Source organism: Anser brachyrhynchus, assembly GCF_964034855.1.
Source record: "Anser brachyrhynchus genome assembly, chromosome: 3".
Taxonomy (NCBI): domain Eukaryota; kingdom Metazoa; phylum Chordata; class Aves; order Anseriformes; family Anatidae; genus Anser; species Anser brachyrhynchus.
Genome location: NC_137696.1, coordinates 13861614 through 13933702, shown reverse-complemented (window position 1 = coordinate 13933702; position 72089 = coordinate 13861614).

The following is a 72089-nucleotide window of genomic DNA, read 5'->3' as shown; positions in this document are numbered from 1 at the left end:
TCCCCAGTGGTGCCAGTGCACTCACTGGATTCACTGCACTGCATCCCCAGTGGTGCCAGTGCACTCTCTGGGCTCACTGCAGTGCATCCCCAGTGGTGCCAGTGCACTCTCTGGACTCACCGCACCGCATCCCCAGTGGTGCCAGTGCACTCTCTGGACTCACAGCACTGCATCCCCAGTGGTGCCAGTGCACTCTCTGGAGTAACTGCAGTGCATCACCAGTGGTGCCAGTGCACTCTCTGGACTGACTGCACTGCATCCCCAGTGGTGCCAGTGCACTCTCTGGACTCACCGCACCGCATCCCCAGTGGTGCCAGTGCACTCTCTGGACTCACTGCACTGCATCCCCAGTGGTGCCAGAGCACTCTCTGGACTCACTGCAGTGCATCCCCAGTGGTGCCAGTGCACTCTCTGGACTCACTGCACTGCATCCCCAGTGGTGCCAGTGCACTCTCTGGACTCACTGCACTGCATCCCCAGTGGTGCCAGTGCACTCTCTGGACTCCCGGCACCGCATCCCCAGTGGTGCCAGTGCACTCTCTTGACTCACTGCACTCCATCCCCAGTGGTGCCAGTGCACTCACTGGATTCACTGCACTGCATCCCCAGTGGTGCCAGTGCACTCTCTGGACTCACTGCAGTGCATCCCCAGTGGTACCAGTGCACTCTCTGGACTAACTGAAGTGCATTCTCAGTGGTGCCAGTGCACTCTGTGGACTCACTGCAGTGCATCCCCAGTGGTGCCAGTGCGCTCTCTGGACTCACTGCAGTGCATCCCCAGTGGTGCCAGTGCACTCTCTGGACTCACTGCACTGCATCCCCAGTGGTGCCAGTGCACTCTCTGGACTCACTGCAGTGCATCCCCAGTGGTGCCAGTGCACTCTCTGGACTCACTGCACTGCATCCCCAGTGGTGCCAGTGCACTCTCTGGACTCACTGCAGTGCATCCCCAGTGGTGCCAGTGCACTCTCTCGACTCACTGCACTGCATCCCCAGTGGTACCAGTGCACTCTGTGGACTCACTGCAGTGCATCCCCAGTGGTGCCAGTGCACTCTCTGGACTCACTGCACTGCATCACCAGTGGTGCCAATGCACTCTCTGGACTCACTGCACTGCATCCCCAGTGGTGCCAGTGCACTCTCTGGACTCACTGCACTGCATCCCAAGTGGTGCCAGTGCACTCTCTGGAGTCACTGCACTGCATCCCCAGTGGTGCCAGTGCACTCTCTCGAGTCACTGCACTACATCCCCAGTGGTGCCAGTGCACTCACTGGACTCACTGTACTGCATCATCACTGGTGCCAGTGCACTCTCTGTACTCAGTGCACTGCATCTCCAGTGGTGCCAGTGCACTCTCTGGGCTCACTGCAGTGCATCCCCAGTGGTGCCAGTGCACTCTCTGGACTCACTGCAGTGCATCCCCACTGGTGCCAGTGCACTCACTGGATTCACTGCACTACATTCCCAGGGGTGCTTGTGCACTCTCTGGACTCACTGCAGTGCATCCCCAGTGGTGCCAGTGCACTCTTTGGACTCACTGAAGTGCATTCTCAGTGGTGTCAGTGCACTCTCTGGACTCACTGCACTGCATCCCCAGTGGTGCCAGTGCACTCTCTGGACTCACTGCACTGCATCCCCAGTGGTGCCAGTGCACTCTCTGGACTCACTGCACTGCATCCCCAGTGGTGCCAGTGCACTCTCTGGACTCACTGCACTGCATCCCCAGTGGTGCCAGTGCACTCTCTGGACTCCCGGCACCGCATCCCCAGTGGTGCCAGGGCACTCTCCGGACTCACTGCAGTGCATCCCCAGTGGTGCCAGTGCACTCTCTGCACTCACTGCACTGCATCCCCAGTGGTGCCAGTGCACTCACTGGATTCACTGCACTGCATCCCCAGTGGTGCTAGTGCACTCTCTGGACTCACTGCAGTGCATCCCCTGTGGTGCCAGTGCACTCTCTGCACTCACTGCACTGCATCCCCAGTGCTGCCAGTGCGCTCTCTGGACTCACTGCACTGCATCCCCAGTGGTGCCAGTGCACTCTCTGGACTCACTGCACTGCATCCCCAGTGGTGCCAGTGCACTCTCTGGACTCACTGCAGTGCATCCCCAGTGGTGCCAGTGCACTCTCTGGACTCACTGCACTGCATCCCCAGTGGTACCAGTGCACTCTGTGGACTCACTGCACTGCATCCCCAGTGGTGCCAGTGCACTCTCTGGACTCACTGCACTGCATCCCCAGTGGTGCCAATGCACTCTCTGGACTCACTGCACTGCATCCCCAGTGGTGCCAGTGCACTCTCTGGACTCACTGCACTGCATCCCAAGTGGTGCCAGTGCACTCTCTGGACTCACTGCACTGCATCCCCAGTGGTGCCAGTGCACTCTCTCGAGTCACTGCACTACATCCCCAGTGGTGCCAGTGCACTCACTGGACTCACTGTACTGCATCATCAGTGGTGCCAGTGCACTCTCTGGACTCACTTCAGTGCATCCCCAGTGGTGCCAGAGCACTCTCTGGACTCACTGCACTGCATCCCCAGTGGTGCCAGTGCACTCTCTGGACTCACTGCAGTGCATCCCCAGTGGTGCCACTGCACTCTCTGGACTCACTGCACTGCATGTCCAATGGTGCCAGTGCACTCTCTGCACTCACTGCACTGCATCCCCAGTGGTGCCACTGCACTCACTGGACTCACTGCAGTGCATTCCCTCTGGTGCCAGTGCACTCTCTGGACTCACTGCACTGCATCCCCAGTGGTGCCAGTGCACTCTCTGGACTCACTGCACTGCATCCCCAGTGGTGCCAGTGCACTCTCTGGACTCACTGCAGTGCATCACCAGTGGTGCCAGGGCACTCTCTGGACTCACTGAAGTGCATCCCCAGTGGTGCCAGTGCACTCTCTGGACTCACTGCAGTGCATCCCCAGTGGTGCCAGTGCACTCTCTGGACTCACTGCACTGCATCCCCAGTGGTGCCAGTGCACTCTCTGGACTCACTGTACTGCATCCTCAGTGGAGCGCGTGCACTCTCTGGACTCACTGAAGTGCATCCCCAATGGTGCCAGTGCACTCTCTGGACTCACTGCACTGCATCCCCAGTGGTGCTAGTGCACTCTGTGGACTCACTGCAGTGCATCCCCAGTGGTGCCAGTGCACTCTCTGGACTCACTGAAGGGCATTCTCAGTGGTGCCAGTGAACTCTCTGGACTCACTGCAGTGCATCCCCTGTGGTGCCAGTACACTCACTGGACTGACTGCACTGCATCCCCAGTGGTGCCAGTGCACTCTCTGGACTCACCACACTGCATCCCCAGTGGTGCCAGTGCACTCTCTGGAGTAACTGCAGTGCATCCCAAGTGGTGCCAGTGCACTCTCTGGACTCACTGAAGGGCATTCTCAGTGGTGCCAGTGCACTCTCTGGACTCACTGCACTGCATCCCCAGTGGTGCCACTGCACTCTCTGGACTCACTGCACTGCATCCCCAGTGGTGCCTGTGCACTCTCTGGACTCCCGGCACCGCATCCCCAGTGGTGCCAATGCACTCTCTGGGCTCACTGCAGTGCATCCCCAGTGGTGCCAGTGCACTCTCTTGACTCACTGCACTGCATCCGCAGTGGTGCCAGTGCACTCACTGGATTCACTGCACTGCATCCCCAGTGGTGCCAGTGCACTCTCTGGACTCACTGCAGTGCATCCCCAGTGGTACCAGTGCACTCTGTGGACTCACTGCAGTACATCCCCAGTGGTGCCAGTGCGCTCTCTGGACTCACTGCAGTGCATCCCCAGTGGTGCCAGTGCACTCTCTGGACTCACTGCACTGCATCCCCAGTGCTGCCAGTGCACTCTCTGGACTCACTGCACTGCATCCCCAGTGGTGCCAGTGCACTCTCTGGACTCACTGCACTGCATCCCCAGTGGTGCCAGTGCACTCTCTGGACTCACTGCTGTGCATCCCCAGTGGTGCCAGTGCACTCTCTGGACTCACTGCACTGCATCCCCAGTGGTACCAGTGCACTCTGTGGACTCACTGCAGTGCATCCCCAGTGGTGCCAGTGCACTCTCTGGACTCACTGCACTGCATCCCCAGTGGTGCCAATGCACTCTCTGGACTCACTGCACTGCATCCCCAGTGGTGCCAGTGCACTCTCTGGAGTCACTGCACTGCATCCCCACTGGTGCTAGTGCACTCTGTGGACTCACTGCAGTGCATCCCCAGTGGTGCCAGTGCACTCTCTGGGCTCACTGCAGTGCATCCCCAGTGGTGCCAGTGCACTCTCTTGACTCACTGCACTGCATCCCCAGTGGTGCCAGTGCACTCACTAGATTCACTGCACTGCATCCCCAGTGGTGCTAGTGCACTCTCTGGACTCACTGCAGTGCATCCCCAGTGGTGCCAGTGCACTCTCTGGACTCACTGAGGTGCATTCTCAGTGGTGCCAGTGCACTCTGTGGACTCACTGCAGTGCATCCCCAGTGGTGCCAGTGCGCTCTCTGGACTCACTGCAGTGCATCCCCAGTGGTGCCAGTGCACTCTCTGGACTCACTGCACTGCATCCCCAGTGCTGCCAGTGCACTCTCTGGACTCACTGCACTGCATCCCCAGTGGTGCCAGTGCACTCTCTGGACTCACTGCACTGCATCCCCAGTGGTGCCAGTGCACTCTCTGGACTCACTGCACTGCATCCCCAGTGGTGCCAGTGCACTCTCTGGACTCACTGCACTGCATCCCCAGTGGTACCAGTGCACTCTGTGGACTCACTGCACTGCAGCCCCAGTGGTGCCAGTGCACTCTCTGGACTCACTGCACTGCATCCCCAGTGGTGCCAATGCACTCTCTGGACTCACTGAAGTGCATCCCCAGTGGTGCCAGTGCACTCACTAGATTCACTGCACTGCATCCCCAGTGGTGCCAGTGCACTCTCTGGACTCACTGCACTGCATCCCCAGTGGTGCCAGTGCACTCTCTGGACTCACTGCACTGCATCCCCAGTGGTGCCAGTGCACTCTGTGGACTCACTGCAGTGCATCCCCAGTGGTGCCAGTGCACTCTCTGGACTCACTGCACTGCATCCCCAGTGGTGCCAATGCACTCTCTGGACTCACTGCACTGCATCCCCAGTGGTGCCAGTGCACTCTCTGGACTCACTGAAGTGCATCCCCACTGGTGCCAGTGCACTCTCTGGAGTCACTGCACTGCATCCCCAGTGGTGCTAGTGCACTCTCTGGACTCACTGCAGTGCATCCCCAGTGGTGCCAGTGCACTCTCTGGACTCACTGAAGGGCATTCTCAGTGGTGCCAGTGCACTCTCTGGACTCACTGCAGTGCATCCCCAGTGGTGCCGGTACACTCACTGGACTTACTGCACTGCATCCCCAGTGGTGCCAGTGCACTCTCTGGAGTAACTGCAGTGCATCACCAGTGGTGCCAGTGCACTCTCTGGACTCACTGCACTGCATCCCCAGTGGTGCCAGTGCACTCTCTGGACTCACTGCACTGCATCCCCAGTGGTGCCAGAGCACTCTCTGGACTCACTTAAGTGCATCCCCAGTGGTGCCAGTGCACTCTCTGGACTCACTGCACTGCATCCCCAGTGGTGCCAGTGCACTCTCTGGACTCACTGCACTGCATCCCCAGTGGTGCCAGTGCACTCTCTGGACTCCCGGCACCGCATCCCCAGTGGTGCCAGTGCACTCTCTGGGCTCACTGCAGTGCATCCCCAGTGGTGCCAGTGCACTCTCTTGACTCACTGCACTGCATCCCCAGTGGTGCCAGTGCACTCACTGGATTCACTGCACTGCATCCCCAGTGGTGCCAGTGCACTCTCTGGGCTCACTGCAGTGCATCCCCAGTGGTGCCAGTGCACTCTCTGGACTCACCGCACCGCATCCCCAGTGGTGCCAGTGCACTCTCTGGACTCACAGCACTGCATCCCCAGTGGTGCCAGTGCACTCTCTGGAGTAACTGCAGTGCATCACCAGTGGTGCCAGTGCACTCTCTGGACTGACTGCACTGCATCCCCAGTGGTGCCAGTGCACTCTCTGGACTCACCGCACCGCATCCCCAGTGGTGCCAGTGCACTCTCTGGACTCACTGCACTGCATCCCCAGTGGTGCCAGAGCACTCTCTGGACTCACTGCAGTGCATCCCCAGTGGTGCCAGTGCACTCTCTGGACTCACTGCACTGCATCCCCAGTGGTGCCAGTGCACTCTCTGGACTCACTGCACTGCATCCCCAGTGGTGCCAGTGCACTCTCTGGACTCCCGGCACCGCATCCCCAGTGGTGCCAGTGCACTCTCTTGACTCACTGCACTCCATCCCCAGTGGTGCCAGTGCACTCACTGGATTCACTGCACTGCATCCCCAGTGGTGCCAGTGCACTCTCTGGACTCACTGCAGTGCATCCCCAGTGGTACCAGTGCACTCTCTGGACTAACTGAAGTGCATTCTCAGTGGTGCCAGTGCACTCTGTGGACTCACTGCACTGCATCCCCAGTGGTGCCAGTGCGCTCTCTGGACTCACTGCAGTGCATCCCCAGTGGTGCCAGTGCACTCTCTGGACTCACTGCACTGCATCCCCAGTGGTGCCAGTGCACTCTCTGGACTCACTGCAGTGCATCCCCAGTGGTGCCAGTGCACTCTCTGGACTCACTGCACTGCATCCCCAGTGGTGCCAGTGCACTCTCTGGACTCACTGCAGTGCATCCCCAGTGGTGCCAGTGCACTCTCTGGACTCACTGCACTGCATCCCCAGTGGTACCAGTGCACTCTGTGGACTCACTGCAGTGCATCCCCAGTGGTGCCAGTGCACTCTCTGGACTCACTGCACTGCATCACCAGTGGTGCCAATGCACTCTCTGGACTCACTGCACTGCATCCCCAGTGGTGCCAGTGCACTCTCTGGACTCACTGCACTGCATCCCAAGTGGTGCCAGTGCACTCTCTGGAGTCACTGCACTGCATCCCCAGTGGTGCCAGTGCACTCTCTCGAGTCACTGCACTACATCCCCAGTGGTGCCAGTGCACTCACTGGACTCACTGTACTGCATCATCACTGGTGCCAGTGCACTCTCTGTACTCAGTGCACTGCATCTCCAGTGGTGCCAGTGCACTCTCTGGGCTCACTGCAGTGCATCCCCAGTGGTGCCAGTGCACTCTCTGGACTCACTGCAGTGCATCCCCACTGGTGCCAGTGCACTCACTGGATTCACTGCACTACATTCCCAGGGGTGCTTGTGCACTCTCTGGACTCACTGCAGTGCATCCCCAGTGGTGCCAGTGCACTCTTTGGACTCACTGAAGTGCATTCTCAGTGGTGTCAGTGCACTCTCTGGACTCACTGCACTGCATCCCCAGTGGTGCCAGTGCACTCTCTGGACTCACTGCACTGCATCCCCAGTGGTGCCAGTGCACTCTCTGGACTCACTGCACTGCATCCCCAGTGGTGCCAGTGCACTCTCTGGACTCACTGCACTGCATCCCCAGTGGTGCCAGTGCACTCTCTGGACTCCCGGCACCGCATCCCCAGTGGTGCCAGGGCACTCTCCGGACTCACTGCAGTGCATCCCCAGTGGTGCCAGTGCACTCTCTTGACTCACTGCACTGCATCCCCAGTGGTGCCAGTGCACTCACTGGATTCACTGCACTGCATCCCCAGTGGTGCTAGTGCACTCTCTGGACTCACTGCAGTGCATCCCCTGTGGTGCCAGTGCACTCTCTGCACTCACTGCACTGCATCCCCAGTGCTGCCAGTGCGCTCTCTGGACTCACTGCACTGCATCCCCAGTGGTGCCAGTGTACTCTCTGGACTCACTGCACTGCATCCCCAGTGGTGCCAGTGCACTCTCTGGACTCACTGCAGTGCATCCCCAGTGGTGCCAGTGCACTCTCTGGACTCACTGCACTGCATCCCCAGTGGTACCAGTGCACTCTGTGGACTCACTGCACTGCATCCCCAGTGGTGCCAGTGCACTCTCTGGACTCACTGCACTGCATCCCCAGTGGTGCCAATGCACTCTCTGGACTCACTGCACTGCATCCCCAGTGGTGCCAGTGCACTCTCTGGACTCACTGCACTGCATCCCAAGTGGTGCCAGTGCACTCTCTGGACTCACTGCACTGCATCCCCAGTGGTGCCAGTGCACTCTCTCGAGTCACTGCACTACATCCCCAGTGGTGCCAGTGCACTCACTGGACTCACTGTACTGCATCATCAGTGGTGCCAGTGCACTCTCTGGACTCACTGCAGTGCATCCCCAGTGGTGCCAGTGCACTCTCTGGACTCACTGCACTGCATCCCCAGTGGTGCCAGTGCACTCACTGGACTCACTATACTGCATCACCAGTGGTGCCAGTGCACTCTCTGGACTCACTGCACTGCATCCCCAGTGTTGCCAGTGCATTCACTGGACTCACTGTACTGCATCTCCAGTGGTGCCAGTGCACTCACTGGACTCACTGCAGTGCATTCCCTCTGGTGCCAGTGCACTCTCTGGACTCACTGCAGTGCATCCCCAGTGGTGCCAGTGCACTCTCTGGACTCACTGCACTGCATCCCCAGTGGTGCCAGTGCACTCTCTGGACTCACTGCAGTGCATCACCTGTGGTGCCAGTGCACTCTCTGGACTCACTGAAGTGCATCCCCAGTGGTGCCAGTGCAATCTCTGGACTCACTGCACTGCATTCCCAGTCGTGCCAGTGCACACTCTGGACTCACTGCACTGCATCCCCAGTGGTGCCAGTGCACTCTCTGGACTCACTGCACTGCAACCCCAGTGTTGCCTGTGCACTCTCTGGACTCACTGCACTGCATCCCCAGTGGTGCCAGTGCACTCTCTGGACTCACTTCAGTGCATCCCCAGTGGTGCCAGAGCACTCTCTGGACTCACTGCACTGCATCCCCAGTGGTGCCAGTGCACTCTCTGGACTCACTGCACTGCATCCCCAGTGGTGCCAGTGCACTCTCTGGACTCACTGTACTGCATCCTCAGTGGAGCGCGTGCACTCTCTGGACTCACTGAAGTGCATCCCCAGTGGTGCCAGTGCACTCTCTGGACTCACTGCACTGCATCCCCAGTGGTGCTAGTGCACTCTGTGGACTCACTGCAGTGCATCCCCAGTGGTGCCAGTGCACTCTCTGGACTCACTGAAGGGCATTCCCAGTGGTGCCAGTGAACTCTCTGGACTCACTGCAGTGCATCCCCAGTGGTGCCAGTACACTCACTGGACTGACTGCACTGCATCCCCAGTGGTGCCAGTGCACTCTCTGGACTCACCACACTGCATCCCCAGTGGTGCCAGTGCACTCTCTGGACTCACCACACTGCATCCCCAGTGGTGCCAGTGCACTCTCTGGAGTAACTGCAGTGCATCCCAAGTGGTGCCAGTGCACTCTCTGGACTCACTGAAGGGCATTCTCAGTGGTGCCAGTGCACTCTCTGGACTCACTGCACTGCATCCCCAGTGGTGCCACTGCACTCTCTGGACTCACTGCAGTGCATCCCCAGTGGTGCCAGTGCACTCTCTGGACTCACTGCACTGCATCCCCAGTGGTGCCTGTGCACTCTCTGGACTCCCAGCACCGCATCCCCAGTGGTGCCAATGCACTCTCTGGGCTCACTGCAGTGCATCCCCAGTGGTGCCAGTGCACTCTCTTGACTCACTGCACTGCATCCCCAGTGGTGCCAGTGCACTCTCTGGATTCACTGCACTGCATCCCCAGTGGTGCCAGTGCACTCTCTGGACTCACTGAACTGCATCCCCAGTGGTACCAGTGCACTCTCTGGACTCACTGAAGTGCATTCTCAGTGGTGCCAGTGCACTCTGTGGACTCACTGCAGTGCATCCCCAGTGGTGCCAGTGCGCTCTCTGGACTCACTGCAGTGCATCCCCAGTGGTGCCAGTGCACTCTCTGGACTCACTGCACTGCATCCCCAGTGGTGCCAGTGCACTCTCTGGACTCACTGCACTGCATCCCCAGTGGTGCCAGTGCACTCTCTGGACTCACTGCACTGCATCCCCAGTGGTGCCAGTGCACTCTCTGGACTCACTGCACTGCATCCCCAGTGGTGCCAGTGCACTCTCTGGACTCACTGCACTGCATCCCCAGTGGTACCAGTGCACTCTGTGGACTCACTGCAGTGCATCCCCAGTGGTGCCAGTGCACTCTCTGGACATACTGCACTGCATCCCCAGTGGTGCCAATGCACTCTCTGGACTCACTGCACTGCATCCCCAGTGGTGCCAGTGCACTCTCTGGAGTCACTGCACTGCATCCCCACTGGTGCTAGTGCACTCTGTGGACTCACTGCAGTGCATCCCCAGTGATGCCAGTGCACTCTCTGGACTCCCGGCACCGCATCCCCAGTGGTGCCAGTGCACTCTCTGGGCTCACTGCAGTGCATCCCCAGTGGTGCCAGTGCACTCTCTTGACTCACTGCACTGCATCCCCAGTGGTGCCAGTGCACTCACTAGATTCACTGCACTGCATCCCCAGTGGTGCTAGTGCACTCTCTGGACTCACTGCAGTGCATCCCCAGTGGTGCCAGTGCACTCTCTGGACTCACTGAGGTGCATTCTCAGTGGTGCCAGTGCACTCTGTGGACTCACTGCAGTGCATCCCCAGTGGTGCCAGTGCGCTCTCTGGACTCACTGCAGTGCATCCCCAGTGGTGCCAGTGCACTCTCTGGACTCACTGCACTGCATCCCCAGTGCTGCCAGTGCACTCTCTGGACTCACTGCACTGCATCCCCAGTGGTGCCAGTGCACTCTCTGGACTCACTGCACTGCATCCCCAGTGGTGCCAGTGCACTCTCTGGACTCACTGCAGTGCATCCCCAGTGGTGCCAGTGCACTCTCTGGACTCACTGCACTGCATCCCCAGTGGTACCAGTGCACTCACTGGACTCACTGCAGTGCATTCCCTCTGGTGCCAGTGCACTCTCTGGACTCACTGCACTGCATCCCCAGTGGTGCCAATGGACTCTCTGGACTCACTGAAGTGCATCCCCAGTGGTGCCAGTGCACTCTCTGGACTCACTGAAGTGCATCCCCAGTGGTGCCAGTGCACTCTCTGGACTCACTGCACTGCATCCCCAGTGGTGCCAGTGCACTCTCTGGACTCACTGCACTGCATCCCCAGTGGTGCCAGTGCACTCTCTGGACTCACTGCACTGCATCCCCAGTGGTGCCAGTGCACTCTCTGGACTCACTGCACTGCATCCCCAGTGGTGCCAGTGCACTCTCTGGACTCACTGCACTGCATCCCCAGTGGTACCAGTGCACTCTGTGGACTCACTGCAGTGCATCCCCAGTGGTGCCAGTGCACTCTCTGGACTCACTGCACTGCATCCCCAGTGGTTCCAATGCACTCTCTGGACTCACTGCACTGCATCCCCAGTGGTGCCAGTGCACTCTCTGGACTCACTGAAGTGCATCCCCACTGGTGCCAGTGCACTCTCTGGAGTCACTGCACTGCATCCCCAGTGGTGCTAGTGCACTCTCTGGACTCACTGCACTGCATCCCCAGTGGTGCCAGTGCACTCTCTGGACTCACTGAAGGGCATTCTCAGTGGTGCCAGTGCACTCTCTGGACTCACTGCAGTGCATCCCCAGTGGTGCCGGTACACTCACTGGACTTACTGCACTGCATCCCCAGTGGTGCCAGTGCACTCTCTGGACTCACCGCACCGCATCCCCAGTGGTGCCAGTGCACTCTCTGGAGTAACTGCAGTGCATCACCAGTGGTGCCAGTGCACTCTCTGGACTCACTGCACTGCATCCCCAGTGGTGCCAGTGCACTCTCTGGACTCACTGCACTGCATCCCCAGTGGTGCCAGAGCACTCTCTGGACTCACTTAAGTGCATCCCCAGTGGTGCCAGTGCACTCTCTGGACTCACTGCACTGCATCCCCAGTGGTGCCAGTGCACTCTCTGGACTCACTGCACTGCATCCCCAGTGGTGCCAGTGCACTCTCTGGACTCCCGGCACCGCATCCCCAGTGGTGCCAGTGCACTCTCTGGGCTCACTGCAGTGCATCCCCAGTGGTGCCAGTGCACTCTCTTGACTCACTGCACTGCATCCCCAGTGGTGCCAGTGCACTCACTGGATTCACTGCACTGCATCCCCAGTGGTGCCAGTGCACTCTCTGGGCTCACTGCAGTGCATCCCCAGTGGTGCCAGTGCACTCTCTGGACTCACCGCACCGCATCCCCAGTGGTGCCAGTGCACTCTCTGGACTCACAGCACTGCATCCCCAGTGGTGCCAGTGCACTCTCTGGAGTAACTGCAGTGCATCCCCAGTGGTGCCAGTGCACTCTCTGGACTGACTGCACTGCATCCCCAGTGGTGCCAGTGCACTCTCTGGACTCACCGCACCGCATCCCCAGTGGTGCCAGTGCACTCTCTGGACTCACTGCACTGCATCCCCAGTGGTGCCAGAGCACTCTCTGGACTCACTGCAGTGCATCCCCAGTGGTGCCAGTGCACTCTCTGGACTCACTGCACTGCATCCCCAGTGGTGCCAGTGCACTCTCTGGACTCACTGCACTGCATCCCCAGTGGTGCCAGTGCACTCTCTGGACTCCCGGCACCGCATCCCCAGTGGTGCCAGTGCACTCTCTTGACTCACTGCACTCCATCCCCAGTGGTGCCAGTGCACTCACTGGATTCACTGCACTGCATCCCCAGTGGTGCCAGTGCACTCTCTGGACTCCCGGCACCGCATCCCCAGTGGTGCCAGGGCACTCTCCGGACTCACTGCAGTGCATCCCCAGTGGTGCCAGTGCACTCTCTTGACTCACTGCACTGCATCCCCAGTGGTGCCAGTGCACTCACTGGATTCACTGCACTGCATCCCCAGTGGTGCTAGTGCACTCTCTGGACTCACTGCAGTGCATCCCCTGTGGTGCCAGTGCACTCTCTGCACTCACTGCACTGCATCCCCAGTGCTGCCAGTGCGCTCTCTGGACTCACTGCACTGCATCCCCAGTGGTGCCAGTGCACTCTCTGGACTCACTGCACTGCATCCCCAGTGGTGCCAGTGCACTCTCTGGACTCACTGCAGTGCATCCCCAGTGGTGCCAGTGCACTCTCTGGACTCACTGCACTGCATCCCCAGTGGTACCAGTGCACTCTGTGGACTCACTGCACTGCATCCCCAGTGGTGCCAGTGCACTCTCTGGACTCACTGCACTGCATCCCCAGTGGTGCCAATGCACTCTCTGGACTCACTGCACTGCATCCCCAGTGGTGCCAGTGCACTCTCTGGACTCACTGCACTGCATCCCAAGTGGTGCCAGTGCACTCTCTGGACTCACTGCACTGCATCCCCAGTGGTGCCAGTGCACTCTCTCGAGTCACTGCACTACATCCCCAGTGGTGCCAGTGCACTCACTGGACTCACTGTACTGCATCATCAGTGGTGCCAGTGCACTCTCTGGACTCACTGCAGTGCATCCCCAGTGGTGCCAGTGCACTCTCTGGACTCACTGCACTGCATCCCCAGTGGTGCCAGTGCACTCACTGGACTCACTATACTGCATCACCAGTGGTGCCAGTGCACTCTCTGGACTCACTGCACTGCATCCCCAGTGTTGCCAGTGCATTCACTGGACTCACTGTACTGCATCTCCAGTGGTGCCAGTGCACTCACTGGACTCACTGCAGTGCATTCCCTCTGGTGCCAGTGCACTCTCTGGACTCACTGCAGTGCATCCCCAGTGGTGCCAGTGCACTCTCTGGACTCACTGCACTGCATCCCCAGTGGTGCCAGTGCACTCTCTGGACTCACTGCAGTGCATCACCTGTGGTGCCAGTGCACTCTCTGGACTCACTGAAGTGCATCCCCAGTGGTGCCAGTGCAATCTCTGGACTCACTGCACTGCATTCCCAGTCGTGCCAGTGCACACTCTGGACTCACTTCAGTGCATCCCCAGTGGTGCCAGAGCACTCTCTGGACTCACTGCACTGCATCCCCAGTGGTGCCAGTGCACTCTCTGGACTCACTGCACTGCATCCCCAGTGGTGCCACTGCACTCTCTGGACTCACTGCACTGCATGTCCAATGGTGCCAGTGCACTCTCTGCACTCACTGCACTGCATCCCCAGTGGTGCCACTGCACTCACTGGACTCACTGCAGTGCATTCCCTCTGGTGCCAGTGCACTCTCTGGACTCACTGCACTGCATCCCCAGTGGTGCCAGTGCACTCTCTGGACTCACTGTACTGCATCCTCAGTGGAGCGCGTGCACTCTCTGGACTCACTGAAGTGCATCCCCAGTGGTGCCAGTGCACTCTCTGGACTCACTGCACTGCATCCCCAGTGGTGCTAGTGCACTCTGTGGACTCACTGCAGTGCATCCCCAGTGGTGCCAGTGCACTCTCTGGACTCACTGAAGGGCATTCTCAGTGGTGCCAGTGAACTCTCTGGACTCACTGCAGTGCATCCCCAGTGGTGCCAGTACACTCACTGGACTGACTGCACTGCATCCCCAGTGGTGCCAGTGCACTCTCTGGACTCACCACACTGCATCCCCAGTGGTGCCAGTGCACTCTCTGGACTCACCACACTGCATCCCCAGTGGTGCCAGTGCACTCTCTGGAGTAACTGCAGTGCATCCCAAGTGGTGCCAGTGCACTCTCTGGACTCACTGAAGGGCATTCTCAGTGGTGCCAGTGCACTCTCTGGACTCACTGCACTGCATCCCCAGTGGTGCCACTGCACTCTCTGGACTCACTGCAGTGCATCCCCAGTGGTGCCAGTGCACTCTCTGGACTCACTGCACTGCATCCCCAGTGGTGCCTGTGCACTCTCTGGACTCCCGGCACCGCATCCCCAGTGGTGCCAATGCACTCTCTGGGCTCACTGCAGTGCATCCCCAGTGGTGCCAGTGCACTCTCTTGACTCACTGCACTGCATCCCCAGTGGTGCCAGTGCACTCACTGGATTCACTGCACTGCATCCCCAGTGGTGCCAGTGCACTCTCTGGACTCACTGCAGTGCATCCCCAGTGGTACCAGTGCACTCTCTGGACTCACTGAAGTGCATTCTCAGTGGTGCCAGTGCACTCTGTGGACTCACTGCAGTGCATCCCCAGTGGTGCCAGTGCGCTCTCTGGACTCACTGCAGTGCATCCCCAGTGGTGCCAGTGCACTCTCTGGACTCACTGCACTGCATCCCCAGTGGTGCCAGTGCACTCTCTGGACTCACTGCACTGCATCCCCAGTGGTGCCAGTGCACTCTCTGGACTCACTGCACTGCATCCCCAGTGGTGCCAGTGCACTCTCTGGACTCACTGCAGTGCATCCCCAGTGGTGCCAGTGCACTCTCTGGACTCACTGCACTGCATCCCCAGTGGTACCAGTGCACTCTGTGGACTCACTGCAGTGCATCCCCAGTGGTGCCAGTGCACTCTCTGGACTCACTGCACTGCATCCCCAGTGGTGCCAATGCACTCTCTGGACTCACTGCACTGCATCCCCAGTGGTGCCAGTGCACTCTCTGGAGTCACTGCACTGCATCCCCACTGGTGCTAGTGCACTCTGTGGACTCACTGCAGTGCATCCCCAGTGATGCCAGTGCACTCTCTGGACTCCCGGCACCGCATCCCCAGTGGTGCCAGTGCACTCTCTGGGCTCACTGCAGTGCATCCCCAGTGGTGCCAGTGCACTCTCTTGACTCACTGCACTGCATCCCCAGTGGTGCCAGTGCACTCACTAGATTCACTGCACTGCATCCCCAGTGGTGCTAGTGCACTCTCTGGACTCACTGCAGTGCATCCCCAGTGGTGCCAGTGCACTCTCTGGACTCACTGAGGTGCATTCTCAGTGGTGCCAGTGCACTCTGTGGACTCACTGCAGTGCATCCCCAGTGGTGCCAGTGCGCTCTCTGGACTCACTGCAGTGCATCCCCAGTGGTGCCAGTGCACTCTCTGGACTCACTGCACTGCATCCCCAGTGCTGCCAGTGCACTCTCTGGACTCACTGCAGTGCATCCCCAGTGGTGCCAGTGCACTCTCTGGACTCACTGCACTGCATCCCCAGTGGTGCCAGTGCACTCTCTGGACTCACTGCAGTGCATCCCCAGTGGTGCCAGTGCACTCTCTGGACTCACTGCACTGCATCCCCAGTGGTACCAGTGCACTCTGTGGACTCACTGCACTGCAGCCCCAGTGGTGCCAGTGCACTCTCTGGACTCACTGCACTGCATCCCCAGTGGTGCCAATGCACTCTCTGGACTCACTGAAGTGCATCCCCAGTGGTGCCAGTGCACTCTCTGGACTCACTGAAGTGCATTCTCAGTGGTGCCAGTGCACTCTCTGGACTCACTGCACTGCATCCCCAGTGGTGCCAGTGCACTCTCTGGACTCACTGCACTGCATCCCCAGTGCTGCCAGTGCACTCCCTGGACTCACTGCACTGCATCCCCAGTGGTGCCAGTGCACTCTCTGGACTCACTGCACTGCATCCCCAGTGGTGCCAGTGCACTCTCTGGACTCACTGCACTGCATCCCCAGTGGTACCAGTGCACTCTGTGGACTCACTGCAGTGCATCCCCAGTGGTGCCAGTGCACTCTCTGGACTCACTGCACTGCATCCCCAGTGGTGCCAATGCACTCTCTGGACTCACTTCACTGCATCCCCAGTGGTGCCAGTGCACTCTCTGGACTCACTGAAGTGCATCCCCACTGGTGCCAGTGCACTCTCTGGAGTCACTGCACTGCATCCCCAGTGGTGCTAGTGCACTCTCTGGACTCACTGCACTGCATCCCCAGTGGTGCCAGTGCACTCTCTGGACTCACTGAAGGGCATTCTCAGTGGTGCCAGTGCACTCTCTGGACTCACTGCAGTGCATCCCCAGTGGTGCCGGTACACTCACTGGACTTACTGCACTGCATCCCCAGTGGTGCCAGTGCACTCTCTGGACTCACCGCACCGCATCCCCAGTGGTGCCAGTGCACTCTCTGGAGTAACTGCAGTGCATCACCAGTGGTGCCAGTGCACTCTCTGGACTCACTGCACTGCATCCCCAGTGGTGCCAGTGCACTCTCTGGACTCACTGCACTGCATCCCCAGTGGTGCCAGAGCACTCTCTGGACTCACTTAAGTGCATCCCCAGTGGTGCCAGTGCACTCTCTGGACTCACTGCACTGCATCCCCAGTGGTGCCAGTGCACTCTCTGGACTCACTGCACTGCATCCCCAGTGGTGCCAGTGCACTCTCTGGACTCCCGGCACCGCATCCCCAGTGGTGCCAGTGCACTCTCTGGGCTCACTGCAGTGCATCCCCAGTGGTGCCAGTGCACTCTCTTGACTCACTGCACTGCATCCCCAGTGGTGCCAGTGCACTCACTGGATTCACTGCACTGCATCCCCAGTGGTGCCAGTGCACTCTCTGGGCTCACTGCAGTGCATCCCCAGTGGTGCCAGTGCACTCTCTGGACTCACCGCACCGCATCCCCAGTGGTGCCAGTGCACTCTCTGGACTCACAGCACTGCATCCCCAGTGGTGCCAGTGCACTCTCTGGAGTAACTGCAGTGCATCACCAGTGGTGCCAGTGCACTCTCTGGACTGACTGCACTGCATCCCCAGTGGTGCCAGTGCACTCTCTGGACTCACCGCACCGCATCCCCAGTGGTGCCAGTGCACTCTCTGGACTCACTGCACTGCATCCCCAGTGGTGCCAGAGCACTCTCTGGACTCACTGCACTGCATCCCCAGTGGTGCCAGTGCACTCTCTGGACTCACTGCACTGCATCCCCAGTGGTGCCAGTGCACTCTCTGGACTCACTGCAGTGCATCCCCAGTGGTGCCAGTGCACTCTCTGGACTCACTGCACTGCATCCCCAGTGGTACCAGTGCACTCTGTGGACTCACTGCACTGCAGCCCCAGTGGTGCCAGTGCACTCTCTGGACTCACTGCACTGCATCCCCAGTGGTGCCAATGCACTCTCTGGACTCACTGAAGTGCATCCCCAGTGGTGCCAGTGCACTCTCTGGACTCACTGAAGTGCATCCCCAGTGGTGCCAGTGCACTCTCTGGACTCACTGCACTGCATCCCCAGTGGTGCCAGTGCACTCTCTGGACTCACTGCACTGCATCCCCAGTGCTGCCAGTGCACTCTCTGGACTCACTGCACTGCATCCCCAGTGGTGCCAGTGCGCTCTCTGGACTCACTGCAGTGCATCCCCAGTGGTGCCAGTGCACTCTCTGGACTCACTGCACTGCATCCCCAGTGGTGCCAGTGCGCTCTCTGGACTCACTGCAGTGCATCCCCAGTGGTGCCAGTGCACTCTCTGGACTCACTGCACTGCATCCCCAGTGGTGCCAGAGCACTCTCTGGACTCACTGCACTGCATCCCCAGTGGTGCCAGTGCACTCTCTGGACTCACTGCACTGCATCCCCAGTGGTGCCAATGCACTCTCTGGACTCACTGAAGTGCATCCCCAGTGGTGCCAGTGCACTCTCTGGACTCACTGAAGTGCATCCCCAGTGGTGCCAGTGCACTCTCTGGACTCACTGCACTGCATCCCCAGTGGTGCCAGTGCACTCTCTGGACTCACTGCACTGCATCCCCAGTGCTGCCAGTGCACTCTCTGGACTCACTGCACTGCATCCCCAGTGGTGCCAGTGCGCTCTCTGGACTCACTGCAGTGCATCCCCAGTGGTGCCAGTGCACTCTCTGGACTCACTGCACTGCATCCCCAGTGGTGCCAGAGCACTCTCTGGACTCACTGCACTGCATCCCCAGTGGTGCCAGTGCACTCTCTGGACTCACTGCACTGCATCCCCAGTGGTGCCAGTGCACTCTCTGGACTCACTGCAGTGCATCCCCAGTGGTGCCAGTGCACTCTCTGGACTCACTGCACTGCATCCCCAGTGGTACCAGTGCACTCTGTGGACTCACTGCACTGCAGCCCCAGTGGTGCCAGTGCACTCTCTGGACTCACTGCACTGCATCCCCAGTGGTGCCAATGCACTCTCTGGACTCACTGAAGTGCATCCCCAGTGGTGCCAGTGCACTCTCTGGACTCACTGAAGTGCATCCCCAGTGGTGCCAGTGCACTCTCTGGACTCACTGCACTGCATCCCCAGTGGTGCCAGTGCACTCTCTGGACTCACTGCACTGCATCCCCAGTGCTGCCAGTGCACTCTCTGGACTCACTGCACTGCATCCCCAGTGGTGCCAGTGCACTCTCTGGACTCACTGCACTGCATCCCCAGTGGTGCCAATGCACTCTCTGGACTCACTGCACTGCATCCCCAGTGGTGCCAGTGCACTCTCTGGACTCACTGAAGTGCATCCCCACTGGTGCCAGTGCACTCTCTGGACTCACTGCACTGCATCCCCAGTGGTGCTAGTGCACTCTCTGGACTCACTGCACTGCATCCCCAGTGGTGCCAGTGCACTCTCTGGACTCACTGAAGGGCATTCTCAGTGGTGCCAGTGCACTCTCTGGACTCACTGCAGTGCATCCCCAGTGGTGCCGGTACACTCACTGGACTTACTGCACTGCATCCCCAGTGGTGCCAGTGCACTCTCTGGACTCACCGCACCGCATCCCCAGTGGTGCCAGTGCACTCTCTGGAGTAACTGCAGTGCATCACCAGTGGTGCCAGTGCACTCTCTGGACTCACTGCACTGCATCCCCAGTGGTGCCAGTGCACTCTCTGGACTCACTGCACTGCATCCCCAGTGGTGCCAGAGCACTCTCTGGACTCACTTAAGTGCATCCCCAGTGGTGCCAGTGCACTCTCTGGACTCACTGCACTGCATCCCCAGTGGTGCCAGTGCACTCTCTGGACTCACTGCACTGCATCCCCAGTGGTGCCAGTGCACTCTCTGGACTCCCGGCACCGCATCCCCAGTGGTGCCAGTGCACTCTCTGGGCTCACTGCAGTGCATCCCCAGTGGTGCCAGTGCACTCTCTTGACTCACTGCACTGCATCCCCAGTGGTGCCAGTGCACTCACTGGATTCACTGCACTGCATCCCCAGTGGTGCCAGTGCACTCTCTGGGCTCACTGCAGTGCATCCCCAGTGGTGCCAGTGCACTCTCTGGACTCACCGCACCGCATCCCCAGTGGTGCCAGTGCACTCTCTGGACTCACAGCACTGCATCCCCAGTGGTGCCAGTGCACTCTCTGGAGTAACTGCAGTGCATCACCAGTGGTGCCAGTGCACTCTCTGGACTGACTGCACTGCATCCCCAGTGGTGCCAGTGCACTCTCTGGACTCACCGCACCGCATCCCCAGTGGTGCCAGTGCACTCTCTGGACTCACTGCACTGCATCCCCAGTGGTGCCAGAGCACTCTCTGGACTCACTGCAGTGCATCCCCAGTGGTGCCAGTGCACTCTCTGGACTCACTGCACTGCATCCCCAGTGGTGCCAGTGCACTCTCTGGACTCACTGCACTGCATCCCCAGTGGTGCCAGTGCACTCTCTGGACTCCCGGCACCGCATCCCCAGTGGTGCCAGTGCACTCTCTTGACTCACTGCACTCCATCCCCAGTGGTGCCAGTGCACTCACTGGATTCACTGCACTGCATCCCCAGTGGTGCCAGTGCACTCTCTGGACTCCCGGCACCGCATCCCCAGTGGTGCCAGGGCACTCTCCGGACTCACTGCAGTGCATCCCCAGTGGTGCCAGTGCACTCTCTTGACTCACTGCACTGCATCCCCAGTGGTGCCAGTGCACTCACTGGATTCACTGCAGTGCATCCCCAGTGGTGCTAGTGCACTCTCTGGACTCACTGCAGTGCATCCCCTGTGGTGCCAGTGCACTCTCTGCACTCACTGCACTGCATCCCCAGTGCTGCCAGTGCGCTCTCTGGACTCACTGCACTGCATCCACAGTGGTGCCAGTGCACTCTCTGGACTCACTGCACTGCATCCCCAGTGGTGCCAGTGCACTCTCTGGACTCACTGCAGTGCATCCCCAGTGGTGCCAGTGCACTCTCTGGACTCACTGCACTGCATCCCCAGTGGTACCAGTGCACTCTGTGGACTCACTGCACTGCATCCCCAGTGGTGCCAGTGCACTCTCTGGACTCACTGCACTGCATCCCCAGTGGTGCCAATGCACTCTCTGGACTCACTGCACTGCATCCCCAGTGGTGCCAGTGCACTCTCTGGACTCACTGCACTGCATCCCAAGTGGTGCCAGTGCACTCTCTGGACTCACTGCACTGCATCCCCAGTGGTGCCAGTGCACTCTCTGGACTCACTGCACTGCATCCCCAGTGGTGCCAGTGCACTCTCTGGACTCACTGCACTGCATCCCCAGTGGTACCAGTGCACTCTGTGGACTCAATGCAGTGCATCCCCAGTGGTGCCAGTGCACTCTCTGGACTCACTGCACTGCATCCCCAGTGGTGCCAATGCACTCTCTGGACTCACTGCACTGCATCCCCAGTGGTGCCAGTGCACTCTCTGGACTCACTGAAGTGCATCCCCACTGGTGCCAGTGCACTCTCTGGAGTCACTGCACTGCATCCCCAGTGGTGCTAGTGCACTCTCTGGACTCACTGCACTGCATCCCCAGTGGTGCCAGTGCACTCTCTGGACTCACTGAAGGGCATTCTCAGTGGTGCCAGTGCACTCTCTGGACTCACTGCAGTGCATCCCCAGTGGTGCCGGTACACTCACTGGACTTACTGCACTGCATCCCCAGTGGTGCCAGTGCACTCTCTGGACTCACCGCACCGCATCCCCAGTGGTGCCAGTGCACTCTCTGGAGTAACTGCAGTGCATCACCAGTGGTGCCAGTGCACTCTCTGGACTCACTGCACTGCATCCCCAGTGGTGCCAGTGCACTCTCTGGACTCACTGCACTGCATCCCCAGTGGTGCCAGAGCACTCTCTGGACTCACTTAAGTGCATCCCCAGTGGTGCCAGTGCACTCTCTGGACTCACTGCACTGCATCCCCAGTGGTGCCAGTGCACTCTCTGGACTCACTGCACTGCATCCCCAGTGGTGCCAGTGCACTCTCTGGACTCCCGGCACCGCATCCCCAGTGGTGCCAGTGCACTCTCTGGGCTCACTGCAGTGCATCCCCAGTGGTGCCAGTGCACTCTCTTGACTCACTGCACTGCATCCCCAGTGGTGCCAGTGCACTCACTGGATTCACTGCACTGCATCCCCAGTGGTGCCAGTGCACTCTCTGGGCTCACTGCAGTGCATCCCCAGTGGTGCCAGTGCACTCTCTGGACTCACCGCACCGCATCCCCAGTGGTGCCAGTGCACTCTCTGGACTCACAGCACTGCATCCCCAGTGGTGCCAGTGCACTCTCTGGAGTAACTGCAGTGCATCACCAGTGGTGCCAGTGCACTCTCTGGACTGACTGCACTGCATCCCCAGTGGTGCCAGTGCACTCTCTGGACTCACCGCACCGCATCCCCAGTGGTGCCAGTGCACTCTCTGGACTCACTGCACTGCATCCCCAGTGGTGCCAGAGCACTCTCTGGACTCACTGCAGTGCATCCCCAGTGGTGCCAGTGCACTCTCTGGACTCACTGCACTGCATCCCCAGTGGTGCCAGTGCACTCTCTGGACTCACTGCACTGCATCCCCAGTGGTGCCAGTGCACTCTCTGGACTCCCGGCACCGCATCCCCAGTGGTGCCAGTGCACTCTCTTGACTCACTGCACTCCATCCCCAGTGGTGCCAGTGCACTCACTGGATTCACTGCACTGCATCCCCAGTGGTGCCAGTGCACTCTCTGGACTCCCGGCACCGCATCCCCAGTGGTGCCAGGGCACTCTCCGGACTCACTGCAGTGCATCCGCAGTGGTGCCAGTGCACTCTCTTGACTCACTGCACTGCATCCCCAGTGGTGCCAGTGCACTCACTGGATTCACTGCAGTGCATCCCCAGTGGTGCTAGTGCACTCTCTGGACTCACTGCAGTGCATCCCCTGTGGTGCCAGTGCACTCTCTGCACTCACTGCACTGCATCCCCAGTGCTGCCAGTGCGCTCTCTGGACTCACTGCACTGCATCCACAGTGGTGCCAGTGCACTCTCTGGACTCACTGCACTGCATCCCCAGTGGTGCCAGTGCACTCTCTGGACTCACTGCAGTGCATCCCCAGTGGTGCCAGTGCACTCTCTGGACTCACTGCACTGCATCCCCAGTGGTACCAGTGCACTCTGTGGACTCACTGCACTGCATCCCCAGTGGTGCCAGTGCACTCTCTGGACTCACTGCACTGCATCCCCAGTGGTGCCAATGCACTCTCTGGACTCACTGCACTGCATCCCCAGTGGTGCCAGTGCACTCTCTGGACTCACTGCACTGCATCCCAAGTGGTGCCAGTGCACTCTCTGGACTCACTGCACTGCATCCCCAGTGGTGCCAGTGCACTCTCTCGAGTCACTGCACTACATCCCCAGTGGTGCCAGTGCACTCACTGGACTCACTGTACTGCATCATCAGTGGTGCCAGTGCACTCTCTGGACTCACTGCAGTGCATCCCCAGTGGTGCCAGTGCACTCTCTGGACTCACTGCACTGCATCCCCAGTGGTGCCAGTGCACTCACTGGACTCACTATACTGCATCACCAGTGGTGCCAGTGCACTCTCTGGACTCACTGCACTGCATCCCCAGTGTTGCCAGTGCATTCACTGGACTCACTGTACTGCATCTCCAGTGGTGCCAGTGCACTCACTGGACTCACTGCAGTGCATTCCCTCTGGTGCCAGTGCACTCTCTGGACTCACTGCAGTGCATCCCCAGTGGTGCCAGTGCACTCTCTGGACTCACTGCACTGCATCCCCAGTGGTGCCAGTGCACTCTCTGGACTCACTGCAGTGCATCACCTGTGGTGCCAGTGCACTCTCTGGACTCACTGAAGTGCATCCCCAGTGGTGCCAGTGCAATCTCTGGACTCACTGCACTGCATTCCCAGTCGTGCCAGTGCACACTCTGGACTCACTGCACTGCATCCCCAGTGGTGCCAGTGCACTCTCTGGACTCACTGCACTGCAACCCCAGTGTTGCCTGTGCACTCTCTGGATTCACTGCACTGAATCCCCAGTGGTGACAGTGCACTCTCTGGACTCACTTCAGTGCATCCCCAGTGGTGCCAGAGCACTCTCTGGACTCACTGCACTGCATCCCCAGTGGTGCCAGTGCACTCTCTGGACTCACTGCACTGCATCCCCAGTGGTGCCACTGCACTCTCTGGACTCACTGCACTGCATGTCCAATGGTGCCAGTGCACTCTCTGCACTCACTGCACTGCATCCCCAGTGGTGCCACTGCACTCACTGGACTCACTGCAGTGCATTCCCTCTGGTGCCAGTGCACTCTCTGGACTCACTGCACTGCATCCCCAGTGGTGCCAGTGCACTCTCTGGACTCACTGTACTGCATCCTCAGTGGAGCGCGTGCACTGTCTGGACTCACTGAAGTGCATCCCCAGTGGTGCCAGTGCACTCTCTGGACTCACTGCACTGCATCCCCAGTGGTGCTAGTGCACTCTCTGGACTCACTGCAGTGCATCCCCAGTGGTGCCAGTGCACTCTCTGGACTCACTGAAGGGCATTCTCAGTGGTGCCAGTGAACTCTCTGGACTCACTGCAGTGCATCCCCAGTGGTGCCAGTACACTCACTGGACTGACTGCACTGCATCCCCAGTGGTGCCAGTGCACTCTCTGGACTCACCACACTGCATCCCCAGTGGTGCCAGTGCACTCTCTGGACTCACCACACTGCATCCCCAGTGGTGCCAGTGCACTCTCTGGAGTAACTGCAGTGCATCCCAAGTGGTGCCAGTGCACTCTCTGGACTCACTGAAGGGCATTCTCAGTGGTGCCAGTGCACTCTCTGGACTCACTGCACTGCATCCCCAGTGGTGCCACTGCACTCTCTGGACTCACTGCAGTGCATCCCCAGTGGTGCCAGTGCACTCTCTGGACTCACTGCACTGCATCCCCAGTGGTGCCTGTGCACTCTCTGGACTCCCGGCACCGCATCCCCAGTGGTGCCAATGCACTCTCTGGGCTCACTGCAGTGCATCCCCAGTGGTGCCAGTGCACTCTCTTGACTCACTGCACTGCATCCCCAGTGGTGCCAGTGCACTCTCTGGACTCACTGCAGTGCATCCCCAGTGGTGCCAGTGCACTCTCTGGACTCACTGCAGTGCATCCCCAGTGGTACCAGTGCACTCTCTGGACTCACTGAAGTGCATTATCAGTGGTGCCAGTGCGCTCTCTGGACTCACTGCAGTGCATCCCCAGTGGTGCCAGTGCGCTCTCTGGACTCACTGCAGTGCATCCCCAGTGGTGCCAGTGCACTCTCTGGACTCACTGCACTGCATCCCCAGTGGTGCCAGTGCACTCTCTGGACTCACTGCACTGCATCCCCAGTGGTGCCAGTGCACTCTCTGGACTCACTGCACTGCATCCCCAGTGGTGCCAGTGCACTCTCTGGACTCACTGCAGTGCATCCCCAGTGGTGCCAGTGCACTCTCTGGACTCACTGCACTGCATCCCCAGTGGTACCAGTGCACTCTGTGGACTCACTGCAGTGCATCCCCAGTGGTGCCAGTGCACTCTCTGGACTCACTGCACTGCATCCCCAGTGGTGCCAATGCACTCTCTGGACTCACTGCACTGCATCCCCAGTGGTGCCAGTGCACTCTCTGGAGTCACTGCACTGCATCCCCACTGGTGCTAGTGCACTCTGTGGACTCACTGCAGTGCATCCCCAGTGATGCCAGTGCACTCTCTGGACTCCCGGCACCGCATCCCCAGTGGTGCCAGTGCACTCTCTGGGCTCACTGCAGTGCATCCCCAGTGGTGCCAGTGCACTCTCTTGACTCACTGCACTGCATCCCCAGTGGTGCCAGTGCAGTCACTAGATTCACTGCACTGCATCCCCAGTGGTGCTAGTGCACTCTCTGGACTCACTGCAGTGCATCCCCAGTGGTGCCAGTGCACTCTCTGGACTCACTGAGGTGCATTCTCAGTGGTGCCAGTGCACTCTGTGGACTCACTGCAGTGCATCCCCAGTGGTGCCAGTGCGCTCTCTGGACTCACTGCACTGCATCCCCAGTGCTGCCAGTGCACTCTCTGGACTCACTGCAGTGCATCCCCAGTGGTGCCAGTGCACTCTCTGGACTCACTGCACTGCATCCCCAGTGGTGCCAGTGCACTCTCTGGACTCACTGCAGTGCATCCCCAGTGGTGCCACTGCACTCTCTGGACTCACTGCACTGCATCCCCAGTGGTACCAGTGCACTCTGTGGACTCACTGCACTGCAGCCCCAGTGGTGCCAGTGCACTCTCTGGACTCACTGCACTGCATCCCCAGTGGTGCCAATGCACTCTCTGGACTCACTGAAGTGCATCCCCAGTGGTGCCAGTGCACTCTCTGGACTCACTGAAGTGCATCCCCAGTGGTGCCAGTGCACTCTCTGGACTCACTGCACTGCATCCCCAGTGGTGCCAGTGCACTCTCTGGACTCACTGCACTGCATCCCCAGTGCTGCCAGTGCACTCTCTGGACTCACTGCACTGCATCCCCAGTGGTGCCAGTGCACTCTCTGGACTCACTGCACTGCATCCCCAGTGGTGCCAGTGCACTCTCTGGACTCACTGCACTGCATCCCCAGTGGTACCAGTGCACTCTGTGGACTCACTGCAGTGCATCCCCAGTGGTGCCAGTGCACTCTCTGGACTCACTGCACTGCATCCCCAGTGGTGCCAATGCACTCTCTGGACTCACTGCACTGCATCCCCAGTGGTGCCAGTGCACTCTCTGGACTCACTGAAGTGCATCCCCACTGGTGCCAGTGCACTCTCTGGAGTCACTGCACTGCATCCCCAGTGGTGCTAGTGCACTCTCTGGACTCACTGCACTGCATCCCCAGTGGTGCCAGTGCACTCTCTGGACTCACTGAAGGGCATTCTCAGTGGTGCCAGTGCACTCTCTGGACTCACTGCACTGCATCCCCAGTGGTGCCGGTACACTCACTGGACTTACTGCACTGCATCCCCAGTGGTGCCAGTGCACTCTCTGGACTCACCGCACCGCATCCCCAGTGGTGCCAGTGCACTCTCTGGAGTAACTGCAGTGCATCACCAGTGGTGCCAGTGCACTCTCTGGACTCACTGCACTGCATCCCCAGTGGTGCCAGTGCACTCTCTGGACTCACTGCACTGCATCCCCAGTGGTGCCAGAGCACTCTCTGGACTCACTTAAGTGCATCCCCAGTGGTGCCAGTGCACTCTCTGGACTCACTGCACTGCATCCCCAGTGGTGCCAGTGCACTCTCTGGACTCACTGCACTGCATCCCCAGTGGTGCCAGTGCACTCTCTGGACTCCCGGCACCGCATCCCCAGTGGTGCCAGTGCACTCTCTGGGCTCACTGCAGTGCATCCCCAGTGGTGCCAGTGCACTCTCTTGACTCACTGCACTGCATCCCCAGTGGTGCCAGTGCACTCACTGGATTCACTGCACTGCATCCCCAGTGGTGCCAGTGCACTCTCTGGGCTCACTGCAGTGCATCCCCAGTGGTGCCAGTGCACTCTCTGGACTCACCGCACCGCATCCCCAGTGGTGCCAGTGCACTCTCTGGACTCACAGCACTGCATCCCCAGTGGTGCCAGTGCACTCTCTGGAGTAACTGCAGTGCATCACCAGTGGTGCCAGTGCACTCTCTGGACTGACTGCACTGCATCCCCAGTGGTGCCAGTGCACTCTCTGGACTCACCGCACCGCATCCCCAGTGGTGCCAGTGCACTCTCTGGACTCACTGCACTGCATCCCCAGTGGTGCCAGAGCACTCTCTGGACTCACTGCAGTGCATCCCCAGTGGTGCCAGTGCACTCTCTGGACTCACTGCACTGCATCCCCAGTGGTGCCAGTGCACTCTCTGGACTCACTGCACTGCATCCCCAGTGGTGCCAGTGCACTCTCTGGACTCCCGGCACCGCATCCCCAGTGGTGCCAGTGCACTCTCTTGACTCACTGCACTCCATCCCCAGTGGTGCCAGTGCACTCACTGGATTCACTGCACTGCATCCCCAGTGGTGCCAGTGCACTCTCTGGACTCACTGCAGTGCATCCCCAGTGGTACCAGTGCACTCTCTGGACTAACTGAAGTGCATTCTCAGTGGTGCCAGTGCACTCTGTGGATTCACTGCACTGCATCCCCAGTGGTGCCAGTGCGCTCTCTGGACTCACTGCAGTGCATTCCCTCTGGTGCCAGTGCACTCTCTGGACTCACTGCACTGCATCCCCAGTGGTGCCAGTGCACTCTCTGGACTCACTGCACTGCATCCCCAGTGGTGCCAGTGCACTCTCTGGACTCACTGAAGTGCATCCCCCGTGGTGCCAGTGCGATCTCTGGACTCACTGCACTGCATTTCCAGTAGTGCCAGTGCACACTCTGGACTCACTGCACTGCATCCCCAGTGGTGCCAGTGCACTCTCTGGACTCACTGCAGTGCATCCCCAGTGGTGCCAGTGCACTCTCTGGACTCACTGCACTGCATCCCCAGTGGTGCTAGTACACTCTGTGGACTCACTGCACTGCATCCCCAGTGGTGCCAGAGCACTCTCTGGACTCACTGCACTGCATCCCCAGTGGAGCCAGTGCACTCTCTGGACTCACTGCACTGCATCCCCAGTGGTGCCAGTGCACTCTGTGGACTCACTGCACTGCATCCCCAGTGGAGCCCGTGCACTCTCTGGACTCACTGAAGTGCATCCCCAGTGGTGCCAGTGCACTCTCTGGACTCACTGCACTGCATCCCCAGTGGTGCCAGTGCACTCTGTGGACTCACTGCAGTGCATCCCCAGTGGTGCCAGTGCACTCTCTGGACTCACTGAAGTGCATTCCCAGTGGTGCCAGTGCACTCTCTGGACTCACTGCAGTGCATCCCCTGTGGTGCCAGTACACTCACTGGACTGACTGCACTGCATCCCCAGTGGTGCTAGTGCACTCTCTGGACTCACTGCACTTCATCGCCAGTGGTGCCAGAGCACTCTCTGGACTCACTGCAGTGCATCTCCAGTGGTGCCAGTGCACTCTCTGGACTCACTGTACTGCATCCCCAGTGGTGCCAGTGCACTCTGTGGACTCACTGCTGTGCATCCCCATTGGTGCCAGTGCACTCTCTGGACTCACTGCACTGCATCCCCAGTGGTGCCAGTGCACTCTCTGGACTCACTGCACTGCATCCCCAGTGGTGCAAGTGCACTCTCTGGACTCACTGCAGTGCATCCCAAGTGGTGCCAATGCACTCTCTGGACTCACTGCAGTGCATCCCCAGTGGTGCCAGTACACTCACTGGACTCACTGCACTGCATCCCCAGTGGTGCCAGTGCAGTCTCTGCACTCACTGAAGTGCATCCCCAGTGGTGCCAGTGAACTCTCTGGACTCACTGCAGTGCATCCCCAGTGGTGCCAGTGCACTCTCTGGACTCACTGCACTGCATCCCCAGTGGTGCCAGTGCACTCTCTGGACTCACTGCACTGCATCCCCAGTGGTGCCAGTGCACTCTCTGGACTCACTGCACTGCATCTCCAATGGTGCCAGTGCACACTCTGGACTCACTGCACTGCATCCCCAGTGGTGCCAGTGCACTCTCTGGACTCACTGCAGTGCAACCCCAGTGTTGCCAGTGCACTCTCTGGACTCACTGCACTGCATCCCCAGTGGTGCTAGTGCACTCTGTGGACTCACTGCACTGCATCCCCAGTGGTGCCAGAGCACTCTCTGGACTCACTGCACTGCATCCCCAGTGGTGCCAGTGCACTCTCTGGACTCACTGCACTGCATCCCAAGTGGTGCCAGTGCACTCTCTGGAGTCACTGCACTGCATCCCCAGTGGTGCCAGTGCACTCTCTCGAGTCACTGCACTACACCCCAGTGGTGCCAGTGCACTCACTGGACTCACTGTACTGCATCATCACTGGTGCCAGTGCACTCTCTGCACTCACTGCACTGCATCTCCAGTGGTGCCAGTGCACTCTCTGGGCTCACTGCAGTGCATCCCCAGTGGTGCCAGTGCACTCTCTGGACTCACTGCAGTGCATCCCCACTGGTGCCAGTGCACTCACTGGATTCACTGCACTACATTCCCACGGGTGCTTGTGCACTCTCTGGACTCACTGCAGTGCATCCCCAGTGGTGCCAGTGCACTCTTTGGACTCACTGAAGTGCATTCTCAGTGGTGTCAGTGCACTCTCAGGACTCACTGCACTGCATCCCCAGTGGTGCCAGTGCGCTCTCTGGACTCACTGAAGTGAATTCTCAGTGGTGCCAGTGCACTCTCTGGACTCACTGCAGTGCATCCCCAGTGGTGCCAGTACACTCTCTGGACTCACTGCACTGCATCCCCAGTGGTGCTAGTGCACTCTGTGGACTCACTGCAGTGCATCCCCAGTGGTGCCAGTGCACTCTCTGGACTCACTGAAGGGCATTCTCAGTGCTGCCTGTGCACTCTCTGGACTCACTGCACTGCGTTGCCATTGGTGCCAGTGCACTCTCTGGACTCACTGCACTGCATCCCCAGTGGTGCCAGTGCACTCCCTGCACTCACTGCACTGCATCCCCAGTGGTGCCTGTGCACTCACTGGACTCACTGCAGTGCATTCCCTCTGGTGCCAGTGCACTCTCTGGACTCACTGCACTGCATCCCCAGTGGTGCCAGTGCACTCTCTGGACTCACTGCAGTGCATCCCCAGTGGTGCCAGTGCACTCTCTGGACTCACTGCACTGCATCCCCAGTGGTGCCAGTGCACTCTCTGGACTCACTGAAGTGCATCCCCCGTGGTGCCAGTGCGATCTCTGGACTCACTGCACTGCATTCCCAGTAGTGCCAGTGCACTCTCTGGACTCACTGCAGTGCATCCCCAGTGGTGCCAGTGCACTCTCTGGACTCACTGCAGTGCATCCCCAGTGGTGCCAGTGCACTCTCTGGACTCACTGCACTGCATCCCCAGTGGTGCTAGTGCACTCTGTGGACTCACTGCACTGCATCCCCAGTGGTGCCAGAGCACTCTCTGGACTCACTGCACTGCATCCCCAGTGGAGCCAGTGCACTCTCTGGACTCACTGCACTGCATCCCCAGTGGTGCCAGTGCACTCTGTGGACTCACTGCAGTGCATCCCCAGTGGAGCCCGTGCACTCTCTGGACTCACTGAAGTGCATCTCCAGTGGTGCCAGTGCACTCTCTGGACTCACTGCACTGCATCCCCAGTGGTGCCAGTGCACTCTGTGGACTCACTGCAGTGCATCCCCAGTGGTGCCAGTGCACTCTCTGGACTCACTGAAGTGCATTCCCAGTGGTGCCAGTGCACTCTCTGGACTCACTGCAGTGCATCCCCTGTGGTGCCAGTACACTCACTGGACTGACTGCACTGCATCCCCAGTGGTGCTAGTGCACTCTCTGGACTCACTGCACTGCATCGCCAGTGGTGCCAGAGCACTCTCTGGACTCACTGCAGTGCATCCCCAGTGGTGCCAGTGCACTCTCTGGACTCACTGTACTGCATCCCCAGTGGTGCCAGTGCACTCACTGGACTCACTGCTGTGCATCCCCATTGGTGCCAGTGCACTCTCTGGACTCACTGCAGTGCATCCCCAGTGGTGCCAGTGCACTCTCTGGACTCACTGCACTGCATCCCCAGTGGTGCAAGTGCACTCTCTGGACTCACTGCACTGCATCCCCAGTGGTGCCAGTGCACTCTCTGGACTCACTGCACTGCATCCCCAGTGGTGCCAGTGCACTCTCTGGACTCACTGCACTGCATCTCCAATGGTGCCAGTGCACACTCTGGACTCACTGCACTGCATCCCCAGTGGTGCCAGTGCACTCTCTGGACTCACTGCAGTGCAACCCCAGTGTTGCCAGTGCACTCTCTGGACTCACTGCACTGCATCCCCAGTGGTGCTAGTGCACTCTGTGGACTCACTGCACTGCATCCCCAGTGGTGCCAGTGCACTCTGTGGACTCACTGCAGTGCATCCCCAGTGGAGCCCGTGCACTCTCTGGACTCACTGAAGTGCATCCCCAGTGGTGCCAGTGCACTCTCTGGACTCACTGAAGTGCATTCTCAGTGGTGCCAGTGCACTCTGTGGACTCACTGCAGTGCATCCCCAGTGGTGCCAGTGCGCTCTCTGGACTCCCGGCACCGCATCCCCAGTGGTGCCAGTGCACTCTCTGGACTCACTGCAGTGCATCCCCAGTGCTGCCAGTGCACTCTCTGGACTCACTGCACTGCATCCCCAGTGGTGCCAGTGCACTCTCTGGACTCACTGCACTGCATCCCCAGTGGTGCAAGTGCACTCTCTGGACTCACTGCAGTGCATCCCCAGTGGTGCCAGTGCACTCTCTGGACTCACTGCACTGCATCCCCAGTGGTACCAGTGCACTCTCTGGACTCACTGCAGTGCATCCCCAGTGGTGCCAGTGCACTCTCTGGACTCACTGCACTGCATCCCCAGTGGTGCCAATGCACTCTCTGGACTCACTGCACCGCATCCCCAGTGGTGCCAGTGCACTCTCTGGAGTAACTGCAGTGCATCACCAGTGGTGCCAGTGCACTCTCTGGACTCACTGCACTGCATCCCCAGTGGTGCCAGTGCACTCTCTGGACTCACTGCACTGCATCCCCAGTGGTGCCAGAGCACTCTCTGGACTCACTGCAGTGCATCCCCAGTGGTGCCAGTGCACTCTCTGGACTCACTGCACTGCATCCCCAGTGGTGCCAGTGCACTCTCTGGACTCACTGCACTGCATCCCCAGTGGTGCCAGTGCACTCTCTGGACTCCCGGCACCGCATCCCCAGTGGTGCCAGGGCACTCTCCGGACTCACTGCAGTGCATCCCCAGTGGTGCCAGTGCACTCTCTTGACTCACTGCACTGCATCCCCAGTGGTGCCAGTGCACTCACTGGATTCACTGCACTGCATCCCCAGTGGTGCTAGTGCACTCTCTGGACTCACTGCAGTGCATCCCCAGTGGTGCCAGTGCACTCTCTGCACTCAGTGCACTGCATCCCCAGTGCTGCCAGTGCACTCTCTGGACTCACTGCACTGCATCCCCAGTGGTGCCAGTGCACTCTCTGGACTCACTGCAGTGCATCCCCAGTGGTGCCAGTGCACTCTCTGGACTCACTGCAGTGCATCCCCAGTGGTGCCAGTGCACTCTCTGGACTCACTGCACTGCATCCCCAGTGGTACCAGTGCACTCTGTGGACTCACTGCAGTGCATCCCCAGTGGTGCCAGTGCACTCTCTGGACTCACTGCACTGCATCCCCAGTGGTGCCAATGCACTCTCTGGACTCACTGCACTGCATCCCCAGTGGTGCCAGTGCACTCTCTGGACTCACTGCACTGCATCCCAAGTGGTGCCAGTGCACTCTCTGGACTCACTGCACTGCATCCCCAGTGGTGCCAGTGCACTCTCTCGAGTCACTGCACTACATCCCCAGTGGTGCCAGTGCACTCACTGGACTCACTGTACTGCATCATCAGTGGTGCCAGTGCACTCTCTGGACTCACTGCAGTGCATCCCCAGTGGTGCCAGTGCACTCTCCGGACTCACTGCACTGCATCCCCAGTGGTGCCAGTGCACTCACTGGACTCACTATACTGCATCACCAGTGGTGCCAGTGCACTCTCTGGACTCACTGCACTGCATCCCCAGTGTTGCCAGTGCATTCACTGGACTCACTGTACTGCATCTCCAGTGGTGCCAGTGCACTCACTGGACTCACTGCAGTGCATTCCCTCTGGTGCCAGTGCACTCTCTGGACTCACTGCAGTGCATCCCCAGTGGTGCCAGTGCACTCTCTGGACTCACTGCACTGCATCCCCAGTGGTGCCAGTGCACTCTCTGGACTCACTGCAGTGCATCACCTGTGGTGCCAGTGCACTCTCTGGACTCACTGCACTGCATTCCCAGTCGTGCCAGTGCACACTCTGGACTCACTGCACTGCATCCCCAGTGGTGCCAGTGCACTCTGTGGACTCACTGCACTGCAACCCCAGTGTTGCCAGTGCACTCTCTGGACTCACTGCACTGCATCCCCAGTGGTGCCAGTGCACTCTCTGGACTCACTTCAGTGCATCCCCAGTGGTGCCAGAGCACTCTCTGGACTCACTGCACTGCATCCCCAGTGGTGCCAGTGCACTCTCTGGACTCACTGCACTGCATCCCCAGTGGTGCCACTGCACTCTCTGGACTCACTGCACTGCATGTCCAATGGTGCCAGTGCACTCTCTGCACTCACTGCACTGCATACCCAGTGGTGCCACTGCACTCACTGGACTCACTGCAGTGCATTCCCTCTGGTGCCAGTGCACTCTCTGGACTCACTGCACTGCATCCCCAGTGGTGCCAGTGCACTCTCTGGACTCACTGCACTGCATCCCCAGTGGTGCCAGTGCACTCTCTGGACTCACTGCAGTGCATCCCCAGTGGTGCCAGTGCACTCTCTGGACTCACTGCAGTGCATCCCCAGTGGTGCCAGTGCACTCTCTGGACTCACTGCACTGCATCCCCAGTGGTGCCAGTGCACTCTCTGGACTCACTGTACTGCATCCTCAGTGGAGCGCGTGCACTCTCTGGACTCACTGAAGTGCATCCCCAGTGGTGCCAGTGCACTCTCTGGACTCACTGCACTGCATCCCCAGTGGTGCTAGTGCACTCTGTGGACTCACTGCAGTGCATCCCCAGTGGTGCCAGTGCACTCTCTGGACTCACTGAAGGGCATTCTCAGTGGTGCCAGTGAACTCTCTGGACTCACTGCAGTGCATCCCCAGTGGTGCCAGTACACTCACTGGACTGACTGCACTGCATCCCCAGTGGTGCCAGTGCACACTCTGGACTCACCACACTGCATCCCCAGTGGTGCCAGTGCACTCTCTGGAGTAACTGCAGTGCATCCCAAGTGGTGCCAGTGCACTCTCTGGACTCACTGAAGGGCATTCTCAGTGGTGCCAGTGCACTCTCTGGACTCACTGCACTGCATCCCCAGTGGTGCCTGTGCACTCTCTGGACTCCCGGCACCGCATCCCCAGTGGTGCCAGTGCACTCTCTGGGCTCACTGCAGTGCATCCCCAGTGGTGCCAGTGCACTCTCTTGACTCACTGCACTGCATCCCCAGTGGTGCCAGTGCACTCACTGGATTCACTGCACTGCATCCCCAGTGGTGCCAGTGCACTCTCTGGACTCACTGCAGTGCATCCCCAGTGGTACCAGTGCACTCTCTGGACTCACTGCACTGCATCCCCAGTGGTGCCAGTGCACTCTCTGGACTCACTGCAGTGCAACCCCAGTGTTGCCAGTGCACTCTCTGGACTCACTGCACTGCATCCCCAGTGGTGCTAGTGCACTCTGTGGACTCACTGCACTGCATCCCCAGTGGTGCCAGTGCACTCTGTGGACTCACTGCAGTGCATCCCCAGTGGAGCCCGTGCACTCTCTGGACTCACTGAAGTGCATCCCCAGTGGTGCCAGTGCACTCTCTGGACTCACTGAAGTGCATTCTCAGTGGTGCCAGTGCACTCTGTGGACTCACTGCAGTGCATCCCCAGTGGTGCCAGTGCGCTCTCTGGACTCCCGGCACCGCATCCCCAGTGGTGCCAGTGCACTCTCTGGACTCACTGCAGTGCATCCCCAGTGCTGCCAGTGCACTCTCTGGACTCACTGCACTGCATCCCCAGTGGTGCCAGTGCACTCTCTGGACTCACTGCACTGCATCCCCAGTGGTGCAAGTGCACTCTCTGGACTCACTGCAGTGCATCCCCAGTGGTGCCAGTGCACTCTCTGGACTCACTGCACTGCATCCCCAGTGGTACCAGTGCACTCTCTGGACTCACTGCAGTGCATCCCCAGTGGTGCCAGTGCACTCTCTGGACTCACTGCACTGCATCCCCAGTGGTGCCAATGCACTCTCTGGACTCACTGCACCGCATCCCCAGTGGTGCCAGTGCACTCTCTGGAGTAACTGCAGTGCATCACCAGTGGTGCCAGTGCACTCTCTGGACTCACTGCACTGCATCCCCAGTGGTGCCAGTGCACTCTCTGGACTCACTGCACTGCATCCCCAGTGGTGCCAGAGCACTCTCTGGACTCACTGCAGTGCATCCCCAGTGGTGCCAGTGCACTCTCTGGACTCACTGCACTGCATCCCCAGTGGTGCCAGTGCACTCTCTGGACTCACTGCACTGCATCCCCAGTGGTGCCAGTGCACTCTCTGGACTCCCGGCACCGCATCCCCAGTGGTGCCAGGGCACTCTCCGGACTCACTGCAGTGCATCCCCAGTGGTGCCAGTGCACTCTCTTGACTCACTGCACTGCATCCCCAGTGGTGCCAGTGCACTCACTGGATTCACTGCACTGCATCCCCAGTGGTGCTAGTGCACTCTCTGGACTCACTGCAGTGCATCCCCAGTGGTGCCAGTGCACTCTCTGCACTCAGTGCACTGCATCCCCAGTGCTGCCAGTGCACTCTCTGGACTCACTGCACTGCATCCCCAGTGGTGCCAGTGCACTCTCTGGACTCACTGCAGTGCATCCCCAGTGGTGCCAGTGCACTCTCTGGACTCACTGCAGTGCATCCCCAGTGGTGCCAGTGCACTCTCTGGACTCACTGCACTGCATCCCCAGTGGTACCAGTGCACTCTGTGGACTCACTGCAGTGCATCCCCAGTGGTGCCAGTGCACTCTCTGGACTCACTGCACTGCATCCCCAGTGGTGCCAATGCACTCTCTGGACTCACTGCACTGCATCCCCAGTGGTGCCAGTGCACTCTCTGGACTCACTGCACTGCATCCCAAGTGGTGCCAGTGCACTCTCTGGACTCACTGCACTGCATCCCCAGTGGTGCCAGTGCACTCTCTCGAGTCACTGCACTACATCCCCAGTGGTGCCAGTGCACTCACTGGACTCACTGTACTGCATCATCAGTGGTGCCAGTGCACTCTCTGGACTCACTGCAGTGCATCCCCAGTGGTGCCAGTGCACTCTCCGGACTCACTGCACTGCATCCCCAGTGGTGCCAGTGCACTCACTGGACTCACTATACTGCATCACCAGTGGTGCCAGTGCACTCTCTGGACTCACTGCACTGCATCCCCAGTGTTGCCAGTGCATTCACTGGACTCACTGTACTGCATCTCCAGTGGTGCCAGTGCACTCACTGGACTCACTGCAGTGCATTCCCTCTGGTGCCAGTGCACTCTCTGGACTCACTGCAGTGCATCCCCAGTGGTGCCAGTGCACTCTCTGGACTCACTGCACTGCATCCCCAGTGGTGCCAGTGCACTCTCTGGACTCACTGCAGTGCATCACCTGTGGTGCCAGTGCACTCTCTGGACTCACTGCACTGCATTCCCAGTCGTGCCAGTGCACACTCTGGACTCACTGCACTGCATCCCCAGTGGTGCCAGTGCACTCTGTGGACTCACTGCACTGCAACCCCAGTGTTGCCAGTGCACTCTCTGGACTCACTGCACTGCATCCCCAGTGGTGCCAGTGCACTCTCTGGACTCACTTCAGTGCATCCCCAGTGGTGCCAGAGCACTCTCTGGACTCACTGCACTGCATCCCCAGTGGTGCCAGTGCACTCTCTGGACTCACTGCACTGCATCCCCAGTGGTGCCACTGCACTCTCTGGACTCACTGCACTGCATGTCCAATGGTGCCAGTGCACTCTCTGCACTCACTGCACTGCATACCCAGTGGTGCCACTGCACTCACTGGACTCACTGCAGTGCATTCCCTCTGGTGCCAGTGCACTCTCTGGACTCACTGCACTGCATCCCCAGTGGTGCCAGTGCACTCTCTGGACTCACTGCACTGCATCCCCAGTGGTGCCAGTGCACTCTCTGGACTCACTGCAGTGCATCCCCAGTGGTGCCAGTGCACTCTCTGGACTCACTGCAGTGCATCCCCAGTGGTGCCAGTGCACTCTCTGGACTCACTGCACTGCATCCCCAGTGGTGCCAGTGCACTCTCTGGACTCACTGTACTGCATCCTCAGTGGAGCGCGTGCACTCTCTGGACTCACTGAAGTGCATCCCCAGTGGTGCCAGTGCACTCTCTGGACTCACTGCACTGCATCCCCAGTGGTGCTAGTGCACTCTGTGGACTCACTGCAGTGCATCCCCAGTGGTGCCAGTGCACTCTCTGGACTCACTGAAGGGCATTCTCAGTGGTGCCAGTGAACTCTCTGGACTCACTGCAGTGCATCCCCAGTGGTGCCAGTACACTCACTGGACTGACTGCACTGCATCCCCAGTGGTGCCAGTGCACACTCTGGACTCACCACACTGCATCCCCAGTGGTGCCAGTGCACTCTCTGGAGTAACTGCAGTGCATCCCAAGTGGTGCCAGTGCACTCTCTGGACTCACTGAAGGGCATTCTCAGTGGTGCCAGTGCACTCTCTGGACTCACTGCACTGCATCCCCAGTGGTGCCTGTGCACTCTCTGGACTCCCGGCACCGCATCCCCAGTGGTGCCAGTGCACTCTCTGGGCTCACTGCAGTGCATCCCCAGTGGTGCCAGTGCACTCTCTTGACTCACTGCACTGCATCCCCAGTGGTGCCAGTGCACTCACTGGATTCACTGCACTGCATCCCCAGTGGTGCCAGTGCACTCTCTGGACTCACTGCAGTGCATCCCCAGTGGTACCAGTGCACTCTCTGGACTCACTGAAGTGCATTCTCAGTGGTGCCAGTGCACTCTGTGGACTCACTGCAGTGCATCCCCAGTGGTGCCAGTGCGCTCTCTGGACTCACTGCAGTGCATCCCCAGTGGTGCCAGTGCACTCTCTGGACTCACTGCACTGCATCCCCAGTGCTGCCAGTGCACTCTCTGGACTCACTGCACTGCATCCCCAGTGGTGCCAGTGCACTCTCTGGACTCACTGCAGTGCATCCCCAGTGGTGCCAGTGCACTCTCTGGACTCACTGCAGTGCATCCCCAGTGGTGCCAGTGCACTCTCTGGACTCACTGCACTGCATCCCCAGTGGTACCAGTGCACTCTGTGGACTCACTGCAGTGCATCCCCAGTGGTGCCAGTGCACTCTCTGGACTCACTGCACTGCATCCCCAGTGGTGCCAATGCACTCTCTGGACTCACTGCACTGCATCCCCAGTGGTGCCAGTGCACTCTCTGGAGTCACTGCACTGCATCCCCACTGGTGCTAGTGCACTCTGTGGACTCACTGCAGTGCATCCCCAGTGGTGCCAGTGCACTCTCTGGACTCCCGGCACCGCATCCCCAGTGGTGCCAGTGCACTCTCTGGGCTCACTGCAGTGCATCCCCAGTGGTGCCAGTGCACTCTCTTGACTCACTGCACTGCATCCCCAGTGGTGCCAGTGTACTCACTAGATTCACTGCACTGCATCCCCAGTGGTGCTAGTGCACTCTCTGGACTCACTGCAGTGCATCCCCAGTGGTGCCAGTGCACTCTCTGGACTCACTGAGGTGCATTCTCAGTGGTGCCAGTGCACTCTGTGGACTCACTGCAGTGCATCCCCAGTGGTGCCAGTGCGCTCTCTGGACTCACTGCAGTGCATCCCCAGTGGTGCCAGTGCACTCTCTGGACTCACTGCACTGCATCCCCAGTGCTGCCAGTGCACTCTCTGGACTCACTGCACTGCATCCCCAGTGGTGCCAGTGCACTCTCTGGACTCACTGCACTGCATCCCCAGTGGTGCCAGTGCACTCTCTGGACTCACTGCAGTGCATCCCCAGTGGTGCCAGTGCACTCTCTGGACTCACTGCACTGCATCCCCAGTGGTACCAGTGCACTCTGTGGACTCACTGCACTGCAGCCCCAGTGGTGCCAGTGCACTCTCTGGACTCACTGCACTGCATCCCCAGTGGTGCCAATGCACTCTCTGGACTCACTGAAGTGCATCCCCAGTGGTGCCAGTGCACTCTCTGGACTCACTGAAGTGCATCCCCAGTGGTGCCAGTGCACTCTCTGGACTCACTGCACTGCATCCCCAGTGGTGCCAGTGCACTCTCTGGACTCACTGCACTGCATCCCCAGTGCTGCCAGTGCACTCTCTGGACTCACTGCACTGCATCCCCAGTGGTGCCAGTGCACTCTCTGGACTCACTGCACTGCATCCCCAGTGGTGCCAGTGCACTCTCTGGACTCACTGCACTGCATCCCCAGTGGTACCAGTGCACTCTGTGGACTCACTGCAGTGCATCCCCAGTGGTGCCAGTGCACTCTCTGGACTCACTGCACTGCATCCCCAGTGGTGCCAATGCACTCTCTGGACTCACTGCACTGCATCCCCAGTGGTGCCAGTGCACTCTCTGGACTCACTGAAGTGCATCCCCACTGGTGCCAGTGCACTCTCTGGAGTCACTGCACTGCATCCCCAGTGGTGCTAGTGCACTCTCTGGACTCACTGCAGTGCATCCCCAGTGGTGCCAGTGCACTCTCTGGACTCACTGAAGGGCATTCTCAGTGGTGCCAGTGTACTCTCTGGACTCACTGCAGTGCATCCCCAGTGGTGCCGGTACACTCACTGGACTTACTGCACTGCATCCCCAGTGGTGCCAGTGCACTCTCTGGACTCACCGCACCGCATCCCCAGTGGTGCCAGTGCACTCTCTGGAGTAACTGCAGTGCATCACCAGTGGTGCCAGTGCACTCTCTGGACTCACTGCACTGCATCCCCAGTGGTGCCAGTGCACTCTCTGGACTCACTGCACTGCATCCCCAGTGGTGCCAGAGCACTCTCTGGACTCACTTAAGTGCATCCCCAGTGGTGCCAGTGCACTCTCTGGACTCACTGCACTGCATCCCCAGTGGTGCCAGTGCACTCTCTGGACTCACTGCACTGCATCCCCAGTGGTGCCAGTGCACTCTCTGGACTCCCGGCACCGCATCCCCAGTGGTGCCAGTGCACTCTCTGGGCTCACTGCAGTGCATCCCCAGTGGTGCCAGTGCACTCTCTTGACTCACTGCACTGCATCCCCAGTGGTGCCAGTGCACTCACTGGATTCACTGCACTGCATCCCCAGTGGTGCCAGTGCACTCTCTGGGCTCACTGCAGTGCATCCCCAGTGGTGCCAGTGCACTCTCTGGATTCACCGCACCGCATCCCCAGTGGTGCCAGTGCACTCTCTGGACTCACTGCACTGCATCCCCAGTGGTGCCAGTGCACTCTCTGGAGTAACTGCAGTGCATCACCAGTGGTGCCAGGGCACTCTCTGGACTGACTGCACTGCATCCCCAGTGGTGCGAGTGCACTCTCTGGACTCACCGCACCGCATCCCCAGTGGTGCCAGTGCACTCTCTGGACTCACTGCACTGCATCCCCAGTGGTGCCAGAGCACTCTCTGGACTCACTGCAGTGCATCCCCAGTGGTGCCAGTGCACTCTCTGGACTCACTGCACTGCATCCCCAGTGGTGCCAGTGCACTCTCTGGACTCACTGCACTGCATCCCCAGTGGTGCCAGTGCACTCTCTGGACTCCCGGCACCGCATCCCCAGTGGTGCCAGTGCACTCTCTTGACTCACTGCAGTGCATCCCCAGTGGTGCCAGTGCACTCACTGGATTCACTGCACTGCATCCCCAGTGGTGCCAGTGCACTCTCTGGACTCACTGCAGTGCATCCCCAGTGGTACCAGTGCACTCTCTGGACTCACTGAAGTGCATTCTCAGTGGTGCCAGTGCACTCTGTGGACTCACTGCACTGCATCCCCAGTGGTGCCAGTGCGCTCTCTGGACTCACTGCAGTGCATCCCCAGTGGTGCCAGTGCACTCTCTGGACTCACTGCACTGCATCCCCAGTGGTGCCAGTGCACTCTCTGGACTCACTGCAGTGCATCCCCAGTGGTGCCAGTGCACTCTCTGGACTCACTGCACTGCATCCCCAGTGGTGCCAGTGCACTCTCTGGGCTCACTGCAGTGCATCCCCAGTGGTGCCAGTGCACTCTCTGGACTCACTGCACTGCATCCCCAGTGGTACCAGTGCACTCTGTGGACTCACTGCAGTGCATCCCCAGTGGTGCCAGTGTACTCTCTGGACTCACTGCACTGCATCACCAGTGGTGCCAATGCACTCTCTGGACTCACTGCACTGCATCCCCAGTGCTGCCAGTGCACTCTCTGGAGTCACTGCACTGCATCCCCAGTGGTGCCAGTGCACTCTCTCGAGTCACTGCACTACATCCCCAGTGGTGCCAGTGCACTCACTGGACTCACTGTACTGCATCATCACTGGTGCCAGTGCACTCTGTGTACTCACTGCACTGCATCACCAGTGGTGCCAGTGCACTCTCTGGGCTCACTGCAGTGCATCCCCAATGGTGCCAGTGCACTCTCTGGACTCACTGCAGTGCATCCCCACTGGTGCCAGTGCACTCACTGGATTCACTGCACTACATCCCCAGTGGTGCTTGTGCACTCTCTGGACTCACTGCAGTGCATCCCCAGTGGTGCCAGTGCACTCTTTGGACTCACTGAAGTGCATTCTCAGTGGTGTCAGTGCACTCTCTGGACTCACTGCACTGCATCCCCAGTGGTGCCAGTGCGCTCTCTGGACTCACTGAAGTGAATTCTCAGTGGTGCCAGTGCACTCTCTGGACTCACTGCAGTGCATCCCCAGTGGTGCCAGTACACTCTCTGGACTCACTGCACTGCATCCCCAGTGGTGCTAGTGCACTCTCTGGACTCACTGCAGTGCATCCCCAGTGGTGCCAGTGCACTCTCTGGACTCACTGAAGGGCATTCTCAGTGCTGCCTGTGCACTCTCTGGACTCACTGCACTGCGTTGCCATTGGTGCCAGTGCACTCTCTGGACTCACTGCACTGCATCCCCAGTGGTGCCAGTGCACTCCCTGCACTCACTGCACTGCATCCCCAGTGGTGCCTGTGCACTCACTGGACTCACTGCAGTGCATTCCCTCTGGTGCCAGTGCACTCTCTGGACTCACTGCAGTGCATCCTCAGTGGTGCCAGTGCGCTCTCTCGACTCACTGCAGTGCATCCCCAGTGGTGCCAGTGCACTCTCTGGACTCACTGCACTGCATCCCCAGTGCTGCCAGTGCACTCTCTGGACTCACTGCACTGCATCCCCAGTGGTGCCAGTGCACTCTCTGGACTCACTGCACTGCATCCCCAGTGGTGCCAGTGCACTCTCTGGACTCACTGCAGTGCATCCCCAGTGGTGCCAGTGCACTCTCTGGACTCACTGCACTGCATCCCCAGTGGTACCAGTGCACTCTGTGGACTCACTGCACTGCAGCCCCAGTGGTGCCAGTGCACTCTCTGGACTCACTGCACTGCATCCCCAGTGGTGCCAATGCACTCTCTGGACTCACTGAAGTGCATCCCCAGTGGTGCCAGTGCACTCTCTGGACTCACTGAAGTGCATCCCCAGTGGTGCCAGTGCACTCTCTGGACTCACTGCACTGCATCCCCAGTGGTGCCAGTGCACTCTCTGGACTCACTGCACTGCATCCCCAGTGCTGCCAGTGCACTCTCTGGACTCACTGCACTGCATCCCCAGTGGTGCCAGTGCACTCTCTGGACTCACTGCACTGCATCCCCAGTGGTGCCAGTGCACTCTCTGGACTCACTGCACTGCATCCCCAGTGGTACCAGTGCACTCTGTGGACTCACTGCAGTGCATCCCCAGTGGTGCCAGTGCACTCTCTGGACTCACTGCACTGCATCCCCAGTGGTGCCAATGCACTCTCTGGACTCACTGCACTGCATCCCCAGTGGTGCCAGTGCACTCTCTGGACTCACTGAAGTGCATCCCCACTGGTGCCAGTGCACTCTCTGGACTCACTGAAGGGCATTCTCAGTGGTGCCAGTGTACTCTCTGGACTCACTGCAGTGCATCCCCAGTGGTGCCGGTACACTCACTGGACTTACTGCACTGCATCCCCAGTGGTGCCAGTGCACTCTCTGGACTCACCGCACCGCATCCCCAGTGGTGCCAGTGCACTCTCTGGAGTAACTGCAGTGCATCACCAGTGGTGCCAGTGCACTCTCTGGACTCACTGCACTGCATCCCCAGTGGTGCCAGTGCACTCTCTGGACTCACTGCACTGCATCCCCAGTGGTGCCAGAGCACTCTCTGGACTCACTTAAGTGCATCCCCAGTGGTGCCAGTGCACTCTCTGGACTCACTGCACTGCATCCCCAGTGGTGCCAGTGCACTCTCTGGACTCACTGCACTGCATCCCCAGTGGTGCCAGTGCACTCTCTGGACTCCCGGCACCGCATCCCCAGTGGTGCCAGTGCACTCTCTGGGCTCACTGCAGTGCATCCCCAGTGGTGCCAGTGCACTCTCTTGACTCACTGCACTGCATCCCCAGTGGTGCCAGTGCACTCACTGGATTCACTGCACTGCATCCCCAGTGGTGCCAGTGCACTCTCTGGGCTCACTGCAGTGCATCCCCAGTGGTGCCAGTGCACTCTCTGGACTCACCGCACCGCATCCCCAGTGGTGCCAGTGCACTCTCTTGACTCACAGCACTGCATCCCCAGTGGTGCCAGTGCACTCTCTGGAGTAACTGCAGTGCATCACCAGTGGTGCCAGTGCACTCTCTGGACTGACTGCACTGCATCCCCAGTGGTGCCAGTGCACTCTCTGGACTCACCGCACCGCATCCCCAGTGGTGCCAGTGCACTCTCATGACTCACTGCACTGCATCCCCAGTGGTGCCAGAGCACTCTCTGGACTCACTGCAGTGCATCCCCAGTGGTGCCAGTGCACTCTCTGGACTCACTGCACTGCATCCCCAGTGGTGCCAGTGCACTCTCTGGACTCACTGCAGTGCATCCCCAGTGGTGCCAGTGCACTCTCTGGACTCACTGCACTGCATCCCCAGTGGTACCAGTGCACTCTGTGGACTCACTGCAGTGCATCCCCAGTGGTGCCAGTGCACTCTCTGGACTCACTGCACTGCATCACCAGTGGTGCCAATGCACTCTCTGGACTCACTGCACTGCATCCCCAGTGGTGCCAGTGCACTCTCTGGACTCACTGCACTGCATCCCAAGTGGTGCCAGTTCACTCTCTGGAGTCACTGCACTGCATCCCCAGTGGTGCCAGTGCACTCTCTCGAGTCACTGCACTACATCCCCAGTGGTGCCAGTGCACTCACTGGACTCACTGTACTGCATCATCACTGGTGCCAGTGCACTCTCTGTACTCACTGCACTGCATCTCCAGTGGTGCCAGTGCACTCTCTGGGCTCACTGCAGTGCATCCCCAGTGGTGCCAGTGCACTCTCTGGACTCACTGCAGTGCATCCCCACTGGTGCCAGTGCACTCACTGGATTCACTGCACTACATTCCCAGGGGTGCTTGTGCACTCTCTGGACTCACTGCAGTGCATCCCCAGTGGTGCCAGTGCACTCTTTGGACTCACTGAAGTGCATTCTCAGTGGTGTCAGTGCACTCTCTGGACTCACTGCACTGCATCCCCAGTGGTGCCAGTGCGCTCTCTGGACTCACTGAAGTGAATTCTCAGTGGTGCCAGTGCACTCTCTGGACTCACTGCAGTGCATCCCCAGTGCTGCCAGTACACTCTCTGGACTCACTGACTGCATCCCCAGTGGTGCTAGTGCACTCTGTGGACTCACTGCAGTGCATCCCCAGTGGTGCCAGTGCACTCTCTGGACTCACTGAAGGGCATTCTCAGTGCTGCCTGTGCACTCTCTGGACTCACTGCACTGCGTTGCCATTGGTGCCAGTGCACTCTCTGGACTCACTGCACTGCATCCCCAGTGGTGCCAGTGCACTCCCTGCCCTCACTGCACTGCATCCCCAGTGGTGCCTGTGCACTCACTGGACTCACTGCAGTGCATTCCCTCTGGTGCCAGTGCACTCTCTGGACTCACTGCACTGCATCCCCAGTGGTGCCAGTGCACTCTCTGGACTCACTGCACTGCATCCCCAGTGGTGCCAGTGCACTCTCTGGACTCACTGCACTGCATCCCCAGTGGTGCCAGTGCACTCTCTGGACTCACTGAAGTGCATCCCCCGTGGTGCCAGTGCGATCTCTGGACTCACTGCACTGCATTCCCAGTAGTGCCAGTGCACACTCTGGACTCACTGCACTGCATCCCCAGTGGTGCCAGTGCACTCTCTGGACTCACTGCAGTGCATCCCCAGTGGTGCCAGTGCACTCTCTGGACTCACTGCACTGCATCCCCAGTGGTGCTAGTGCACTCTGTGGACTCACTGCACTGCATCCCCAGTGGTGCCAGTGCACTCTCTGGACTCACTGCACTGCATCCCCAGTGGAGCCAGTGCACTCTCTGGACTCACTGCACTGCATCCCCAGTGGTGCCAGTGCACTCTGTGGACTCACTGCAGTGCATCCCCAGTGGAGCCCGTGCACTCTCTGGACTCACTGAAGTGCATCCCCAGTGGTGCCAGTGCACTCTCTGGACTCACTGCACTGCATCCCCAGTGGTGCCAGTGCACTCTGTGGACTCACTGCAGTGCATCCCCAGTGGTGCCAGTGCACTCTCTGGACTCACTGAAGTGCATTCCCAGTGGTGCCAGTGCACTCTCTGGACTCACTGCAGTGCATCCCCTGTGGTGCCAGTACACTCACTGGACTGACTGCACTGCATCCCCAGTGGTGCTAGTGCACTCTCTGGACTCACTGCACTGCATCGCCAGTGGTGCCAGAGCACTCTCTGGACTCACTGCAGTGCATCCCCAGTGGTGCCAGTGCACTCTCTGGACTCACTGTACTGCATCCCCAGTGGTGCCAGTGCACTCTGTGGACTCACTGCTGTGCATCCCCATTGGTGCCAGTGCACTCTCTGGACTCACTGCACTGCATCCCCAGTGGTGCCAGTGCACTCTCTGGACTCACTGCACTGCATCCCCAGTGGTGCAAGTGCACTCTCTGGACTCACTGCAGTGCATCCCAAGTGGTGCCAATGCACTCTCTGGACTCACTGCAGTGCATCCCCAGTGGTGCCAGTACACTCACTGGACTCACTGCACTGCATCCCCAGTGGTGCCAGTGCAGTCTCTGCACTCACTGAAGTGCATCCCCAGTGGTGCCAGTGAACTCTCTGGACTCACTGCAGTGCATCCCCAGTGGTGCCAGTGCACTCTCTGGACTCACTGCACTGCATCCCCAGTGGTGCCAGTGCACTCTCTGGACTCACTGCACTGCATCCCCAGTGGTGCCAGTGCACTCTCTGGACTCACTGCACTGCATCTCCAATGGTGCCAGTGCACACTCTGGACTCACTGCACTGCATCCCCAGTGGTGCCAGTGCACTCTCTGGACTCACTGCAGTGCAACCCCAGTGTTGCCAGTGCACTCTCTGGACTCACTGCACTGCATCCCCAGTGGTGCTAGTGCACTCTGTGGACTCACTGCACTGCATCCCCAGTGGTGCCAGAGCACTCTCTGGACTCACTGCACTGCATCCCCAGTGGTGCCAGTGCACTCTCTGGACTCACTGCACTGCATCCCAAGTGGTGCCAGTGCACTCTCTGGAGTCACTGCACTGCATCCCCAGTGGTGCCAGTGCACTCTCTCGAGTCACTGCACTACATCCCCAGTGGTGCCAGTGCACTCACTGGACTCACTGTACTGCATCATCACTGGTGCCAGTGCACTCTCTGGACTCACTGCACTGCATCCCCAGTGGTGCCAGAGCACTCTCTGGACTCACTGCAGTGCATCCCAAGTGGTGCCAATGCACTCTCTGGACTCACTGCAGTGCATCCCCAGTGGTGCCAGTGCACTCTCTGGACTCACTGAAGGGCATTCTCAGTGCTGCCTGTGCACTCTCTGGACTCACTGCACTGCGTTGCCATTGGTGTCAGTGCACTCTCTGGACTCACTGCACTGCATCCCCAGTGGTGCCAGTGCACTCCCTGCACTCACTGCACTGCATCCCCAGTGGTGCCTGTGCACTCACTGGACTCACTGCAGTGCATTCCCTCTGGTGCCAGTGCACTCTCTGGACTCACTGCACTGCATCCCCAGTGGTGCCAGTGCACTCTCTGGACTCACTGCAGTGCATCCCCAGTGGTGCCAGTGCACTCTCTGGACTCACTGCACTGCATCCCCAGTGGTGCCAGTGCACTCTCTGGACTCACTGAAGTGCATCCCCCGTGGTGCCAGTGCGATCTCTGGACTCACTGCACTGCATTCCCAGTAGTGCCAGTGCACACTCTGGACTCACTGCACTGCATCCCCAGTGGTGCCAGTGCACTCTCTGGACTCACTGCAGTGCATCCCCAGTGGTGCCAGTGCACTCTCTGGACTCACTGCACTGCATCCCCAGTGGTGCTAGTGCACTCTGTGGACTCACTGCACTGCATCCCCAGTGGTGCCAGAGCACTCTCTGGACTCACTGCACTGCATCCCCAGTGGAGCCAGTGCACTCTCTGGACTCACTGCACTGCATCCCCAGTGGTGCCAGTGCACTCTGTGGACTCACTGCAGTGCATCCCCAGTGGAGCCCGTGCACTCTCTGGACTCACTGAAGTGCATCCCCAGTGGTGCCAGTGCACTCTCTGGACTCACTGCACTGCATCACCAGTGGTGCCAGTGCACTCTCTGGACTCACTATACTGCATCACCAGTGGTGCCAGTGCACTCTCTGGACTCACTGAAGTGCATTCCCAGTGGTGCCAGTGCACTCTCTGGACTCACTGCAGTGCATCCCCTGTGGTGCCAGTACACTCACTGGACTGACTGCACTGCATCCCCAGTGGTGCTAGTGCACTCTCTGGACTCACTGCACTGCATCGCCAGTGGTGCCAGAGCACTCTCTGGACTCACTGCAGTGCATCCCCAGTGGTGCCAGTGCACTCTCTGGACTCACTGCAGTGCATCCCCAGTGGTGCCAGTGCACTCTCTGGACTCACTGCTGTGCATCCCCATTGGTGCCAGTGCACTCTCTGGACTCACTGCACTGCATCCCCAGTGGTGCCAGTGCACTCTCTGGACTCACTGCACTGCATCCCCAGTGGTGCAAGTGCACTCTCTGGACTCACTGCAGTGCATCCCAAGTGGTGCCAATGCACTCTCTGGACTCACTGCAGTGCATCCCCAGTGGTGCCAGTACACTCACTGGACTCACTGCACTGCATCCCCAGTGGTGCCAGTGCAGTCTCTGCACTCACTGAAGAGCATCCTCAGTGGTGCCAGTGAACTCTCTGGACTCACTGAAGTGCATCCCCAGTGGTGCCAGTGCACTCTCTGGACTCACTGCACTGCATCCCCAGTGGTGCCAGTGCACTCTCTGGACTCACTGCACTGCATCCCCAGTGGTGCCAGTGCACTCTCTGGACTCACTGCACTGCATCTCCAATGGTGCCAGTGCACACTCTGGACTCACTGCACTGCATCCCCAGTGGTGCCAGTGCACTCTCTGGACTCACTGCAGTGCAACCCCAGTGTTGCCAGTGCACTCTCTGGACTCACTGCACTGCATCCCCAGTGGTGCTAGTGCACTCTGTGGACTCACTGCACTGCATCCCCAGTGGTGCCAGAGCACTCTCTGGACTCACTGCACTGCATCCCCAGTGCTGCCAGTGCACTCTCTGGACTCACTGCACTGCATCCCCAGTGGTGCCAGTGCACTCTGTGGACTCACTGCAGTGCATCCCCAGTGGAGCCCGTGCACTCTCTGGACTCACTGAAGTGCATCCCCAGTGGTGCCAGTGCACTCTCTGGACTCACTGCACTGCATCCCCAGTGCTGCCAGTGCACTCTCTGGACTCACTGCACTGCATCCCCAGTGGTGCCAGTGCACTCTCTGGACTCACTGAAGTGCATTCCCGGTGGTGCCAGTGCACTCTCTGGACTCACTGCAGTGCATCCCCAGTGGTGCAAGTACACTCACTGGACTGACTGCACTGCATCCCCAGAGGTGCTAGTGCACTCTCTGGACTCACTGCACTGCATCGTAAGTGGTGCCAGAGCACTCTCTGGACTCACTGCAGTGCATCCCCAGTGGTGCCAGTGCACTCTCTGGACTCACTGTACTGCATCCCCAGTGGTGCCAGTGCACTCTGTGGACTCACTGCTGTGCATCCCCATTGGTGCCAGTGCACTCTCTGGACTCACTGCACTGCATCCCCAGTGGTGCCAGTGCACTCTCTGGACTCACTGCACTGCATCCCCAGTGGTGCAAGTGCACTCTCTGGACTCACTGCAGTGCATCCCAAGTGGTGCCAATGCACTCTCTGGACTCACTGCAGTGCATCCCCAGTGGTGCCAGTACACTCACTGGACTCACTGCACTGCATCCCCAGTGGTGCCAGTGCAGTCTCTGCACTCACTGAAGTGCATCCCCAGTGGTGCCAGTGAACTCTCTGGACTCACTGCACTGCATCCCCAGTGGAGCCAGTGCACTCTCTGGACTCACTGCACTGCATCCCCAGTGGTGCCAGTGCACTCTGTGGACTCACTGCAGTGCATCCCCAGTGGAGCCCGTGCACTCTCTGGACTCACTGAAGTGCATCCCCAGTGGTGCCAGTGCACTCTCTGGACTCACTGCACTGCATCCCCAGTGGTGCCAGTGCACTCTGTGGACTCACTGCAGTGCATCCCCAGTGGTGCCAGTGCACTCTCTGGACTCACTGAAGTGCATTCCCAGTGGTGCCAGTGCACTCTCTGGACTCACTGCAGTGCATCCCCTGTGGTGCCAGTACACTCACTGGACTGACTGCACTGCATCCCCAGTGGTGCTAGTGCACTCTCTGGACTCACTGCACTGCATCGCCAGTGGTGCCAGAGCACTCTCTGGACTCACTGCAGTGCATCCCCAGTGGTGCCAGTGCACTCTCTGGACTCACTGTACTGCATCCCCAGTGGTGCCAGTGCACTCTGTGGACTCACTGCTGTGCATCCCCATTGGTGCCAGTGCACTCTCTGGACTCACTGCACTGCATCCCCAGTGGTGCCAGTGCACTCTCTGGACTCACTGCACTGCATCCCCAGTGGTGCAAGTGCACTCTCTGGACTCACTGCAGTGCATCCCAAGTGGTGCCAATGCACTCTCTGGACTCACTGCAGTGCATCCCCAGTGGTGCCAGTACACTCACTGGACTCACTGCACTGCATCCCCAGTGGTGCCAGTGCAGTCTCTGCACTCACTGAAGTGCATCCCCAGTGGTGCCAGTGAACTCTCTGGACTCACTGCAGTGCATCCCCAGTGGTGCCAGTGCACTCTCTGGACTCACTGCACTGCATCCCCAGTGGTGCCAGTGCACTCTCTGGACTCACTGCACTGCATCCCCAGTGGTGCCAGTGCACTCTCTGGACTCACTGCACTGCATCTCCAATGGTGCCAGTGCACACTCTGGACTCACTGCACTGCATCCCCAGTGGTGCCAGTGCACTCTCTGGACTCACTGCAGTGCAACCCCAGTGTTGCCAGTGCACTCTCTGGACTCACTGCACTGCATCCCCAGTGGTGCTAGTGCACTCTGTGGACTCACTGCACTGCATCCCCAGTGGTGCCAGAGCACTCTCTGGACTCACTGCACTGCATCCCCAGTGGTGCCAGTGCACTCTCTGGACTCACTGCACTGCATCCCAAGTGGTGCCAGTGCACTCTCTGGAGTCACTGCACTGCATCCCCAGTGGTGCCAGTGCACTCTCTCGAGTCACTGCACTACATCCCCAGTGGTGCCAGTGCACTCACTGGACTCACTGTACTGCATCATCACTGGTGCCAGTGCACTCTCTGGACTCACTGCACTGCATCCCCAGTGGTGCCAGAGCACTCTCTGGACTCACTGCAGTGCATCCCAAGTGGTGCCAATGCACTCTCTGGACTCACTGCAGTGCATCCCCAGTGGTGCCAGTGCACTCTCTGGACTCACTGAAGGGCATTCTCAGTGCTGCCTGTGCACTCTCTGGACTCACTGCACTGCGTTGCCATTGGTGCCAGTGCACTCTCTGGACTCACTGCACTGCATCCCCAGTGGTGCCAGTGCACTCCCTGCACTCACTGCACTGCATCCCCAGTGGTGCCTGTGCACTCACTGGACTCACTGCAGTGCATTCCCTCTGGTGCCAGTGCACTCTCTGGACTCACTGCACTGCATCCCCAGTGGTGCCAGTGCACTCTCTGGACTCACTGCAGTGCATCCCCAGTGGTGCCAGTGCACTCTCTGGACTCACTGCACTGCATCCCCAGTGGTGCCAGTGCACTCTCTGGACTCACTGAAGTGCATCCCCCGTGGTGCCAGTGCGATCTCTGGACTCACTGCACTGCATTCCCAGTAGTGCCAGTGCACACTCTGGACTCACTGCACTGCATCCCCAGTGGTGCCAGTGCACTCTCTGGACTCACTGCAGTGCATCCCCAGTGGTGCCAGTGCACTCTCTGGACTCACTGCACTGCATCCCCAGTGGTGCTAGTGCACTCTGTGGACTCACTGCACTGCATCCCCAGTGGTGCCAGAGCACTCTCTGGACTCACTGCACTGCATCCCCAGTGGAGCCAGTGCACTCTCTGGACTCACTGCACTGCATCCCCAGTGGTGCCAGTGCACTCTGTGGACTCACTGCAGTGCATCCCCAGTGGAGCCCGTGCACTCTCTGGACTCACTGAAGTGCATCCCCAGTGGTGCCAGTGCACTCTCTGGACTCACTGCACTGCATCACCAGTGGTGCCAGTGCACTCTCTGGACTCACTATACTGCATCACCAGTGGTGCCAGTGCACTCTCTGGACTCACTGAAGTGCATTCCCAGTGGTGCCAGTGCACTCTCTGGACTCACTGCAGTGCATCCCCTGTGGTGCCAGTACACTCACTGGACTGACTGCACTGCATCCCCAGTGGTGCTAGTGCACTCTCTGGACTCACTGCACTGCATCGCCAGTGGTGCCAGAGCACTCTCTGGACTCACTGCACTGCATCCCCAGTGGTGCCAGTGCACTCTCTGGACTCACTGCAGTGCATCCCCAGTGGTGCCAGTGCACTCTCTGGACTCACTGCTGTGCATCCCCATTGGTGCCAGTGCACTCTCTGGACTCACTGCACTGCATCCCCAGTGGTGCCAGTGCACTCTCTGGACTCACTGCACTGCATCCCCAGTGGTGCAAGTGCACTCTCTGGACTCACTGCAGTGCATCCCAAGTGGTGCCAATGCACTCTCTGGACTCACTGCAGTGCATCCCCAGTGGTGCCAGTACACTCACTGGACTCACTGCACTGCATCCCCAGTGGTGCCAGTGCAGTCTCTGCACTCACTGAAGAGCATCCTCAGTGGTGCCAGTGAACTCTCTGGACTCACTGCAGTGCATCCCCAGTGGTGCCAGTGCACTCTCTGGACTCACTGCACTGCATCCCCAGTGGTGCCAGTGCACTCTCTGGACTCACTGCACTGCATCCCCAGTGGTGCCAGTGCACTCTCTGGACTCACTGCACTGCATCTCCAATGGTGCCAGTGCACACTCTGGACTCACTGCACTGCATCCCCAGTGGTGCCAGTGCACTCTCTGGACTCACTGCAGTGCAACCCCAGTGTTGCCAGTGCACTCTCTGGACTCACTGCACTGCATCCCCAGTGGTGCTAGTGCACTCTGTGGACTCACTGCACTGCATCCCCAGTGGTGCCAGAGCACTCTCTGGACTCACTGCACTGCATCCCCAGTGCTGCCAGTGCACTCTCTGGACTCACTGCACTGCATCCCCAGTGGTGCCAGTGCACTCTGTGGACTCACTGCACTGCATCCCCAGTGGAGCCCGTGCACTCTCTGGACTCACTGAAGTGCATCCCCAGTGGTGCCAGTGCACTCTCTGGACTCACTGCACTGCATCCCCAGTGCTGCCAGTGCACTCTCTGGACTCACTGCACTGCATCCCCAGTGGTGCCAGTGCACTCTCTGGACTCACTGAAGTGCATTCCCGGTGGTGCCAGTGCACTCTCTGGACTCACTGCAGTGCATCCCCAGTGGTGCAAGTACACTCACTGGACTGACTGCACTGCATCCCCAGTGGTGCTAGTGCACTCTCTGGACTCACTGCACTGCATCGCCAGTGGTGCCAGAGCACTCTCTGGACTCACTGCAGTGCATCCCCAGTGGTGCCAGTGCACTCTCTGGACTCACTGTACTGCATCCCCAGTGGTGCCAGTGCACTCTGTGGACTCACTGCTGTGCATCCCCATTGGTGCCAGTGCACTCTCTGGACTCACTGCACTGCATCCCCAGTGGTGCCAGTGCACTCTCTGGACTCACTGCACTGCATCCCCAGTGGTGCAAGTGCACTCTCTGGACTCACTGCAGTGCATCCCAAGTGGTGCCAATGCACTCTCTGGACTCACTGCAGTGCATCCCCAGTGGTGCCAGTACACTCACTGGACTCACTGCACTGCATCCCCAGTGGTGCCAGTGCAGTCTCTGCACTCACTGAAGTGCATCCCCAGTGGTGCCAGTGAACTCTCTGGACTCACTGCACTGCATCCCCAGTGGTGCCAGTGCACTCTCTGGACTCACTGCACTGCATCCCCAGTGGTGCCAGTGCACTCTCTGGACTCACTGCACTGCATCCCCAGTGGTGCCAGTGCACTCTCTGGACTCACTGCACTGCATCTCCAATGGTGCCAGTGCACTCTCTAGACTCACTGCACTGCATCCCCAGTGGTGCCAGTGCACTCTGTGGACTCACTGAAGTGCATCCCCATTGGTGCCAGTGCACTCTCTGGACTCACTGTACTGCATCCCCAGTGGTGCCAGTGCACTCTCTGGACTCACTGCACTGCATCCCCAGTGGTGCAAGTGCACTCTCTGGACTCACTGCAGTGTATCCCAAGTGGTGCCAATGCACTCTCTGGACTCACTGCAGTGCATCCCCAGTGGTGCCAGTACACTCACTGGACTCACTGCACTGCATCCCCAGTGGTGCCAGTGCAGTCTCTGCACTCACTGAAGTGCATCTCCAGTGGTGCCAGTGAACTCTCTGGACTCACTGCAGTGCATCCCCAGTGGTGTCAGTGCACTCTCTGGACTCACTGCACTGCATCCCCAGTGGTGCCAGTGCACTCTCTGGACTCACTACACTGCATCCCCAGTGGTGCCAGTGCACTCTCTGGACTCACTGCACTGCATCTCCAATGGTGCCAGTGCACTCTCTGGACTCACTGCACTGCATCCCCAGTGGTGCCAATGCACTCTCTGGACTCACTGCTGTGCATCCCCAGTGGTGCCAGTGCACTCTCTGGACTCACTGTACTGCATCCCCAGTGGTGCCAGTGCACTCTCTGGACTCACTGCACTGCATCCCCAGTGGTGCCAGTGCACTCTGTGGACTCACTGCTGTGCATCCCCATTGGTGCCAGTGCACTCTCTGGACTCACTGCACTGCATCCCCAGTGGTGTCAGTGCACTCTTTGGACTCACTGCACTGCATCCCCAGTGGTGCAAGTTCACTCTCTGGACTCACTGCAGTGCATCCCAAGTGGTGCCAATGCACTCTCTGGACTCACTGCAGTGCATCCCCAGTGGTGCTAGTGCACTCTCTGGACTCACTGCACTGCATCCCCAGTGGTGCCAGAGCACTCTCTGGACTCACTGCACTGCATCCCCAGTGGTGCCAGTGCACTCTCTGGACTCACTGCACTGCATCCCCAGTGGTGCCAGTGCACTCTGTGGACTCACTGCAGTGCATCCCCAGTGGAGCCCGTGCACTCTCTGGACTCACTGAAGTGCATCCCCAGTGGTGCCAGTGCACTCTCTGGACTCACTGCACTGCATCCCCAGTGCTGCCAGTGCACTCTCTGGACTCACTGCACTGCATCCCCAGTGGTGCCAGTGCACTCTCTGGACTCACTGAAGTGCATTCCCAGTGGTGCCAGTGCACTCTCTGGACTCACTGCAGTGCATCCCCAGTGGTGCCAGTACACTCACTGGACTGACTGCACTGCATCCCCAGTGGTGCTAGTGCACTCTCTGGACTCACTGCACTGCATCGCCAGTGGTGCCAGAGCACTCTCTGGACTCACTGCAGTGCATCCCCAGTGGTGCCAGTGCACTCTCTGGACTCACTGTACTGCATCCCCAGTGGTGCCAGTGCACTCTGTGGACTCACTGCTGTGCATCCCCATTGGTGCCAGTGCACTCTCTGGACTCACTGCACTGCATCCCCAGTGGTGCCAGTGCACTCTCTGGACTCACTGCACTGCATCCCCAGTGGTGCAAGTGCACTCTCTGGACTCACTGCAGTGCATCCCAAGTGGTGCCAATGCACTCTCTGGACTCACTGCAGTGCATCCCCAGTGGTGCCAGTACACTCACTGGACTCACTGCACTGCATCCCCAGTGGTGCCAGTGCAGTCTCTGCACTCACTGAAGTGCATCCCCAGTGGTGCCAGTGAACTCTCTGGACTCACTGCAGTGCATCCCCAGTGGTGCCAGTGCACTCTCTGGACTCACTGAAGTGCATTCCCAGTGGTGCCAGTGCACTCTCTGGACTCACTGCACTGCATCCCCTGTGGTGCCAGTACACTCACTGGACTGACTGCACTGCATCACCAGTGGTGCTAGTGCACTCTCTGGACTCACTGCACTGCATCGCCAGTGGTGCCAGAGCACTCTCTGGACTCACTGCAGTGCATCCCCAGTGGTGCCAGTGCACTCTCTGGACTCACTGCTGTGCATCCCCATTGGTGCCAGTGCACTCTCTGGACTCACTGCACTGCATCCCCAGTGGTGCCAGTGCACTCTCTGGACTCACTGCACTGCATCCCCAGTGGTGCAAGTGCACTCTCTGGAATCACTGCAGTGCATCCCAAGTGGTGCCAATGCACTCTCTGGACTCACTGCAGTGCATCCCCAGTGGTGCCAGTACACTCACTGGACTCACTGCACTGCATCCCCAGTGGTGCCAGTGCAGTCTCTGCACTCACTGAAGTGCATCCCCAGTGGTGCCAGTGCACTCTCTGGACTCACTGCACTGCATCCCCAGTGGTGCCAGTGCACTCTCTGGACTCACTGCACTGCATCCCCAGTGGTGCCAGTGCACTCTCTGGACTCACTGCACTGCATCTCCAATGGTGCCAGTGCACACTCTGGACTCACTGCACTGCATCCCCAGTGGTGCCAGTGCACTCTCTGGACTCACTGCAGTGCAACCCCAGTGTTGCCAGTGCACTCTCTGGACTCACTGCACTGCATCCCCAGTGGTGCTAGTGCACTCTGTGGACTCACTGCACTGCATCCCCAGTGGTGCCAGAGCACTCTCTGGACTCACTGCACTGCATCCCCAGTGGTGCCAGTGCACTCTCTGGACTCACTGCACTGCATCCCCAGTGGTGCCAGAGCACTCTCTGGACTCACTGCACTGCATCCCCAGTGGTGCCAGTGCACTCTCTGGACTCACTGCACTGCATCCCCAGTGGTGCCAGTGCACTCTGTGGACTCACTGCAGTGCATCCCCAGTGGAGCCCGTGCACTCTCTGGACTCACTGAAGTGCATCCCCAGTGGTGCCAGTGCACTCTCTGGACTCACTGCACTGCATCCCCAGTGCTGCCAGTGCACTCTCTGGACTCACTGCACTGCATCCCCAGTGGTGCCAGTGCACTCTCTGGACTCACTGAAGTGCATTCCCGGTGGTGCCAGTGCACTCTCTGGACTCACTGCAGTGCATCCCCAGTGGTGCCAGTACACTCACTGGACTGACTGCACTGCATCCCCAGTGGTGCTAGTGCACTCTCTGGACTCACTGCACTGCATCGCCAGTGGTGCCAGAGCACTCTCTGGACTCACTGCAGTGCATCCCCAGTGGTGCCAGTGCACTCTCTGGACTCACTGTACTGCATCCCCAGTGGTGCCAGTGCACTCTGTGGACTCACTGCTGTGCGTCCCCATTGGTGCCAGTGCACTCTCTGGACTCACTGCACTGCATCCCCAGTGGTGCCAGTGCACTCTCTGGACTCACTGCACTGCATCCCCAGTGGTGCAAGTGCACTCTCTGGACTCACTGCAGTGCATCCCAAGTGGTGCCAATGCACTCTCTGGACTCACTGCAGTGCATCCCCAGTGGTGCCAGTACACTCACTGGACTCACTGCACTGCATCCCCAGTGGTGCCAGTGCAGTCTCTGCACTCACTGAAGTGCATCCCCAGTGGTGCCAGTGAACTCTCTGGACTCACTGCAGTGCATCCCCAGTGGTGCCAGTGCACTCTCTGGACTCACTGAAGTGCATTCCCAGTGGTGCCAGTGCACTCTCTGGACTCACTGCACTGCATCCCCTGTGGTGCCAGTACACTCACTGGACTGACTGCACTGCATCCCCAGTGGTGCTAGTGCACTCTCTGGACTCACTGCACTGCATCGCCAGTGGTGCCAGAGCACTCTCTGGACTCACTGCAGTGCATCCCCAGTGGTGCCAGTGCACTCTCTGGACTCACTGCTGTGCATCCCCATTGGTGCCAGTGCACTCTCTGGACTCACTGCACTGCATCCCCAGTGGTGCCAGTGCACTCTCTGGACTCACTGCACTGCATCCCCAGTGGTGCAAGTGCACTCTCTGGAATCACTGCAGTGCATCCCAAGTGGTGCCAATGCACTCTCTGGACTCACTGCAGTGCATCCCCAGTGGTGCCAGTACACTCACTGGACTCACTGCACTGCATCCCCAGTGGTGCCAGTGCAGTCTCTGCACTCACTGAAGTGCATCCCCAGTGGTGCCAGTGCACTCTCTGGACTCACTGCACTGCATCCCCAGTGGTGCCAGTGCACTCTCTGGACTCACTGCACTGCATCCCCAGTGGTGCCAGTGCACTCTCTGGACTCACTGCACTGCATCTCCAATGGTGCCAGTGCACACTCTGGACTCACTGCACTGCATCCCCAGTGGTGCCAGTGCACTCTCTGGACTCACTGCAGTGCAACCCCAGTGTTGCCAGTGCACTCTCTGGACTCACTGCACTGCATCCCCAGTGGTGCTAGTGCACTCTGTGGACTCACTGCACTGCATCCCCAGTGGTGCCAGAGCACTCTCTGGACTCACTGCACTGCATCCCCAGTGGTGCCAGTGCACTCTCTGGACTCACTGCACTGCATCCCCAGTGGTGCCAGTGCACTCTGTGGACTCACTGCAGTGCATCCCCAGTGGAGCCCGTGCACTCTCTGGACTCACTGAAGTGCATCCCCAGTGGTGCCAGTGCACTCTCTGGACTCACTGCACTGCATCCCCAGTGGTGCCAGTGCACTCTGTGGACTCACTGCAGTGCATCCCCAGTGGTGCCAGTACACTCACTGGACTGACTGCACTGCATCCCCAGTGGTGCTAGTGCACTCTCTGGACTCACTGCACTGCATCGCCAGTGGTGCCAGAGCACTCTCTGGACTCACTGCAGTGCATCCCCAGTGGTGCCAGTGCACTCTCTGGACTCACTGTACTGCATCCCCAGTGGTGCCAGTGCACTCTGTGGACTCACTGCTGTGCATCCCCATTGGTGCCAGTGCACTCTCTGGACTCACTGCACTGCATCCCCAGTGGTGCCAGTGCACTCTCTGGACTCACTGCACTGCATCCCCAGTGGTGCAAGTGCACTCTCTGGACTCACTGCAGTGCATCCCAAGTGGTGCCAATGCACTCTCTGGACTCACTGCAGTGCATCCCCAGTGGTGCCAGTACACTCACTGGACTCAGTGCACTGCATCCCCAGTGGTGCCAGTGCAGTCTCTGCACTCACTGAAGTGCCTCCCCAGTGGTGCCAGTGAACTCTCTGGACTCACTGCAGTGCATCCCCAGTGGTGCCAGTGCACTCTCTGGACTCACTGCACTGCATCCCCAGTGGTGCCAGTGCACTCTCTGGACTCACTGCACTGCATCCCCAGTGGTGCCAGTGCACTCTCTGGACTCACTGCACTGCATCTCCAATGGTGCCAGTGCACTCTCTAGACTCACTGCACTGCATCCCCAGTGGTGCCAGTGCACTCTGTGGACTCACTGAAGTGCATCCCCATTGGTGCCAGTGCACTCTCTGGACTCACTGCACTGCATCCCCAGTGGTGCCAGTGCACTCTCTGGACTCACTGCACTGCATCCCCAGTGGTGCAAGTGCACTCTCTGGACTCACTGCAGTGCATCCCAAGTGGTGCCAATGCACTCTCTGGACTCACTGCAGTGCATCCCCAGTGGTGCCAGTGCACTCTCTGGACTCACTGAAGGGCATTCTCAGTGCTGCCTGTGCACTCTCTGGACTCACTGCACTGCGTTGCCATTGGTGCCAGTGCACTCTCTGGACTCACTGCACTGCATCCCCAGTGGTGCCAGTGCACTCCCTGCACTCACTGCACTGCATCCCCAGTGGTGCCTGTGCACTCACTGGACTCACTGCAGTGCATTCCCTCTGGTGCCAGTGCACTCTCTGGACTCACTGCACTGCATCCCCAGTGGTGCCAGTGCACTCTCTGGACTCACTGCAGTGCATCCCCAGTGGTGCCAGTGCACTCTCTGGACTCACTGCACTGCATCCCCAGTGGTGCCAGTGCACTCTCTGGACTCACTGAAGTGCATCCCCCGTGGTGCCAGTGCGATCTCTGGACTCACTGCACTGCATTCCCAGTAGTGCCAGTGCACACTCTGGACTCACTGCACTGCATCCCCAGTGGTGCCAGTGCACTCTCTGGACTCACTGCAGTGCATCCCCAGTGGTGCCAGTGCACTCTCTGGACTCACTGCACTGCATCCCCAGTGGTGCTAGTGCACTCTGTGGACTCACTGCACTGCATCCCCAGTGGTGCCAGAGCACTCTCTGGACTCACTGCACTGCATCCCCAGTGGAGCCAGTGCACTCTCTGGACTCACTGCACTGCATCCCCAGTGGTGCCAGTGCACTCTGTGGACTCACTGCAGTGCATCCCCAGTGGAGCCCGTGCACTCTCTGGACTCACTGAAGTGCATCCCCAGTGGTGCCAGTGCACTCTCTGGACTCACTGCACTGCATCACCAGTGGTGCCAGTGCACTCTCTGGACTCACTATACTGCATCACCAGTGGTGCCAGTGCACTCTCTGGACTCACTGAAGTGCATTCCCAGTGGTGCCAGTGCACTCTCTGGACTCACTGCACTGCATCCCCTGTGGTGCCAGTACACTCACTGGACTGACTGCACTGCATCCCCAGTGGTGCTAGTGCACTCTCTGGACTCACTGCACTGCATCGCCAGTGGTGCCAGAGCACTCTCTGGACTCACTGCAGTGCATCCCCAGTGGTGCCAGTGCACTCTCTGGACTCACTGCAGTGCATCCCCAGTGGTGCCAGTGCACTCTGTGGACTCACTGCTGTGCATCCCCATTGGTGCCAGTGCACTCTCTGGACTCACTGCACTGCATCCCCAGTGGTGCCAGTGCACTCTCTGGACTCACTGCACTGCATCCCCAGTGGTGCAAGTGCACTCTCTGGACTCACTGCAGTGCATCCCAAGTGGTGCCAATGCACTCTCTGGACTCACTGCAGTGCATCCCCAGTGGTGCCAGTACACTCACTGGACTCACTGCACTGCATCCCCAGTGGTGCCAGTGCAGTCTCTGCACTCACTGAAGTGCATCCCCAGTGGTGCCAGTGAACTCTCTGGACTCACTGCAGTGCATCCCCAGTGGTGCCAGTGCACTCTCTGGACTCACTGCACTGCATCCCCAGTGGTGCCAGTGCACTCTCTGGACTCACTGCACTGCATCCCCAGTGGTGCCAGTGCACTCTCTGGACTCACTGCACTGCATCTCCAATGGTGCCAGTGCACACTCTGGACTCACTGCACTGCATCCCCAGTGGTGCCAGTGCACTCTCTGGACTCACTGCAGTGCAACCCCAGTGTTGCCAGTGCACTCTCTGGACTCACTGCACTGCATCCCCAGTGGTGCTAGTGCACTCTGTGGACTCACTGCACTGCATCCCCAGTGGTGCCAGAGCACTCTCTGGACTCACTGCACTGCATCCCCAGTGCTGCCAGTGCACTCTCTGGACTCACTGCACTGCATCCCCAGTGGTGCCAGTGCACTCTGTGGACTCACTGCAGTGCATCCCCAGTGGAGCCCGTGCACTCTCTGGACTCACTGAAGTGCATCCCCAGTGGTGCCAGTGCACTCTCTGGACTCACTGCACTGCATCCCAAGTGCTGCCAGTGCACTCTCTGGACTCACTGCACTGCATCCCCAGTGGTGCCAGTGCACTCTCTGGACTCACTGAAGTGCATTCCCGGTGGTGCCAGTGCACTCTCTGGACTCACTGCAGTGCATCCGCAGTGGTGCCAGTACACTCACTGGACTGACTGCACTGCATCCCCAGTGGTGCTAGTGCACTCTCTGGACTCACTGCACTGCATCGCCAGTGGTGCCAGAGCACTCTCTGGACTCACTGCAGTGCATCCCCAGTGGTGCCAGTGCACTCTCTGGACTCACTGTACTGCATCCCCAGTGGTGCCAGTGCACTCTGTGGACTCACTGCTGTGCATCCCCAGTGGTGCCAGTGCACTCTCTGGACTCACTGCACTGCATCCCCAGTGGTGCCAGTGCACTCTCTGGACTCACTGCACTGCATCCCCAGTGGTGCAAGTGCACTCTCTGGACTCACTGCAGTGCATCCCAAGTGGTGCCAATGCACTCTCTGGACTCACTGCAGTGCATCCCCAGTGGTGCCAGTACACTCACTGGACTCACTGCACTGCATCCCCAGTGGTGCCAGTGCAGTCTCTGCACTCACTGAAGTGCATCCCCAGTGGTGCCAGTGAACTCTCTGGACTCACTGCAGTGCATCCCCAGTGGTGCCAGTGCACTCTCTGGACTCACTGCACTGCATCCCCAGTGGTGCCAGTGCACTCTCTGGACTCACTGCACTGCATCCCCAGTGGTGCCAGTGCACTCTCTGGACTCACTGCACTGCATCTCCAATGGTGCCAGTGCACTCTCTAGACTCACTGCACTGCATCCCCAGTGGTGCCAGTGCACTCTGTGGACTCACTGAAGTGCATCCCCATTGGTGCCAGTGCACTCTCTGGACTCACTGTACTGCATCCCCAGTGGTGCCAGTGCACTCTCTGGACTCACTGCACTGCATCCCCAGTGGTGCAAGTGCACTCTCTGGACTCACTGCAGTGTATCCCAAGTGGTGCCAATGCACTCTCTGGACTCACTGCAGTGCATCCCCAGTGGTGCCAGTACACTCACTGGACTCACTGCACTGCATCCCCAGTGGTGCCAGTGCAGTCTCTGGACTCACTGAAGTGCATCTCCAGTGGTGCCAGTGAACTCTCTGGACTCACTGCAGTGCATCCCCAGTGGTGTCAGTGCACTCTCTGGACTCACTGCACTGCATCCCCAGTGGTGCCAGTGCACTCTCTGGACTCACTACACTGCATCCCCAGTGGTGCCAGTGCACTCTCTGGACTCACTGCACTGCATCTCCAATGGTGCCAGTGCACTCTCTGGACTCACTGCACTGCATCCCCAGTGGTGCCAATGCACTCTCTGGACTCACTGCTGTGCATCCCCAGTGGTGCCAGTGCACTCTCTGGACTCACTGTACTGCATCCCCAGTGGTGCCAGTGCACTCTCTGGACTCACTGCACTGCATCCCCAGTGGTGCCAGTGCACTCTGTGGACTCACTGCTGTGCATCCCCATTGGTGCCAGTGCACTCTCTGGACTCACTGCACTGCATCCCCAGTGGTACCAGTGCACTCTTTGGACTCACTGCACTGCATCCCCAGTGGTGCAAGTTCACTCTCTGGACTCACTGCAGTGCATCCCAAGTGGTGCCAATGCACTCTCTGGACTCACTGCAGTGCATCCCCAGTGGTGCTAGTGCACTCTGTGGACTCACTGCACTGCATCCCCAGTGGTGCCAGAGCACTCTCTGGACTCACTGCACTGCATCCCCAGTGGTGCCAGTGCACTCTCTGGACTCACTGCACTGCATCCCCAGTGGTGCCAGTGCACTCTGTGGACTCACTGCAGTGCATCCCCAGTGGAGCCCGTGCACTCTCTGGACTCACTGAAGTGCATCCCCAGTGGTGCCAGTGCACTCTCTGGACTCACCGCACTGCATCCCCAGTGCTGCCAGTGCACTCTCTGGACTCACTGCACTGCATCCCCAGTGGTGCCAGTGCACTCTCTGGACTCACTGAAGTGCATTCCCGGTGGTGCCAGTGCACTCTCTGGACTCACTGCAGTGCATCCCCAGTGGTGCCAGTAGACTCACTGGACTGACTGCACTGCATCCCCAGTGGTGCTAGTGCACTCTCTGGACTCACTGCACTGCATCGCCAGTTGTGCCAGAGCACTCTCTGGACTCACTGCAGTGCATCCCCAGTGGTGCCAGTGCACTCTCTGGACTCACTGTACTGCATCCCCAGTGGTGCCAGTGCACTCTGTGGACTCACTGCTGTGCATCCCCATTGGTGCCAGTGCACTCTCTGGACTCACTGCACTGCATCCCCAGTGGTGCCAGTGCACTCTCTGGACTCACTGCACTGCATCCCCAGTGGTGCAAGTGCACTCTCTGGACTCACTGCAGTGCATCCCAAGTGGTGCCAATGCACTCTCTGGACTCACTGCAGTGCATCCCCAGTGGTGCCAGTACACTCACTGGACTCACTGCACTGCATCCCCAGTGGTGCCAGTGCAGTCTCTGCACTCACTGAAGTGCATCCCCAGTGGTGCCAGTGAACTCTCTGGACTCACTGCAGTGCATCCCCAGTGGTGCCAGTGCACTCTCTGGACTCACTGCACTGCATCCCCAGTGGTGCCAGTGCACTCTCTGGACTCACTGCACTGCATCCCCAGTGGTGCCAGTGCACTCTCTGGACTCACTGCACTGCATCTCCAATGGTGCCAGTGCACTCTCTAGACTCACTGCACTGCATCCCCAGTGGTGCCAGTGCACTCTGTGGACTCACTGAAGTGCATCCCCATTGGTGCCAGTGCACTCTCTGGACTCACTGCACTGCATCCCCAGTGGTGCCAGTGCACTCTCTGGACTCACTGCACTGCATCCCCAGTGGTGCAAGTGCACTCTCTGGACTCACTGCAGTGCATCCCAAGTGGTGCCAATGCACTCTCTGGACTCACTGCAGTGCATCCCCAGTGGTGCCAGTACACTCACTGGACTCACTGCACTGCATCCCCAGTGGTGCCAGTGCAGTCTCTGGACTCACTGAAGTGCATCTCCAGTGGTGCCAGTGAACTCTCTGGACTCACTGCAGTGCATCCCCAGTGGTGTCAGTGCACTCTCTGGACTCACTGCACTGCATCCCCAGTGGTGCCAGTGCACTCTCTGGACTCACTGCACTGCATCCCCAGTGGTGCCAGTGCACTCTCTGGACTCACTGCACTGCATCTCCAATGGTGCCAGTGCACTCTCTGGACTCACTGCACTGCATCCCCAGTGGTGCCAATGCACTCTCTGGACTCACTGCTGTGCATCCCCAGTGGTGCCAGTGCACTCTCTGGACTCACTGTACTGCATCCCCAGTGGTGCCAGTGCACTCTCTGGACTCACTGCACTGCATCCCCAGTGCTGCCAGTGCACTCTGTGGACTCACTGCTGTGCATCCCCATTGGTGCCAGTGCACTCTCTGGACTCACTGCACTGCATCCCCAGTGGTGCCAGTGCACTCTCTGGACTCACTGCACTGCATCTCCAATGGTGCCAGTGCACTCTCTGGACTCACTGCACTGCATCCCCAGTGGTGCCAGAGCACTCTCTGGACTCACTGCACTGCATCCCCAGTGGTGCAAGTGCACTCTCTGGACTCACTGCAGTGCATCCCAAGTGGTGCCAATGCACTCTCTGGACTCACTGCAGTGCATCCCCAGTGGTGCCAGTACACTCACTGGGCTCACTGCACTGCATCCCCAGTGGTGCCAGTGCAGTCTCTGCACTCACTGAAGTGCATCTCCAGTGGTGCCAGTGAACTCTCTGGACTCACTGCAGTGCATCCCCAGTGGTGCCAGTGCACTCTCTGGACTCACTGCACTGCATCCCCAGTGGTGCCAGTGCACTCTCTGGACTCACTGCTCTGCATCTCCAATGGTGCCAGTGCACTCTCTGGACTCACTGTACTGCATCCCCAGTGGTGCCAATGCACTCTCTGGACTCACTGCACTGCATCCCCAGTGCTGCCAGTGCACTCTCTGGACTCACTGTACTGCATCCCCAGTGGTGCCAGTGCACTCTCTGGACTCACTGCACTGCATACCCAGTGGTGCCAGTGCACTCTGTGGACTCACTGCTGTGCATCCCCATTGGTGCCAGTGCACTCTCTGGACTCACTGCACTGCATCCCCAGTGGTGCCAGAGCACTCTCTGGACTCACTGAAGTGCATTCCCAGTGGTGCCAGTGCACTCTCTGGACTCACTGCAGTGCATCCCAAGTGGTGCCAATGCACTCTCTGGACTCACTGCACTGCATCCCCAGTGGTGCCAGTACATTCACTGGACTCACTGCACTGCATCCCCAGTGGTGCCAGTGCAGTCTCTGCACTCACTGAAGTGCATCTCCAGTGGTGCCAGTGAACTCTCTGGACTCACTGCAGTGCATCCCCAGTGGTGCCAGTGCACTCTCTGGACTCACTGCACTGCATCCCCAGTGGTGACAGTGCACTCTCTGGACTCACTGCACTGCATCTCCAATGGTGCCAGTGCACTCTCTGGACTCACTGCACTGCATCCCCAGTGGTTCCAATGCACTCTCTGGACTCACTGCTGTGCATCCCCAGTGGTGCCAGTGCACTCTCTGGACTCACTGTACTGCATCCCCAGTGGTGCCAGTGCACTCTCTGGACTCACTGCACTGCATCCCCATTGGTGCCAGTGCACTCTCTGGACTCACTGCACTGCATCCCCAGTGGTGCCAGTGCACTCTCTGGACTCACTGCACTGCATCCCCAGTGGTGCCAGTGCACTCTCTGGACTCACTGTACTGCATCCCCAGTGTTGCCAGTGCACTCTCTGGACTCACTGCACTGCATCCCCAGTGGAGCCCGTGCACTCTCTGGACTCACTCCACTGCATTCCCAGTGGTGCCAGTGCACTCTCTGGACTCACTGCAGTGCATCCCCAGTGGTGCCAGTGCACTCTTTGGACTCACTGAAGTGCATTCTCAGTGGTGCAAGTGCACTCTCTGGACTCACTGCACTGCATCCCCAGTGGTGCCAGTGCGCTCTCTGGACTCCCTGAAGTGCATCCCCAGTGGTGCCAGTACACTCTCTGGACTCACTGAAGGGCATTCTCAGTGGTGCCAGTGCACTCTCTGGACTCACTGCAGTGCATCCCCAGTGGTGCCAGTGCACTCTCTGGACTCACCGCACCGCATCCCCAGTGGTGCCAGTGCACTCTCTGGAGTAACTGCAGTGCATCACCAGTGGTGCCACTGCACTCTCTGGACTCACTGCACTGCATCCCTAGTGGTGCCAGCGCACTCTCTGGACTCACTCCACTGCATCCCCAGTGGTGCCAGAGCACTCTCTGGACTCACTGCACTGCATCCCCAGTGGAGCCAGTGCGATCTCTGGACTCACTGCACTGCATCCCCAGTGGTGCCAGTGCACTCCCTGCACTCACTGCACTGCATCCCCAGTGGAGCCCGTGCACTCTGTGGACTCACTGCAGTGCATCCCCAGTGGTGCCAGTGCACTCTCTGGACTCACTGAAGGGCATCCCCAGTGGTGCCAGTACACTCACTGGACTGACTGCACTGCATCCACAGTGGTGCTAGTGCACTCTCTGGACTCACTGCACTGCATCTCCAGTGGTGCCAGTGCACTCTCTGGACTCACTGCAGTGCATCCCCAGTGGTGCCAGTGCACTCTCTGGACTCATTGCACTGCATCCCCAGTGGTGCCAGTGCACTCTGTGGACTCACTGCTGTGCATCCCCATTGGTGCCAGTGCACTCTCTGGACTCACTGCACTGCATCCCCAGTGGTGCCAGTGCACTCCCTGCACTCACTGCACTGCATCCCCAGTGGTGCAAGTGCACTCTCTGGACTCACTGCAGTGCATCCCAAGTGGTGCCAATGCACTCTCTGGACTCACTGCAGTGCATCCCCAGTGGTGTCAGTGCACTCTCTGGACTCACTGCACTGCATCCCCAGTGGTGCCAGTGCACTCTCTGGACTCACTGCACTGCATCCCCAGTGGTGCCAGTGCACTCTCTGGACTCACTGCACTGCATCTCCAATGGTGCCAGTGCACTCTCTGGACTCACTGCACTGCATCCCCAGTGGTGCCAATGCACTCTCTGGACTCACTGCTGTGCATCCCCAGTGGTGCCAGTGCACTCTCTGGACTCACTGTACTGCATCCCCAGTGGTGCCAGTGCACTCTCTGGACTCACTGCTGTGCATCCCCAGTGGTGCCAGTGCACTCTCTGGACTCACTGCACTGCATCCCCAGTGGTGCCAGTGTACTCTCTGGACTCACTGCACTGCATCCCCAGTGGTGCCAGTGCACTCTCTGGACTCACTGCACTGCATCTCCAATGGTGCCAGTGCACTCTCTGGACTCACTGCACTGCATCCCCAGTGGTGCCAGTGCACTCTCTGGACTCACTGCACTGCATCCCCAGTGGTGCCAGTGCACTCTCTGGACTCACTGCACTGCATCTCCAATGGTGCCAGTGCACTCTCTGGACTCACTGCACTGCATCCCCAGTGGTGCCAATGCACTCTCTGGACTCACTGCACTGCATCCCCAGTGGTGCCAGTGCACTCTCTGGACTCACTGCACTGCATCCCCAGTGGTGCCAGTGCACTCTCTGGACTCACTGCACTGCATCCCCAGTGGTGCCAATGCACTCTCTGGACTCACTGCTGTGCATCCCCAGTGGTGCCAGTGCACTCTCTGGACTCACTGCACTGCATCCCCAGTTGTGCCAGTGCACTCTCTGGACTCACTGCACTGCATCCCCAGTGGTGCCAGTGCACTCTCTGGACTCACTGCACTGCATCTCCAATGGTGCCAGTGCACTCTCTGGACTCACTGCACTGCATCCCCAGTGGTGCCAGAGCACTCTCTGGACTCACTGCACTGCATCCCCAGTGGTGCAAGTGCACTCTCTGGACTCACTGCAGTGCATCCCAAGTGGTGCCAATGCACTCTCTGGACTCACTGCAGTGCATCCCCAGTGGTGCCAGTACACTCACTGGGCTCACTGCACTGCATCCCCAGTGGTGCCAGTGCAGTCTCTGCACTCACTGAAGTGCATCTCCAGTGGTGCCAGTGAACTCTCTGGACTCACTGCAGTGCATCCCCAGTGGTGCCAGTGCACTCTCTGGACTCACTGCACTGCATCCCCAGTGGTGCCAGTGCACTCTCTGGACTCACTGCTCTGCATCTCCAATGGTGCCAGTGCACTCTCTGGACTCACTGTACTGCATCCCCAGTGGTGCCAATGCACTCTCTGGACTCACTGCACTGCATCCCCAGTGCTGCCAGTGCACTCTCTGGACTCACTGTACTGCATCCCCAGTGGTGCCAGTGCACTCTCTGGACTCACTGCACTGCATACCCAGTGGTGCCAGTGCACTCTGTGGACTCACTGCTGTGCATCCCCATTGGTGCCAGTGCACTCTCTGGACTCACTGCACTGCATCCCCAGTGGTGCCAGAGCACTCTCTGGACTCACTGCACTGCATCCCCAGTGGTGCAAGTGCACTCTCTGGACTCACTGCAGTGCAACCCAAGTGGTGCCAATGCACTCTCTGGACTCACTGCACTGCATCCCCAGTGGTGCCAGTACATTCACTGGACTCACTGCACTGCATCCCCAGTGCTGCCAGTGCAGTCTCTGCACTCACTGAAGTGCATCTCCAGTGGTGCCAGTGAACTCTCTGGACTCACTGCAGTGCATCCCCAGTGGTGCCAGTGCACTCTCTGGACTCACTGCACTGCATCCCCAGTGGTGACAGTGCACTCTCTGGACTCACTGCACTGCATCTCCAATGGTGCCAGTGCACTCTCTGGACTCACTGCACTGCATCCCCAGTGGTTCCAATGCACTCTCTGGACTCACTGCTGTGCATCCCCAGTGGTGCCAGTGCACTCTCTGGACTCACTGTACTGCATCCCCAGTGGTTCCAGTGCACTCTCTGGACTCACTGCACTGCATCCCCATTGGTGCCAGTGCACTCTCTGGACTCACTGCACTGCATCCCCAGTGGTGCCAGTGCACTCTCTGGACTCACTGCACTGCATCCCCAGTGGTGCCAGTGCACTCTCTGGACTCACTGTACTGCATCCCCAGTGTTGCCAGTGCACTCTCTGGACTCACTGCACTGCATCCCCAGTGGAGCCCGTGCACTCTCTGGACTCACTCCACTGCATTCCCAGTGGTGCCAGTGCACTCTCTGGACTCACTGCAGTGCATCCCCAGTGGTGCCAGTGCACTCTTTGGACTCACTGAAGTGCATTCTCAGTGGTGCAAGTGCACTCTCTGGACTCACTGCACTGCATCCCCAGTGGTGCCAGTGCACTCCCTGCACTCACTGCACTGCATCCCCAGTGGAGCCCGTGCACTCTGTGGACTCACTGCAGTGCATCCCCAGTGGTGCCAGTGCACTCTCTGGACTCACTGAAGGGCATCCCCAGTGGTGCCAGTACACTCACTGGACTGACTGCACTGCATCCACAGTGGTGCTAGTGCACTCTCTGGACTCACTGCACTGCATCTCCAGTGGTGCCAGTGCACTCTCTGGACTCACTGCAGTGCATCCCCAGTGGTGCCAGTGCACTCTCTGGACTCACTGCACTGCATCCCCAGTGGTGCCAGTGCACTCTGTGGACTCACTGCTGTGCATCCCCATTGGTGCCAGTGCACTCTCTGGACTCACTGCACTGCATCCCCAGTGGTGCCAGTGCACTCCCTGCACTCACTGCACTGCATCCCCAGTGGTGCCAGTGCACTCTCTGGACTCACTGCAGTGCATCCCAAGTGGTGCCAATGCACTCTCTGGACTCACTGCAGTGCATCCCCAGTGGTGTCAGTGCACTCTCTGGACTCACTGCACTGCATCCCCAGTGGTGCCAGTGCACTCTCTGGACTCACTGCACTGCATCCCCAGTGGTGCCAGTGCACTCTCTGGACTCACTGCACTGCATCTCCAATGGTGCCAGTGCACTCTCTGGACTCACTGCACTGCATCCCCAGTGGTGCCAATGCACTCTCTGGACTCACTGCTGTGCATCCCCAGTGGTGCCAGTGCACTCTCTGGACTCACTGTACTGCATCCCCAGTGGTGCCAGTGCACTCTCTGGACTCACTGCACTGCATCCCCAGTGGTGCCAGTGCACTCTGTGGACTCACTGCTGTGCATCCCCATTGGTGCCAGTGCACTCTCTGGACTCACTGCACTGCATCCCCAGTGGTGTCAGTGCACTCTTTGGACTCACTGCACTGCATCCCCAGTGGTGCAAGTTCACTCTCTGGACTCACTGCAGTGCATCCCAAGTGGTGCCAATGCACTCTCTGGACTCACTGCAGTGCATCCCCAGTGGTGCCAGTACACTCACTGGACTCACTGCACTGCATCCCCAGTGGTGCCAGTGCAGTCTCTGCACTCACTGAAGTGCATCTCCAGTGGTGCCAGTGAACTCTCTGGACTCACTGCAGTGCATCCCCAGTGGTGCCAGTGCACTCTCTGGACTCACTAAACTGCATCCCCAGTTGTGCCAGTGCACTCTCTGGACTCACTGCACTGCATCACCAGTGGTGCCAGTGCACTCTCTGGACTCACTGCACTGCATCTCCAATGGTGCCAGTGCACTCTCTGGACTCACTGCACTGCATCCCCAGTGGTGCCAGTGCACTCTCTGGACTCACTGCACTGCATCCCCAGTGGTGCAAGTGCACTCTCTGGACTCACTGCAGTGCATCCCAAGTGGTGCCAATGCACTCTCTGGACTCACTGCAGTGCATCCCCAGTGGTGCCAGTACACTCACTGGACTCACTGCACTGCATCCCCAGTGGTGCCAGTGCAGTCTCTGTACTCACTGAAGTGCATCTCCAGTGGTGCCTCTGCACTCTCTGGACTCACTGAAGTGCATTCTCAGTGGTGTCAGTGCACTCTCTGGACTCACTGCACTGCATCCCCAGTGGTGCCAGTGCACTC